Source organism: Pristiophorus japonicus, chromosome 23, assembly GCF_044704955.1.
Source record: "Pristiophorus japonicus isolate sPriJap1 chromosome 23, sPriJap1.hap1, whole genome shotgun sequence".
NCBI lineage: Eukaryota > Metazoa > Chordata > Chondrichthyes > Pristiophoridae > Pristiophorus > Pristiophorus japonicus.
Genome location: NC_091999.1, coordinates 28,221,074 through 28,293,162, shown reverse-complemented (window position 1 = coordinate 28,293,162; position 72,089 = coordinate 28,221,074). Strand labels below are relative to the sequence as shown.

The 72,089-nt window shown below is 46.0% G+C and overlaps 1 pseudogene; it reads left to right on the top strand.

Annotated features, from left to right (window-relative positions):
- The first annotated feature begins 48,289 nt into the window (after positions 1-48,289).
- LOC139235458 (zinc finger protein 229-like) lies at positions 48,290-63,154 on the top strand (annotated as a pseudogene).
- The last annotated feature ends 8,935 nt before the right edge of the window (positions 63,155-72,089 follow it).

Below are 72,089 nucleotides of genomic sequence, written 5' to 3'. Positions count from 1 at the left end.
TTTTCTTTTCTTTTATTAATTTTCCATTCATCTCAGCTCGCATTTTATCCCACTGGCCAGTTTTCCTAGGATCCTGGGGTCCCACCCCACGATTTAGGTTGTATTCCTTCTTGTTTGCACTGCACACGATCAATACCAGCTTCACTGTGTGATTACCACGTCATGCTTCAGGACATACGCCTTATATTTCCTCTAACAATCGCTGGGGTCCACTCCCCATGCGGTTGCATTCCTTCTTTTTCAGGCATACACCTATCGCACCCTTGGTTTTGAACCATCTGTGGTTCGTTATAAGTTGTCCTACAGCTGACCCCTTCAAAGTCTTTATACAAATTAGCTCCTTCCCCGTCAATGCTACAGCTGCATGTGGTAAAAAAACATGCTCACTACCATTTAGCTGTCACGTGATCCAGGTCGGAAGGTCTGCATCCGGTTCATGACGCCAAATGTTGGGGTTAAAAAGGAGGCTTCTCCTCTTCGACGTGGACTAACTGATATAGTTCATCGACACCTCACCTTTCTCCCACTGTATAACGACCACGGAAGTGAACACACGAAATCCCAGGATCAACTCGCTTTTATTACCAGCAATTGCAAGGGAAGGTTCAGTCGTGGAATCTCCGAAATACAAGAGTTTTCAAGCATAACTTATACAGGTTTTGGAGAGGAGCTATCCTCCTGCAAAATCATCGATAGGTCTCTTGATATCAGCGGAGTTACATTTATTTGTCGACTCTTATCCGACGGTCTCTGAGTGGTAAATGCAACAGTCCATCTCTCCTCATTGTTTTGTTCCATTTTACCCTCTAACCCAGTCTATCCGACGGTCAGAGTGGCTGTACTTGCTTATTTATCTCTTCCTCAGGGACGTAAAAAAACTGCTGACCGGCTGTTTAAGTATTGCAGAGGTTACGGATTCAGTTCAATGCGTTATACATTTGCGCTGTACCTACATAAGCAAGTGTTACCTACGTAGCAATTATAAGTTCAAGAACTTCATCATAATTCTGAGCTCCTATTTGCAACCTTATAATTTATCCCTTGAAGGGGTCGATGCAAAGCCTCCATCATTGTTCCCCATGAGTCCTCTAATTGTTTGGTGAGACGTTTATTCTCTCTGCTTAGATCTTCTTTTTAAATCTCAAGATTTCCTAATTGTTTACATTGCAGCCTCTACGTGAATTGCATCGATACGCTGCTGTTGCATTACTGCAGTAGGTGAGGCAAATTGACTCTGCAAATTCACAATTTTCTGTTTAATGTCTGAATCTATTTTCTGCAATTCTTCATTCTTTGCCGAATTTTTTTTTCCAGTTCTGATATTTTATCCTCTAATTCTTTCTTGACCTTTGATTGACGTCCTGCGAAGTACGAAGTGCACAGGTGACTAGACTCATCGCCTTATCCAGCTTCCATTTCTTAGCTTTAATCTGTTCATCAATGAAAGTGAATGTATCCTTAAGGGATACATTCGGATTCTTCCCTAGGCAATCTACCAACAGTGTCTGCACTTGCGTTTCGTCACATCTTTTTTCTAACTTTTTCTGATACTCTTCCAAGAGACACTCCTCCGGCATCTGAAAATTAATAATTTTTAAGTAAGCTTCCTTAATGAAGATAACAGTCACTAGCAGTTGAAGTAAATCAACCTTACACAAGAGTTGATCTGCCTTGCATCTGCTGGTGACACACAAGAACTTGTTTTCAAATAGACAGAAAAAATTATAAGAGTTCCCAATTAACTTGATTATTGAGTATATTGAATTTTGTTCAATATCTCTTTGTTTTGTTCCTTCGTGGTCGCCAGATGTAGTTTTTAACCAATGAGCAGCTTTTTGCCGCTTTGCTAACTATAGCAATTCAGCTATTTCCAGGGTATATACTTAATTCAAACTGGGAGACTCTTGTTCACATCATACCAAATACTTTTAATACAGGTATAGTGAGTAAAAACAGTGTTTTATCAAGTAAATTACATTCTGTTACAAAAAGTAATACTTAACAAATTATAGTCACAGCCGAATTCTCGATAGCGTCCTCTCGAGCTGACCGTGGTGCCGACTCCTTATCTCCTGTTCGCTTGATTCGCACTGCCTTCTGAGTAGAAGAGCTGTTACTTTATACCATTTTTCTCCCATTCAAAAGCTGTGAAAATTTACAGCTGTTGTAGCCTTACAGTAGATCATATTATTTACTGCCTTTGACTTTCTATGTTATCTCTATCTACCTCCCTCTCTGTGGCAGGAAACACTTCTCTGAGAACAATTATACAGACCATGGTCACTCAGAATTCATTACTGAGCTTGGCTTTACAAAAATATGACAAGAATTGGTACGCAATGTATACCTTTATGTTATTGATTAATAATTTTGGCCTTGATCTTTCTATTTCTAAATGAAGCTTTATCAGCAGTTACAAAAATGGATAAAATAATAATGACTCAATTTTAAAATTATGCTTTGTTCATGTTTGTAAATGTATAGGTGTGGTTATGTCGAAATATTTGTTTATGTTGAGGTGTAAGTGTGTGTGAGTTTTCGTGTAACATTGTGTTCACATGTAAGTGTGTGTGTGTGTGTGTTTTGTGTTAGTTTATGTTTGGATTTATAGGCATGTCCATGTTTGTGTAAGTGTGTTGAGGTATGTGTTTTCCTGTAAGTGTATGGTTATGTCTCAATGTTGTTCATGTTTGGTGAGTGTTTGTGTGTGTATGTTTCGTGTAAGTGTGTGTTTTGCTGTGTGTGTATAAGTGCAATAGTGTGTTTGCATGTAAGCGTGTGTGTGCTTTGTGTAAATCTGTATTTAATTTGATGCATTTGTTTACGAGTGTGTGTGTGTTTTGTGCAAGTCTGTGTGTGGATTGATGTGTGTAAGTGTGTTTTTGCAAGTGTGTGTGTGGGTAGATGTGTGTGTTTATGTGTGTGTAAGTGTGTATAAATGTGTTTTGTGTAAGTGTGTTTGTGTGGATTGATGTGTGTGTTTATGTATGTGTAAGTGTGTGTGTGCTTTGTGTAAATGTGTGTGTAGATTGATGTATGTGTTGATATGTGTGTAAATGTGTGTAAGTGTGTTTTGTGTAAGTGTGTGTCTGGATTGATATGTGTGTCTATGCTTGTGTAAGTGTGTATAAGTTTCCGTTGTGTTAGTGTACGTTTCGATTGACGTGTATTATTGTTTTGTTCAAAGTTTCAGAGAGTACCAACAACTGGATTTGACAATGATGGTTTTCATTATATTCTAGTTATGTATAATATTATGTTTCAGGTTGTTAGTATGTCTTTATATGTAAGTCTTTGTGTGTTCATGTGTAATTGTGCACTTACACAAAAACACAAACTTATATAAAATCATCAAAACACTTACATGTGAAGACACACAAACTCACTTTCACATGTATTCTCCTCCGCTCTGTGTAAATGTGTTCTGTGTGAGGAGCAATGTGATATCAGCCGACCGAATGCAACAATTCAACCGATGGCCTTCAGCAACATCAGGGACACAGCTGTGAGAAACTCGGAGAGGATTCAGTCACCAGTTTAGACATGGTTCATTAGAATTCAACATGTTAGTTTACAATTAACAGGGACTGTTGCACCCCCAAGCCTATTTAAAAATATTATGTGGAATAAATAGTTATTTCAGAATATAATACTCATATGGCAAGTTTAAAATTTTTAGATCATTGGTTAGAATGTACGATGGCAACTTAGTGCATTAAAAAGAGAGTGGTTCACTTCCCATCTCCCTGCGGGAGGGGCAGTGGGGGTTACATGAATTACACGTTTTCCTTTCTCCTCTCGCTGGTGCGTGTGAGAGGTACAGTGAGTTAAAATTACCCTTTACTCCCTCTCAGCTGAAGTTACCTTCAGGAATCCTGTAATGAGAGAACTCCACCCAGTTTCTAACTCATGCTGTATGTGAGCTTGGAGCGCTGGCTCTACAAGCCTTGGGACCGAGATCCGCAAACACCCTACTTCTGATAAACAGCCCTCACATTGGCCAAAATAGGAAACATAATTAATTGAGTGGCTGTGTGTTTAACTCACGATGGAAGAAAAGCCATTTATTGTTTTTTATTTAAGAACTGAAATGCAATCGAGACATTCTCATTGACAAGAATGACTAAGAAAGCAATAAAGGAAGGAAAGATAGATTACAAAGGTAAACTTGCGCAAAACATGAAAACGGATAGTAAAAGCTTTTATCGATATGTAAAACGGAATAGAGTGACTAAAGTAAATGTTGGTCCCTTAGAAGATGAGAAGGGGGATTTAATAATGGGAAATGTGGAAATTGCTGAGAGCTTAAACAATTATTTTGCTTCGGTCTTCACAGTGGAAGACACAAAAACCATGCCAGAAATTGCTGGTCAAAGGAATGTGGGAAGGGAGGACCTTGAGACAATCACTATCACTAGGTGGGTAGTGCTGGACAGGCTAATGGGACTCAAGGTAGAAAAGTCCCCCGGTCCTGATGAAATGCATCGCAGGGATAAAGAGATGGCGGAAGTTATAGCAGATGCAATCGTTAAAATCCACCAAAACTCTCTGGACTCTGGGGAGATACCAGCGGATTGGAAAGCAGATAATGTAACACCTCTGTTTAAAAAAGAGGGCAGACAAAATGCAGGTAACGATAGGCCGGTTAGTTTAACCTCTGTAGTGGGGAAAATGCTTGAAACTATCATTAAGGAAGAAAGAGCGGGATATCTAGATTGGAATAGTGCAATCAAGCAGACGCAGCATGGATTCATGAAGGGGAAATCATGTTTAACTAATTTACTGGAATTCTTTGAGGATATAACGAGCATGGTGGATACAGGTGTACCGATGGATGTGCTGTATTTAGATTTTCAAAAGGCATTCGTTTAGGTGCCACACAAAAGGTTACTGCAGAAGATAAAGGCACGTGGAGTCAGAGGAAAAGTATTAGCATGGATAGAGAATTGGCTGGCTAACAGAAAGCAGAGAGTCGCGATAAATGGGTCCTTTTTTGGTTGGAAATCGGTGGTTAGTGGTGTGCCACAGGGATCGGGGCTGGGACTACAACTGTTTACAATATATATAGATGACCTGGAAGAGGGGACAGAGTACAGTGTAACAAAATTTGCAGATGACACAAAGATTAGTGGGAAAACGGGTTGTGCAGAGGACACAGAGAGGCTGCAAATAAATTTAGATAGGTTAGAGAATGGGCTAAGATTTGGCAGATGGAATACAATGTCGGAAAGTGTGAAGTCATCCACCTTGAGGGAAAAAAAACAGCAAAAGTGAATATTATTTGAATGGGGAGATATTATAACATGCTGCGATGCAGAGGGACCTGGGGGTCTTTGTGAATGAAACTCTTTAAGGAGCAAACAAAAAACATTAATCCGTGCCCCCCGATCTGGGGGAAACACCAACAGTTACAAGGTTTATTTTTGGCACAAAAACATATTTTTTCTCCAAGTGCCCCCTATAAAAGGGGAGGGGGACAAATAAAAGCACCGGCAATTAAAACAAATTAACTTAAAAACATGAAATCAAGTTAAAATTTGGTTGCCGGGCGTGATGATGCACTCCAGTCCCTCCGGTGCCCACCTCTTGTGGAAGGCCACGAGCGTACCGGTGGACACCGCGTGCTCCATCTCCAGGGACACCCTTGACCGGATGTATGCGCGGAAGAGAGGCAGGCAGTCTGGCTGAACGACCCCCTCGACCGCCTGCTGCCTGGACCGGCTGACCGCCCCCTTGGCCGTGCCCAGGAGCAGTCCTACGAGGAGGCCCTCGGACCTACCCGCTCCCCTCCGCACAGGTTGCCAGAAGATCAGGAGTGTGGGACTGAAGTGCAGCCAGAATTTCAGGAGCAGCCCCTTTAAATAACAAAACAGGGGCTGCAACCTCGTGCACTCAATAAAAACATGGAACACGGACTCTTCCAGACCGCAGAAATTGCAGGCGGCCTGGGAGCCCGTGAACCGGCTTAAAAATTTATTGCACGGCACTGCTCCGTGCATCACCCTCCAGGCCAAGTCCCCGGCTAATAGTGGGAGGACCCCTGCGTAGAGTGCCCTCCATCGGGGACCCCCGCCTCCTCTGGACGGCAAGATGGTACGCCATGGCGTGTCCAGACGGCAGGCAAGGATGGCAAAGTTGAGAGTGTGCAGGAGCAGCCCGTACAGGAAACCCCTCCGCGCAGAACTGAAAGGCACGGAGGGGATTTCCCCGAGGCGGCTCAAGTTGTGAGGCGCCGGCCCCCGAGAGAGGTTCCGGGGTTTGGCGCCGATGAGGAATTCCGTCCGGACGGGGGTCAGTTCGGATGGGATCTCCCCGCGTGCTTGAGCCTCCTCGATGCACCTCATGGAGTCGGGGCCCAGAGCTGTTTTTAGCGACTCGATGGCATCAGCCGCGTGGCGGACGTTGGCGGAATTTAGGCGCCGCGCCAGCGTGTCTGGCGCCATCCAACCCGCTCCTCCGCCATCGAGCAGGTCCCTGACCCTGGTCACCTCACCAGCCACAGCCCTCTCATCCGACCACCACAAAAAACCTCGGTCGTGGAGGTACGGATTCCCGAGCAGCGGCTCCTGCAGGACGGCCGCCACTCCAGCTGGTGGAGAGCTTCGCTTGCTGCAGACTTTATTCCAGACCCTGATGAGTTCCTTGTAAAAGACAAGCAGCTCCCGGCGGGCTGTCCTGACGCCCCCCACTCTCACAAACAGGAGCTGCTTGTCGTAGTTGAGGCCGTGCTGCTGGCGGAAGAAATACATCGCCAGAGCACGCCACCTAGGAGGGGGCTCAACGTAAAGGTATCTCTGCAGGATCTGAAGATGAAAAGTCGCGAGCTGGGCGCTGACGCACACCAATGACTGACCGCCCTCCCCAAGCGGTAGACTCAAGACCGCGGCAGAGACCCAGTGCTTCCTGTTGTTCCAGAAGAAGTCCACCAGCTTCTTCTGTATCTTGGCGACAAACGCAGGGGGAGGAGTCAAAGTGACCAGCCGGTACCACAACATGGCGACCACCAGCTGGTTTATGACTAGCGCTCGACCCCTGTAGGACAGCACTCGGAGCAGTCCTGTCCAGCGCCCTCGGCGAGCGGTGACCTTAGCCTCCAGCTCCTGCCAGTTCGCCGGCCAGGCTTCCTCGTCGGGGCTAAGGTAGACTCCCAGATAGAGGAGATGGGTCGTGCTCCAGGCAAAAGGTCTGAGCTCCTCCGGCAGGGAGTCCACCCGCCACTGACCCACCAGGAGTCCGGAACATTTCTCCCAGTTGATTCTGGAGGAGGATGCAGCCGAGTAAATCTCCTGGCACTCATACATCCTCCGCAGGTCAGCGGGATCCTCTATTGCGAGGAGCACATCATTGGCGTAAGCCGAGAGGTCGACCTCCACGCCCGGCCCTTGCAGAGCCAATCGCGTCAACCTCATCCGCAGGAGGCGCAGGAAAGGCTCCACGCAGACGGCATATAACTGGCCGGACAATGGGGCATCCCTGGCGCACCCCTCTCCCAAAGCGAAGGGGCGCCGTCAAGGACCCGTTAACATTAATCAGACACTCCGCGGCAGCGTACAAAAGGCGGATCCGGGCGACGAAATGCATTCCGAACCCGAAAGCGCACAGAGTTCCGAGCAGATAGTCGTGATCCACCCTGTCGAACGTCTTCTCTTGGTCGAGGGATAGGAAGGCGACCGACAGACCAGCCTCCTGGGAATGATGAATGAGGTCCCGGACCAGATGGATGTTATCGTGGATTTTCCAGCCCGGGACCGTGTAGGACTGGTTGGGGTGGATCACGTGGTCCAGCATGGCGCCAAGGCGAGCAGACATCATCCTGGCAAAGATTTTGTAGTCTGTGCTGAGGAGGGAGACCGGGCGCCAGTTTTTAAGGAGGCGGAGATCGCCCTTCTTAGGCAGCAGGACGATGACTGCCCTGCGCCAAGAGAGGGGCATCTCCCCAGTCACCAGACTTTCCCCCAGGACCCGCGCGTAGTCGCCCCCCAGGACGTCCCAGAACGCCCTGTGGAACTCCTCGGTCAGCCCGTCCAGCCCCGGGGCTTTTCCCCTCGAGAGCCGGTCGAGGGCGCCGGTCAGCTCCGCCAGGCTTAGTGGAGCTTTCAGATTTTCGGCGCCCTCCGGGCTGACCTTCGGCAGGTCCTCCCACAAAACTATACGCGCTTCCTCGCTGGACTGCTCCGGAGAGACGAGAGTGCCGTCGTCGGCCAGCAGCGTCAAGAGCTGCTTACGGACACTCTGTCTTTTTTCCAGCGAGTAGAAGAAGGGGGAGCCGTGGTCAAGATCCCGCAGGAACCGGATCCGCGACCTCACGAACGCGCCTCGGGACCCGACGAGCTGCAGGTCCTTCAGCGCGGCCTTCTTCGCTTCGTACACCGTCCGCAGGGCCGGGGAACCAACGACTTGACCGAGATGGGACTCTAGGTCGAGCACCTCTTTTTCTAGGCGCCCGGCCCTGGCCACCCGCCTCTTGGTCGACCCCCTCGCGTACTCTTGACAGAAGACGCGAACGTGAGCCTTGCCCACATCCCACCATAGCCTCAAGGAGGGGAAGCCCCCCTGCTTCCTTCTCCAGTCGGCCCAGAAACGACGGAATGAGTCCTGGAACCGCACGTCCTCCAGCAGCCGGTTTTTAAAATGCCAGTACGCGGACCCTGTCCTCGCGCGGAGCGAAGCGAGCTCCGTCCACACCAGGTGGTGGTCCGAACAAGGCACCGGCCGCATGGAGGCCGCCGGGACGCAGGAAACGTACGCCCGAGACACGTAAAGGCGGTCGACTCTAGACCATCCTACTCCAGGCGTCACCCAAGTAAAGGCGCTGGAGTCGGGATGGAGATTTCGCCAGACGTCCACCAAGTCGAAGGACCCGAACAGGTCCCTCAACTTCTCGATCGCCGTCATGCTCTGCAGGGCACCGGAGCGGTCCCTCACCTCGATGGTGCAGTTAAAATCCCCCCCGAGGACAATGCAGTCGCCGACGTCGATGGAGCCAAGAAGAGCGGACACCTCTTCGAAGAAGCGCGTTTGCTGCGGGCCGGGCTGAGGGGCGTACAAATTCACGAAATGGAGCGGCACGTCCCCCAGGCGAACCGTGACGTGTAGCAAGCGGCCTGGCACGGGCTCCTCGACCCCCAAGATCTCCGGCTGAAAATGCTAGGCCAGCAAGATGGCCACCCCACTAGAAGTGGCGGTGAGGTGGTTCATGCGGACCTCTCCTTGCCATTCCAGGAGCCACGTGGCTTCGTCTCCCGGAACGGTGTGGGTTTCTTGCAGGAAGCACACCGCATATTTCTCCTCCCGAAGGAGCGTAAAATTGTTAAATCTGCGTCGAGCCTCTCTGCCGCTGTTGATGTTGCGGCTAGCTATGGCATAGTGCAACATCTACCTAACCTATTGTGGGAGGGGGAGTGGAGTAGTTTGTTGACCTCCACTCCTTCAGCAGCCCAGCGAGGAACTTTTTGAGCCAGCGCAGCTCAAGGCCTTGCGCCCTTGAAAGGGCCCGCCCGCGGCCATGGTTTTAGCTGCGGTGCGGAGGGAAGCGATGAGCAACACTGGCTCAGACCATCTTTCCAGGGCCAGACGGGCTTGGTCGCGGCGACCCCGGCACTGGACCAAAAAGTCCCGGAGTTCCTTTGCAGGAATGAGGAGGGTCTCAGCGGTGGACGCGAGAAGATCCACTACCTCAATGGTGATGGACTCGAGATTTTCTCCCGTGTCCCCCACCGAGTCGCCGTCCTCCACCGGGAGGTCACTGCCAGCAGCCGGCCCATCGACCGCACGAGGTACGCCAAACGGCCCGGCCGCTCCATCCGGCCCTGGCTCTGCCCTGATCCCACCTCCAGGATCGTCGGCAGAGGAGTCCCCACTGGGCTCTTTTAAAAGTGGTGCTGGGTCGGGAAGCGACAGCGGAAGGGGTTCCTCCTCCACCCCAGGAGCCGGGGAACACGGAGAGACCTGGTTTAGGAAATTCTCCAGGTCAACCAAGTGCCTCAGCTCCAAAGTAGGGGGCGAGGGTTGTTGTTCTTCCCCCTCCCCGCCGCCACCCCCCGACCCAGCGTGTGGATGTATATTACAGTTGTCTGCAGTGTCAGCTTCTGCGAGTCGAGCAAATCCCGGGGGAAGTTGGGTATTGGCTGGGCGGGCTCAGGATCGGCCTTTTCAGCCTCGCCCGCCTCAGTCCCCGGCACGCTCGACCCGGCAGTTACAGATTCTTCCGCTGGCCCCACGCCCCCCAAGACAGGCAGATCTTTCACGTCATCACCGAGAGGCAGCGGCTGGGCAGCCTCGACTGCCTCACCCTCCCCAGGGACAGATTCCTCCTGCCTACAGCGCAGCTTGGGGGCACTGGTGGGGGACGCGGGACACGCGGCGGGCACCGCCTCCTCCGCTGAGGGATGTTGTTCTCCCTCCACCTCATTGGAGCGGCGCCTCCTTTTGTTCCTGGGGGTGCGCAGAGGCAGGGAGACCTCCATGTCTGCCGAGGCCTCCCGCTCCACTCCCCCCTTTTTCTTGTCTTGCCCACGCCCGAACCCCTCGGTGATACTAGTCAAGGGCTCGGGCACGGGCTCAGGCTCAGGGCACCCCGCGCTCGTCGGTGACGGAGTTTGGCCGAGCGCGGTAAACATGTTGTTTGGCGCACCGAGGGGACACGCCTCTAGAAGTTTCGCCTTCTTCCGCGCCTTCTTTCCGGTCGGACGCTCCCCCTCCCCCCCGCCGGAGGCCGTGAAAACAAAGGCCTCCGACGATGCCCACGCACCTACGGCTCCCAGCACGTGGACTCAACTAGGGGGAGGGGTGGTGGCAGGCATGGCACCGCACGCCGTCCGACGTCCAGAAGACGCGGTTGGTAGTCCCATCGTGCACCACATTGAAATTGCCCTCCGTCGTCTCCTCCCGCGCCAGCCGGACAAAGAGCTGGCGGCGGAAGGAGAACACATGGCGCAGGCTGTTCTCCCTGAGGCCGAGCGGTATGGGGTTGATCCCCGACCTTACCTCCCCCAGTTGGTGTAGATGAGGGAGGAGGAGCTCAGCGGGAACAAAGGGCGGGACGTTTGAAATGATGACCCTCTGCGCGGTGGCCACGGGAGGGTCCACCGGCAGGAACGCCCCGCCCACCAGGAGCCACTTTTCAATGGCCAGGGACATCGCCCGCTCTGACCCCAGGAAGAACACGGCCTTCCCAGACATCTTGGAGGCTGCGACAATGGCCGAGGGGCCGACTACCCCAGCCATCGCCCGCACGCACTCCTCAATGCTCATTGTGGGGTTAGTGTAGCCCTTGACCCCGTGTTTTTTAGTTATCAGTCTGAATGGTGGCAGGGCAGCAGGAGGCGCAGGATGTGCCGTGGATGTGGACGCCGCCTGCGCATAAGTCCAAGCTGGCCCTGCCACCGGCGTGGATGGGGTCGCCATCACGGGGTCACTTTAAGGGCTACACCCACCCCAAAGTCACATGCCTTAATTGTCTTAAGTGGCCTCGTTTAAGTATTTAACAGCGGGAGCTCTGAAAGAGGCACTCCACTCCTAGTTGGCATTTGGGGAGGGGCCTTGCTCCCTCTGCTCAGTTGTCTAAATTGTTCTTGTCTTTTTTTTTTCCAATTGGGAGGAAGGGCTCTCAGAGAGAGAGGGGAGAGACAGAGAGAGAGATGGAGTGAGGGGATGTGGAAAAGAGGGAGGCTTCAAGGGCAGGTCTCCCCTCACAGTAATGGGTGGGTGCACTCCCCAGATGGCAAACAAAACAGTCTTTGGGGTGATCTTCGGGTGGGGGGAGAAGATGTCTTCACCTGGGGCAGCTGGAGCCACACAGGTACACACGCCCAACGATGTTAATTAGGGTGATTTAATTTCTTCAGCCTGGTAGCTCCAGCTATCCCAGGCTAGGCAATGGGGGAGGGGTGCTTCAGTGGTGTGTGGGCCTAGCTGTAGGCAAGACCCCCACATACACTTGCACACACACACACACACCCCGCGATGTTCTGGCCCTCGATTGGTCTTCTTTCCTCCCCCCACCGATACAACAAAGTCTTTTTGGTGAATGCACCAAAACACACCCACCTTTGGCTGAAGAAGTCTTTCCCTCCTTCCACACTGGTAAGTTGTTGTTCTTTTTTCCCCCTCTCACCAAATCTTTGTTGAAATAATGAAGGTGTTGCAGTCTTCTGCTGTCCTCCTCTCACTCTAGATGAATGGTAATGAAGCCCCTTCCTTTCTCCTGTTCCTGGGCTGGTCTCAGGGCTCACTCCAGGCCTTCCAGACGGGAGCTAAAGCAGGGAGTTCCTTCTCTCACAGCAGCCAGGCTCCAAGTGCATAGGCCACGCCTGCAAAGCTCCACCATTGGTCCTTGTGCATGAAACTCTTTTTGGGAGTAAACAATAAACATTAAACCGTAACAACCCCCCCCCCCCCGATCTGGGGAAAACACCAAACATTTACAGGCCCTTTTATTTTTTTGTGGTATTTTGGGGGGGGGGGGGGGTTTGGGCACAAAAACATATTTTTTTTACAAGTGCCCCCTATAAAAGGGGAGGGGGACACTAAAAGCACCGGCAATTAATGTTAGTTTGCAGGTGCAACTGGTAATCAGGAAGGCGAATGGAATGTTGACCTTCATTGCCAGAGAGATGGCGTATAAAAGCAGGGAGGTCCTTCTGCAACTGTATAGGGTATTGGTGAGGCCGCACCTGGAGTACTGCGTGCAGTTTTGGTCACCTTACTTAAGGAAGAATATACTAGCTTTGGAGGGGGTACAGAGACGATTCACGAGGCTGATTCAGGAGATGAGAGGGGTTACCGTATGATGATAGATTGAGTAGACTGGGTCTTTACTCGTTGAAATTCAGAAGGATGAGGGGTGATCGATAGAAACATTTAAAACAATGAAAGGCATAGACAAGATCGAGGCAGTGGGGTTGTTTCCACTGGTCGGGGAGACTCGAACTAGGGGACCCAGCCTCAAAATACGGGGGAGCCCATTTAAAACTCAGTTGAGAAGGAATTTCTTCTCCCACAGAGTTGTGAATCTGTGGAATTATCTGCAAAGGGGAGGAATTGAGGATAGCTCATTGAATGTATTCAATTCACAGAAAGATAGATTTTTAACCAATAAGGGAATTAAGGGTTATGGGGAGCGGGCGGGAAAGTGGAGCTGAGCCCACGGCCAGATCAGCCATGATCTTGTTGAATGGCGGAGCAGGCTCGAGATGCAAGATGCCCTACTTCTGTTCCTAATTCTTATGTTCCTATGTTCTTATGAAGGTGTCCATCATAACAAGGGAAATGCTTTACCACTGGATTTATTGACGGTTCTGTTGGTGATTTTCAATAGGATCGCTTCATGTCCCACCACACAGGAGTGAGAGGCGCCGCTGGCCCACTCTTCGGCTGCAATGGATAGCAGGCTGTACATGAAGAAGGATCTGCTGCCATTCTCCGCCATCACCTCCGTGTTCTTGTAGTTGCCGGAATCCACCGGCTTGACATTGACGGTCCATTTGATGAAGATCTCTCGGGGGGAGAAACCTCTCACTAAGCAGGTGAGGCTGACCAACCTCTGAGCAGAGACTTCTGCTGAGGGCAGGAGGACAGACACGGCTGGTTCCCACGGATCTTTCGCTGTAGAACAGTTACAACAAAGGCCAATGAACTGGATAGTTCCAGAGACAATGGGGGAATTTCAACCCAATACAGCGGGCGGGTTTTGGGCGTGGAGGTTGTTAAATTGGTAAAAATTGGAATCCCTACCTCAACTCGCTCACTTCCGGTTGTAATATTATATTTGAGTAATATATTTAAATGAGACCTGAATCCTCTATTTTAACCACCATTTGGTGTTTAACAGTCGCTGGTCCGGTTTGACACACTGTGTAAATCTCAGCAGTTACAGCAAGGTGTGGATTGCTGCTCCCAGGTGGTAATTGCCCTGACACCTACCTCCTGGATCCAGGGTCCCTGCCTAACCCACCCCCCGCGATCCGTGACCTGCTCACTCGGCTTCTAATCCTCCCGTTTTCACTGGTGGCCTGTGCGACAAACGCCCACAACTCGCCTTCCTCATTTAAATTCAGCCAATTTCCGGTGGTTAGATGTGAGAGAAATGGACACGGCGTTGAATGTATTACGCTATTCCTTTTCCCCTCTGTGGCCTCTCTGGTTTTCCATTCCTTATCCGAGGAAACGTAATCTTTCTCTCTGAAATCTTGAAGCGTTGGACTGGAAAATGACAAAGAATTTAATGCACAGAACGAGGAGATTTGGCCAACTGGTCTAAGCCGGTGGTTATGATCCACACAAGCCTCCTCCGAGCCCACTTCATCCAACCGTAATAATATACCCTTCTATTTCTTTCTCGCTCATGGACTTATCCAGTTTCCCCTAAAATACATAATGTCAGGTCCCAGAGTGCTAAGTTGGTGGAATTACCAACCTGAATGATCAGAGTAGCCATTAAACACTTTATATAATTAATTGGCCCATGCACACGCATCGAAATTGTTGCAGTGTCTCACTTATTGCAACAATCTCCCCGCTCACCCTTTTCCTTGTGGATGGAATCTCTGATCGGAGTCGGCATATCCTGATGGCTCACCACGCAGTAGACCTTATCCCCACTCAGCCAGTCTTGTGTCGAGATGTTTAAGTTGCTGATCACACTGTTGGGATCCTCTCCGGGTTGGACGGCAATCTCTGATTTCAAAGTCTCGTTTTTTCGGGTCCAGGTCACGGTGAGCCCATAAGGAGCGTCAGACACGACGCAGGTTAAGGTCACCGTCGCCTCCAGTAAACCCTGTTCCAGTGATGGTGGGCGAAGAGTGATTTTTAATCGCTGCATGGGACATCCACTGCGAAGCAGGAATGAAAGTCAGGAAAAGCCGCATCTTCAGAATCAGGACACCAATAATTAGCCTTCACTCTTTCAAGGGGAATAACTCACTTTTGAGATATCAACCTCTCGCTATTACTTGAACACCGTCGTTAACGAAGGGCAATGAATTGGCAAGGATTCCGGGGAATCTGTAATATTTCCTGTGTATTTGAGCCAGACCCACCTGTAATGGGCTGTGAAGCAAATACCTGGCGTAAAATGGTAATAAATTGGGACACAATTGTGATAGGCACTGAATAGTGCTCTTCCTGAAATTCCTTGCTCCTTTACGCCTGTCTATAGATTTTTGTACCCAAATGCATCTCCACTGGTTATAATTGCTGAAGCCCGAATATCCCCAAGTTCAAGAGGTCTACACAAGCAATATACTGGTTCAAAACCAGTGTGAAATTAATTTCAGGATTCATGGGACAACAGGAAACAAAGTTAAGTTTCTAGTCTTTTGCTGCTATTTTTGTTGCGATGAAAATGTGCAGGAACCAGTCACATCCCCCGTCAGAGGAGAAGTGCAAGGTCCGGAGAATGGAGTTGCAAGGAATCTTTTGTGGTGGGGCATCATTTGTAATGATGTGAGGTAGTTTGTTAATATCTGTAATTACTGAACATTTTTCATGTCTGGTGAGAGAGATTCAGAAAGCACTATGACATCAGGGCATTAATAGCAACATAGGAATAGGAGAAGGCCATTCAGCCCATCCATCCTGTCCCGCCATCCAGTTAGATCATGGCTGATCAACACTCAACACCATCTTCACGCCTTGGTTATGTAACCAATGATAAACTTGCCGAACAAAAATCTATCAATTTCAGTTTTCAACTTTTCAATTGAAAGCAAGTGTCAGCAGCTTTTGGGGAGGGAAATCCCGACTTGCACTATTCTTCCTGTGAGAAAATCCTTTCTAACATCACCTCTGCACGTCCTAGCTCTAATGTTAAGGTTCTGCTACTTGTTCTGGACTCTCCCATCAAACTAAATACATGTTTCTATATCTACTCGATACAATTCCATTTATCATCTTAAACACCTCAATTGGATCATCTCTTAACGTTCTATAATCGCCACCTGATCATTTTACATTATTAGCCCCGGTATAATTAGGGTAAACCTGCAGTTTAGCACCTCCACGTGTATACTTCCTGAGGTGCGGAGCCCAGAATTGGGCTCAGTACTCTGAATAGGGTAGATGCCCATTCTTGCAGTGGGTTCCTGGACATTTAGCAGTAAAGGATTCGAGACTCCTATTGCCATTCCGTATATGATTAGCCAACTCAGGGTATACCTGAGACTAAGGACACTTCACTCACTGCCTGACACCAGAGCAAGGGGAAAGCTTTTTTGGCGAGGTAAATAAACCCTGAGCAATGAGGAATCCTAAACCAGAAGATCGTGGGTTGAAGTCCCACTCCAGATATTTGATCACAATATGTAAGCTGAGTCTCTCAGTGCAGTACTGGGGGCGTGGTGCATTGTCGGAGGTGCCGTCTGTCGGATCATGTGTTAAACCAAGAATCCGTCTAGCCTCTCAGGTGTAGGTAAAAGTTCCCCTGGAATTATTTCAATGAAAAGCAGAGGAGTTCTCCCTGGTGGCCTGGGAATATTAATCCCTCAAGAAATAAAACTAAACAAAAAAAATGGTCATTATCACACTGCTGTTTGTGGGAGCTTGCTGAGCACTAAATGACTGCCGCACTTTGTACATTACAACTGTGAGCACATTTCACAACTTAATTCATTGCCTGGCAAGCGCTTTGGTTCAGTCTGTGGTCGCTGAAGGCGCTGTATAAAGGCAAAATTGTATTGCAAGAATACACAAACTGCATGATTGGCAATTAGGAATATTCCTCTGCTTTCTACTAATTTCAATAAAAGTCCTGACTGAGATCAACGCTCAGAATGGTCTGGAACCTCCCGGGATTGTGCCTCTTACCCTGAGATCTGGTGAAGTTACGGCTTTGTGTGCCCCCTTCATGAGTGACCTGGCAGGTGTAGACCGAGCCGGTGAACCATTCCCTGGCAGGGAGTGTCAGCCGACTGGCCGTCAAAACGTTTTGTTCATCTCAAACGCGGGAGAGGTGATGAAGCCGGAATCCAGGAGTTGTCCACTCTTCAGCCAATTCACGGTCAGTGACTTTGGCCTTAATTCGATGATTGAACACATGGCGCTTGCATATCTGCTGCTGATGAGTTGTTCAGTGGAGCTTAGCAAGAGGAGAACAATTGGAGGAACGATGATCCGTTCAGGACCTTCACGAGAAGGCATTTTATTGATATTGCTTGCAAAATAAATGATTAAGAAATGCAAAGTGTCCTTATATTTTAACTAGTGCTTTGCTGTCAGATTCACACTAACCTGGCATTTGCAGAGAGCAAAATTGTGCACAGTATACTCAGTGTAATATGCAGACCAGAACTGTGCATAATATTCTAAGTGCGATATGGGGATCAGGACCATGCACCGTATTCTAAGTGTGATATGGAGAGCAGAGCTGTGCATACTATTCTAAATATGATATGGAGACCAGAACTTTACACCGTATTCTAAGTATGAGATGGAAACCAGAACTTTAAACAATATTCTAAGTGTGATATGGAGAACAGAACTTTGTCCAGTATTATAACTGTGATATGGAGAACGGAACTGTGCATAATATTCTAACTATGATATGGAGACCAGAACTTTACACAGTATTCTAAGTATGAGATGGAAACCAGAATTGTAAACAATATTCTAAATGTGATAAGGAAACTAGAACTGTGCACAGTATTCTAAGTATTATATGGAGACCAGAACTATGCACAGTACTCTAAGTGTTGTCTAACCAAGTTTTTATACAAGTTGAACATAACTTCTCACCTTATCACAGTTTGCCCTGTATCCCACATCATTAACCTGACATTGTGATGTTCCACATCGACCCACCACGTCGAACCTCGCAGCAGATTGTGCTGCTCCCCACCTCGGACTCTGTGATGGTTAACTGGCTGCTCAGGGTGTAGGTTCCCTTCTTTTTGAGCAATGACGGGTAGGTCTTCAATCCAGTGGTGATCGGCTCTTTATCTTCCTTCCAGAAAAGGCTGATGATGTCAGGGGAGTAGTACATCACCACACAGCCCTACGTGATGGAGCCATCGGTGCTGGGTTGTTCACAGGAGGAGAGCAGTGCATAGAGGCTGGGGGGAGTCGGTGTTACTGGGAAGGAATGGCCCATTGAACAAGTTAGACTCTGTAATCCGTGCTTATAAAATAAATAAACAAATCGAAATTTGACTGCAGAGTAAACTAATTCCACCGTTTCTCCATCAAAGACTACACAGGCATTTGAGCTTCTGTCAGTTCTACCTTAAGCACCTGTCAATGCGCTGGTCAGGAACGCACCTCTCTATCACCGAGCTCTATCACATTATAAACAAGGACCTTTACACAACTCGCCAATAAAGAAGCCTTCATTTGATCATACAATAGCAGAACAGAGACGTGTTCCTGTTATTTCGGCCAGCATTTATTTCTCAATCAGCACCATTTCTTGTCCTTTATTTAATTGCAGTTTGGGGAAATTTGCTCTGTGCACATTGCCTGCGGTGTATCCCTACAAAACAACAGTGACTGCACTTCAAAGTAACAGCGGAATTCCTGCTTAGGACTTTAGCAAAAAACCCTCCAAACTTGCCTGCCACATAATTCAACAGGTAGCATTTCCATAGTCTAGTTTCTAAGATGCAAGTTGCTGATGAACCGCGATTGAATCGAATTTCTCCCTTATTTTCTCAGCATTTGAGGGAGAGCGATGTCCTTCAGCGCACTGTGATCTGAGCTCTATTCCATCCTATTGAATGCATGTCTCTTGAGTAGCCTGCTTCCTGCCACTCAATTAATAATCTGAATAAAATACCATTCCAAAATCCGGTTAATTGGAAGTTACTCCTTAAATGTTAAATTCCCATTGTTGTTCTTGTTATATAACAATGACATAGACTTGGTTACAGGGAATACAATTTCGAAGTTCAAAATGATGCAAAACCTGGTAACGTAGCCTATAGTGAGCATGAAAGCAGCAGATTCTATGAGGAGGCAGATGGACCAGTGAAATGGACTCGGACATGGCAATTGCAATTAAATGCGAATCATTGAGAAGCGATGCTCATTGGGTGGAAGTTGGAGAGGCAGTATAATCTAAATAGTATTGTTTTGAGGGGATGCACGAATAGAGAGATCTGGATGTATATAATCACAAATCTTTGAAGGGGGCAGGGCAAACTGGTAAGGCTGTTAGGAAAGCGTATGGGATACTTGACTTTGTAAATGGGGCATTGACTACAAAAACAAGGCGGTTATGCTAAACTTACAGATCACGTGTTAGGCCTCAGATGGACTATTGCATACCTTTTTGTCACCACAATGTAGGAAGGATGTCATGCCCTTGGGGAGTGTAGAGGGGAGGCTTTTACCTGGATGATGCCAGGGATGGGGTCTTCAGTTATGTGGAGAGATTGGAGAAGCTCGAATATTCTCCTTAGAGCAGAGGTTAAGAGGAGACCTAAGAGAGATATTCAACATTATGTCAGGTTTTGATATACCAAGTCGGGAGAATTTGTTCCGCTGGAAAGTAGGTGGGTAACCAAATGTCACAGGTTTAAAATAATTGTGAAAAGATCAGAAGGTGAAATTAAGGTGATTTTTTTCACACAGAGGGTTGGTAATTTCAGGAATGCTCCAGGCAGTATCTCCTGTACGTCAGGAGGACTCATTTGCACGTTTACAATGAAAACTCTGGGGAGTTGGACTAAATAGGACAGCTCTTTCAGAGCCGGTTCAAGCACGATGCCTGAATGGCCTCTTCTAATGCTGTGAGATGCTATCAGTCTACACGAGTGAGTGGGAACAGTTCTTCTAGATTTCATTGAAGGAAACACTTCATATTTTGGACACCTCTACCAGATCTATTTTTATTGTTCGTTATAATGAAAGAGGATATTTAAAATAAAAGGATCTTATAAATCTGATGCAAATTAGTCAATCGCATGCTGTTAGAAAGGCTTAAATTCATAGCGAATGATGACTTATTGCAGGTTGACTCTCTCTCTTTAAATGTTTCACAGAATTGCAGCTCAGTGACTGTGTGCCTTGTGTTGTGACCCAGGCCAATAGCTGCATCTCGTCACAGTTTCTCCCTGCCTTTAACCTTCTCAGGAAGAATTGGACAACATAATTTTTCTAAACATGAGGTCCCCATAACGGTTATTTGAAGTGGGAGTCTCGATATTCTCTATTTTAATTGTGGAAATAACTTGTAACCTCCCATCAGATCAGAACAGGCGCTGCTTTCTGGAGCGTTATTCACTTCCTGAAACTGTTTGTTCTGAAAGTGAGCTGAGGATCAGGCCAATCATGTTCATTAGTAATCTGATGCTCAAAATGTTCAAACATTAATAACTCATTAAAAATTGGGCATTTTTTCAGAAAAAATACAAAAATCAAAGAATGTGCGCTGTTTAATCTGTGCAATGGGACGAATTATTGTATATATCTGGCACGAGCAGTTTACCTGCTATCTGTTAGACGCAGATAACGGTGCCTAGAACACTGCCTGATCAAGCACTCTCAGGTCAGATACAGCACGGATAAGAGAGCAAAGCTCCCGCTATGCTGCCATGTGGGTCAGGACAGGTATAGCAAGTGTTGCACACAGAGTAATATGTTATCTGTACTATCCCGTCAAACATTCCCAGCTCAAGTACTGCAGAGATGTGCTACGAAATGTCTCCCCATAAAATGCGTTATCAAATTGACCGATTAATTAAGCACAATTATGACGAGTACAATGAAAAGCTTCCAATACACTGTCCCATTAAAGCGCACCACCCCTCCAAAGCTCTGATTAAATAGAAGATCATGCTATATTGAAGGACACAATTAAGTTCCACGTCCTTGTAAAGAAAAGGTTAAAGACTGATTAAAGCTATCTCTGCAATGTCCTATCAAGCACTGCCACATAAGATAACGTACGGGTTAGTTCCAGAGTAAAGCTGTCATATCAAACACTGTCAGAGCAGGTACAACCAGGTTAAAAACTGATTAAAGCTCCTTCGACTGTCTCCCCGTGGTGTTTCGGAACTGCTCCTTCTGACTGTCACAATCTGGGTTATGATCTCATTTCTATGGCGACTCCGCTGGTTATTGTTAATGACACTGATCTGTGGAAATCAGCGTTGAGAGATCCTTCACAAATACACTGAGATATGAGACATTATTCACTAATGATTCAGCTATAGACAGTTGTCGTAATTTCCACCGCCTCCTGCTCTGCCTCACAGTCACTAATTCCAGATGGTCAGGACAGGGTTAAAACTGCAATACGTCTTCCAGTAAAATGTTTATTCAGTTGTGTTTGAATTGAATTATTTCCCTTGTTCAGCCACAGTTCAGGAGAGCTCGGGGTGGGCCACACAGTAGCAACTATTCAAAATGTAGCACTATATTGTGAAATATTTTGATATTTCCAGTATCAAACTCTTTGTCAACTGGAAGTCTGTAACGTTCTCATACCAGGTGACAGGCAGCTGGTTGACACGGTTCCAGCTGTAAACAGACACGTTCGAAAATCTTCTGTGACATCATATAACATGGGTCATCATCAGTCTATTGTAAAGTGACAGTCCCTTCTTTAAAGATTATTTTCAATATTGTTGGAAAGTGTACTTTCAATATAATGGATGTAAAGGTTCTGATTTCGACACATAATACAATTCAATTCATCTTCTTCAGCCTACAACACAACCGCAGTAACCTCACCAAAGACTCCATTCCGCTCTCTGGCCACAGATTGCATTCCCCACCTTGGCCACAGACTCCATTCCCCTCCCTGTCACAGACTCCATTCCTTTCCTTGGCGACAGACTCCATTCCATCCCCTGGCCCACAACTCCATTTTCGGTTTGATTAGTTCATATAATATTTTCCTCTTGTTATTTTAAATGCAGTTATTTCATTTCTAATATCATCCAATGTCATGTCCACCTGTGTTGACTCCCTGATAAATACTGATGCAAAGTAATTGTTTAATATTTCTTCCTATCTCTGCCTGTGGACAACCTTCTGAGCCACGTACCTTGGTATGTATTGTGGATGTCCTACTCGCAATCTTTATCCTTATCGTTGGGCAGGAGCAGTATCTCATTCTCAGCCTCTCCTCAGTTCTCGCTATACGACACCCAATCAGACACGGACTTTCCTGAACCTGCGCTTTTCTGTGGGATGTGACTGTTTTCTGGATTAAATCACTTCTCCTGTGTGTTTCAGAGTGTGTCGAACTCGCACTCCAGCCCAATTACGCTGAGCCAGAGTGAATAAATCATAGACATATCCTGCAGATGTGGGAATGTGGGACAGATTTGATGTCCACAAACTCACACACATTACAGTCTCGACTCATTGCCTGCCCTGCCATCTTTAGTTATTTTTTATAAATGTATTTGCTTATTTACACACTGAATTAATTTAATCAGTTAGTTTTTATTCAATGGTTATTTATAATTATATTAATTAATTAGTAATTATAGTTAAATTATTAATTTAATAAAGTATTGTATTGCTCCCAGGTCTTAGTGTGGACCAAGCTTCGAGAAAAAAGGTAATACTCACCAAACGTTCATCTACCTGCTGTATTTTGGAGGCCAAAGCAGCACCTCCTTCATCCACTGTTCCCATTCAAACTCTCACCAAATTCCATTTCATATCACTGTGCAGAACGCACTGTGAATCAGCAGTTAGTGTTTAGTTTTATACCTTTGGAGTCACACACAAGTTACAAGTGCTGTCTCAGCTCCATGCCCATTGCTCACAGTAATTAGCACATATTTAAGACTATCACTTACAGCTGACTGATAGTTAACTATCACTAACAGGCAGTTTCTGCTAACTTCTGTTTTTAAAGTTCTAAGTTCAATTCAAAACGTTAAACTAAATTTCCCTTCTTACAGCTAATACTCAGCCAGACTCACCCCGGACTTACCACTGAATCTCACTTTCTCTACGTTCCCAAGTTTAGCAATCTCTTTGTGCACTCTGTTTAAGATCAGGATGTGGTGATCGAGTAAACTCTGGCATGCTCTGCTGGGCTGAAAGGGTCGGGGTGGGGAAGGTCGCTCTGTAAATTTGCAGTCCACAAGCAGACGGGCTGCTAAGTTCCAGCACCCCCAGGGAAACCTCAGGGGAACCGACTAAGACCAGTTTGCAGCCATGAGCACCAAATGGTCTATTTCTGTGCTGCAGACATCAAGTAACTCTATGTAAAGTGATGTGTGAAGAGAAGGGATGTCTGAAATGCGATTCTGGGTCAACCACAGACCAGGGCGTGGTCAGAAGGGCAGGTCTCTGATGTCACAATACTCAGGCACAGTGTCATGCGAGTTTCCCCGCTTTATTACATCACACACACTGCAATACCTAGTAACAAAGCTCGTTACCACCCTCACTGAACACTGCATATTATAGGCTATGTTGAGCTCGGAGATTTTACACAGAGTGAGGAGGAGCTGAGTTTAATGTGTGTCGAGTGTGTGCGGGGAATACTTCATCCTGCAGATCACCACATTGTTCAGGCAAACTTACAAATGAACGTTACAGTGGTGAATGTTACTGGAATATACTCCGTCTGCAGGAGACGCTTTAATCCCAAAGGTAGATTATCTGAAACAAGGACACGTCGCTATCAGCAGGCGCTGGGGCTGCTCAGGTTAAACCCCACTGGGAGAAAAACACAAGGAGCCTGCAAAAGGATGAAAGCACTGACCTTTGAGCTTTTGAAACCTTCCCTCCCTGGCTGTTGTTTGGTCCCAGGCCATTTCCCCCCAGCATTCCCTGGGAGTGCTGGGGACTGAGCGGCCCGCCCGTGGACTGAAAAGTAACAGAGCCACCTTCCCCGTGCCGCTCCCTTTGGGTAAACGCATCTGACACGAGACTGGCGGTCGGGAGCTTTATAAATCCGTCCCAGCCCGCACTAAATGTCTTAGCGGGAATAAAACCTGCAGGTGTCCAGCGGAACTGATCTCCGTGGACTTCCCCACCTCGGTCATTTTTGTTAGTCGCTGAATCCGTGCGGTGAAAGATGAAAACAGGCCTCACTGTGTGTGTCTCACAGAGATGAGGGGATTGGGCAGAACACCCGCCCAACACATCGTGTGATTCTTATTATTTAATGCATTTAACAATAACAGTAAAGGGATATTTCACCACATTCTTCAACTCCTCTCTGAAATTCGTCTGGGTCATGGCATAAATACATGTGTTGGTGCAGCAACTCAGGAGCTGAAGTATAAATCCCATTTCCTGTACATATTCAGGTAGATATACAGGAATAAAGTTTAACGAATACAATCGTTTAACCACAGAATACAACAGAAACATTGCCCATAACAAAATAAAATTTCCGGATATAACAAAGAGTAAAATGATGGATTTCCTTCGCTTCTCCATCCCTGGGTCACTGGGACTTTCCCCACTGCTGTGGCCCCGGAGTCTCCTGCGGGCTCTGCTCGACACTAAAACGTGTCTGACAGTTAAATTATTGAGCAGAAGGATCAGAACAAATGGAGTAAATGATGTTATAATATAATGAAGGAATTCAATTATTGCCCATGATAGTGACTCAGAGAATTTCCATCTAACAAAACAAAACCAGGGACTATTGGAAATATGATACACACCTTCATACATAAAGTACCAGAAAGTGTTCTTTACACAGAACAGCGCAGTCAATGCTCCCACAGCCACAGTCGCCGTTTTCTCGGTGCAATATTTGTTTTGAGCTTCTGACAACAAATGGCTATACATCGATCAAAGGTAAAAGCAACTGTGAACCAGACGGAACAGTCTGTGACTGCGTAAAGCAGGATGGCATGGATATTACACACTTTAATCTTCCACATGAACTCAAGCGCGGTCCAATAACGAATAGGAATCTGCCTGGATATCAGGTCTATGATTACGACCAGTAGATCCGCTGCTGCCATTGCCAACAGGTAACGGCTTACACACTTGGAGAGACCGCACCTTCCACGAGACAGGATCATTATCGTCACCAAGTTCACTGCAAGAAAGAGAAAAACAGGGAATTTATATTTCAGATTGAGAGCAACAACAGCTGTCTCAAAGAATTTTGTGTGAAATGAGTTAGGATTAAATGAACCAGCCAATGGGACGTGTGGTGTTTGGGTCAGGACTGATTACACCAGCGGATGGGTCGTGTGGTGTTTGGCACAGGTATTGAAAGAACCAATATATTGGACGTGTGGGTGTCGGGACAAGGACTGATTGTACCAATGGATGGGACGTGTGGGTGTTGGCTCTGGACTGAATGTACCAGTGGATGGGGTGTTTGGGTGTTGTGACAGGGAGTGAGTGAAGCGTTGGTTGTGATGTGAGGGTGCTGGGTCATGACTGAAGAATTAATGCTTTGGACTTTTGCCGGTGGGTAAAGGTCGGAATGAGACTATGATATAACGCCATATCCAAGTCAGAGGTAACAATAATTCAGCACAAGAAGCCGCGAGTTTGTGAATAACCTGTGTACATTGAGGGGAATAGAATCATTGTCAAGGGATGGGAATGTAGTCTGGGGACAGCGAGGGGAATGGAATCTGTTTCCAGGGAGCAGAATGGAGTTGTGGGCCAGGGGATGGAATGGAGTCTGTCGCCAAGGAAAGGAATGGAGTCTGTGACAGGGAGGGGAATGGAGTCTGTGGCCAAGGTGGGGAATGCAATCTGTGGCCAGAGAGGGGAATGGAGTCTTTGGTGAGGTTACTGCGGTTGTGTTGTAGGCTGAAGAAGATGAATTGAATTGTATTATGTGTCGAAATCAGAACCTTTACAACCATTATATTGAAAGTACACTTTCCAACAATATTGAAAATAATCTTTAAAGAAGGGACTGTCACTTTACAATAGACTGATGATGACCCATGTTATATGATGTCACAGAAGATTTTCGAACGTGTCTGTTTACAGCTGGAACCGTGTCAACCAGCTGCCTGTCACCTGGTATGAGAACGTTACAGACTTCCAGTTGACAAAGAGTTTGATACTGGAAATATCAAAATATTTCACAATATAGTGCTACATTTTGAATAGTTGCTACTGTGTGGCCCACCCCGAGCTCTCCTGAACTGTGGCTGAACAAGGGAAATAAATCAATTCAAACACAACTGAATAAACATTTTACTGGAAGACGTATTGCAGTTTTAACCCTGTCCTGACCATCTGGAATTAGTGACTGTGAGGCAGAGCAGGAGGCGGTGGAAATTACGACAACTGTCTATAGCTGAATCATTAGTGAATAATGTCTCATATCTCAGTGTATTTGTGAAGGATCTCTCAACGCTGATTTCCACAGATCAGTGTCATTAACAATAACCAGCGGTACTTAAAACACTTGTTACCTCTGAACACATATTTATTATCCAACACTGGGCATCAGTGCAGCAAGCTGACTGCAAGCTGTTCAATAATATAATCGTTCACTAACATATCTTGTGTCAATAAAATCAAATTTCTGTCAAATCCTGTGAAGCACGATCACTGGAAGCAAGTTGTGGAAACAACACACTGTTTATTGAACTGGGAGCAGGGAGTCAGCAAATTATCAAACATTACATGACAGAAACTTCTGTGCATTGCCAGACACAGAACAAGAGATTTAGTTTGTGAAAACAACATTCTGATCATTGAACTGGGATCAGCGAATCAGCAAATTATCAAACATTACATGACAGAAACTTCCGTGCAATGCCAGACACAGAACAAGAGGTTTAAATTGTGGAAACAACATACTGTTCATTGAACTGGGAGCAGCGAGTCAGCAAATGATCGAACATTACATGACAGAAACTTCTTTGCATTGCCAGACACAGAACAAGAGTTTTAATTGAATACAATTAATAACGAGAACTAAAGAACAAGGACAAAAAATACAGTGAAACATGGGTTGCATAATTAATTGCAGATGAAGGACTCACCAGGAACACCAACAGCAGCGAGGAGCGGGTAATAAATACGTTCTACATTGAAAAATGCCCACAAGATCCAAAGCTCACTTGGAATCTCCCAGAACATGATTTGACTTTCTGTGAGCTCCAATTAACACTGTTCATTTTAGACAACAACTTCAGTCAAACGTTGCTGTACAGACTGAAAAACAATCCCTATTTATAGCCTGAAGGAACTCTCCAGTGAGACAATTAAACTGCACACTGAAGAATATTAATCACAGTCACTGAATAAACAAGTTGTCCGAACCTTTTCTTTGCATCACTTTCAATTGCAAAATATCTTAAAAGCAACGTGGCTTTCAGATCAAATAACTTTATCCAAAACCAAGCACTATTGGTAAAAGTAGAAATAGTTAAGTCCACCGAATCACAGCATGCATGTGAAGGGAGCAGCTTCATTTAGGGAGTTTCTATTATTGCTGAGATGTAAAATAACTCTGTAATTTCAGATTTTCAATTCACTTCTCGGGGTAACACAAGTGAAATAAAACAAATGGAAGGATAGATTTCGAAGTGAAGGTCAGTAACATACATGGGGACTGACAGTACAGTGCTAAGTAAGGATACATTGGCACTGATAATACAATGGTCAGTAAAGAAAAATGACGACTGATAATACAATGGTCAGTAATGGTACATGGGGACTGATAATACAGTGGTCAGTAAGGGTACATGAGGACTGATAATACAATGGTCAGTAAGGGTACATGTTGACTATTAATGTAATGGTGAGTAAGGATACATGGGGACTGACAATACAGTGGTCAGTAAGGGTACATGGGGACAGATAATACAGTGGTCAGTAAGGGTACATGGGGATAGATAATACAGTGGTCAGTAAGGGTACATGAGGACTGATAATACAATTGTCAGTAAGGTTAAATGGGTACTGATAATACAATGGTCAGTAAGGGTACATGAGGACTGATAATACAATGGTCAATAAGGATATACTGGGACAGATAATACAATGGACAGTAAGGGTACATGGGGACAGTTAATACAATGGTTAGTAAGGGGACATGGGGCAGATCATATATTGGTCAGTAATGGTTCATGGGGACAGATAATACAGTGGTCAGTAAGGGCACATGGGGATGTGAATGTTTCAAAATGTATAGAGACATTGAAGTTGAGAACGTGGGAATTGTATAGGGACAGTATAAGCTAACAAAGAATTCATGGTGGAATAGCCATGACATCTCAGACTCGAGACTGCGAAATGTTACAACAGTAACACATATTGAAACAAAACCCACAGCTTGCAGATAAACCTCAAGGTCTTATTAAATCATGTTATTAACCTGAAACATTAACAGAAGGTCTTTGTTTAAAATCAGACCATACTTAGGTCGGCTTATGAGTGGACAAAGGGAAAGAGGGATCAAAAGGGATAGGCTGGAGTAGGATGTCACTCTAGCCCTATCTTGTTATCTTTTGCCGAAAATGTATAACCGTCGTCCCTTTACAATGTAACGTCACTTTGTCCATAGGAAGTGGGTGCGTTCTATCAGAGTTGCATTCCTTCTGTCTGTAAAGTCCCCAATCAGGATTTGCTTTTTAAATAAAAGCTTGCTTTGTTTAAAGCAAAAACGGTATTCGTTTCAGTAATGTTGCTGAACCAGATTGAGAGAAAAGAATCTATATTTCATTTGGTGTCAGAAGTGGGATCTCAACGGACAACTGCCGAAAACTTGCGAATTAAGAGCCAGACTAGCCTTGGACGAGACGAGGGGAAAGTGGCCACTGGAGTGAGTATGATTTCAATACTGTCCCAGATTCCCCCGGTTTCAAAAGTCTGAGATAAGTTTAGCCACTCGCTGGTTCTCAGGTAGTGTCTGAACGAGATCCAGGACAATCTGGTGAATACCTTTCAAACTTAGAATAGGTAACTATTGCGCGGTGAGGCAAACCAAGCGGCGACTTGGAAAGATAGGTTCGAATAGGTAAGTCTTGCGCGGTGACGCAAACCAAGCGGCGACTTGGAAAGCTGCCTGGGTTCGAGGCCCAGAGCCTGCCTGGGTTTGAGGCCCAGTGTCTGTGTGGGTTCGAGGCCCAAGTAGATCCGTGCGGCGACACGGAAAGTGGGGATAGTTAGAGCTAGATAGGGATATATGATCAATCATGGATCCAAAAATTAATAAGAAAGAAAAGAGACTCTTGTGAACGTTTGTTTTAAATGAGAAATGCTTGTGTGATTTTTACTGGTAAAAAAAAAGCCGGGGAGTTGTGGTTTGTTTTAGCTCCACCCACTTTTTCAAACAGAATGAAAGTTTTTTTAACCCTTCGTAGTGTTGTCCTGTATGTGGGAAGTTTAAGAGTGTGAACCTTATTGAATTACAAAGTTTGAATCGGGATTTTCAGATATTCAGAGAAGGCACAGAAAATACTGAAATGGATTCAAAAGGATTCAAAAAATAAAATAACACGAACTTGAGGCTGGAACAATTGAGATAACGAAAAGCAGTCCACAGCCTACGTGACAGACTTCCCTCTCGTTATGGAAAAGACAAAAAAAAAAGTAACGTACTAAATAGGTGCTGAAAGAAAAAAAAATGTTCTGAGATTTTAAATTAGGAGAAAAATTCCACTGCAGTCTAAAAAAAATCACTCCTGTGGAGTTGGCAGAAAAACTCCATTAAGTTAGGGCTTTCATTGACAGAAGGAGGACATATTAAAAACCGTAGACGTCTTAAAGAAAGATTGCATGCACGAGAAACGTACTCAGAGTTCCACTGGGACCTCTGAGAAATGTATCGATACACTACTTCGTTAAAATGGTTGGCTTTGCATTGACCGAGGCTGATGATGAAATTGAATTTCAGTAAACAAATGTGTGGTCTCGTTTTAAATCAATTAAAAAAAATATCTTTGGCAAGTACTTGAATTGGAGTTTAATCAAATGCTGCCTTTCCTGATGAAAAGATTTTTTTTTCTCAGATGGTTACGTGAAGTCACATAATGACATCAGGTCTTCTTACAAACCTGTAAAGGAGTTAACCCTTTCCATTGACAGCCGTTTCACACTGAACATTATCAATTTGGATTTCTTAATAGAAAAAATACTCCCCTAACAGAGGAATGGTGCGATAGTCAGAATGAAAATAAAAACAGAACTAGCTTATGTAATAATACTTGCCTGATACAATAAAGAAATAGATACTCAAACAAAACAAATTGAAGAGTTAAAAGGCTAAGATAAATAAGCTGAAAGGGATCCATAAACCCAACTTCACCCTGACCTCCGATTTCACGGAGTGATCTCGACATGCATGGATATAATGCAGAATCAAGGGTCCTGTGGGCCCTGGTAAAGCAAACCCTGAGCCCAACTGAGCATGCCCGATTTCTAACTCACCTAGGACGTGCTACTCATGATGCATTGGTGCTTGCTCACCCTAACGATGTCCAGGATCGCCTAAACGCTACCTTTAATGCTCTCAGCACGACCCTTCAGTAGCCCATCAATATGGCCGCAGTATTAGAAACTAAACCCAAACGAGAAGAAACTGCCGATGAATTCATGGAAAGATTTATTGAAATATACAGAAGTCAATCAGGAGATAATGCCTTCAGGGCAGGAGAAGATTCTTCTCAATTCTGCGCTATCCTACTTCAGTGCCTGCCCTATTCGGTTGCTCACGCTATCCGGACAAATAATTGGGCAGATAACAGTAACGCCCAGATGGAAAGGGCGGTTAAATATTATTGGCAGGAAAAGAAAGGAGAGGGGGGAGGTGCACCCCCAACCCGGGTCAAGACTGAATACGTGACTAGAAAAGAAGAGCCGCCTCGGGTGGAAGGACCAAAACCCGACCCAAGGGGATACCAGATGGAACCGCAGTAATGTGCGCAGGATTGGGTGGATAAACAGGGATACGGTTCTATCAAACACCCAAATGGCCCGCGCCCTGCTAATTACGGACCGCCCTATTGTTCCCGGCCTGGTACGGGAAGAGGTCGGGGCTGGCAAAGACGAGATGGATGCTTTATTTGTGGGCAAGAAGGACATTGGAATAGAAATTGTCCCTCCCGTCAGCACGAAAAAGGAAGAGGAGGATGAGGAGGGTGGCAAGGGGGGAGAGGACAGCGATCTTACACTAACTTCTCCCAGAACAACACCTTTGGTCAACCATCCCGCGATTCGTATTGACTACGCAGCTTGATTGTGCAGGGACCCTCCCTGGATGACGAACCGATGATATTGTTAAAAATTCGGAATGAGTGGCAACCCTTCTTGATAGATACGGGAGCCTTCATGTCTTCTGTACAATCAAAGCTTAACCTCCCCGCCTTCACTAAAACACAGGGACTGTCAGGATTCCTGGGACAAATCTCGACATTCCCAGTGTCAGAACCGGTTAAAATGGGTTACCAGGAAGAATCGGTGGAACATTGATTTGTTTTCACAACCAATCTGGACTGTAACTTGATGGCTAGAGACCTCCTCTGCAAATTCCAGTTGCATTTGGAGTGTGGAGATGATGGGATCATTGTAAAACAGGGAACCCTTAAGCGGCAGTATTATACCACTAGAACCCCTCAGTGGTGGTCTCTGGACCTGCGGCAGGCACCCTATCACGTGACCCTAGCATAAGATCCCAGTGGAAAGAATCAGGACCTGCAGAACTTTTATCAGGATCACGAAGGGGAAGTGAAGCAAATTCTATTAAGGGCTAGAGTGACTGGACCGGAAGGGAAGGCAGATTTTGTGGAAATGGACAGCCCCCAACGGTGGCAACACATATTACTCGTGAAGTATTACCTCCCCACCATGCTAAAGATTTGGGAGTTATGGTGCGCCAGGCTATAGACGAGGCTGACCCTACCAGCCGGGATGTGCAAATTGTAAAACATGGCCAAACAGTCCAATTCCACGGGGACCCCGAGAAATGTCTTAACGACTCTGCAGCATCATACTGTCTCTGACATACCTGACTATGTGGATCCTCATGTGTGGGCAGAGGACCCCTCCCAAGTGGGTTATACTCGCATTGATCCGACTGAGATCCCAGTGCAGGGCAATGTGGACTGGTCTTATCCGACATACCCACTGAAATCACAGGCAATACCGAGTATCCACCGAGATTTGGAGGCTAGCCGAGTCGAACCAATTTGCCAGTTTCCAGTCCCTAGCACGGCTAAACAAATGCGACAGTGGTTGGGGATGATCAATTACTGCAGATCCTGGATCCCTAATGTTGCCCTGATGACTAAACACCTCACCCCGTATACAAATATGTAAGGCAGTTTTGAAATAGAAACCGCAGACGTCCAAGCCTTTAAAGAACTAAAGACAGCCCTGCTGCAAGCTCCGGCTTTAGGCCGGCCCCTCTATGACCGGCTCTTTCAACTGTATTGTACAATTCCGAAAGACTGTGCTACCGTTGTCTTAACACCTCTCACTCCGTAGCTGCCCTGCTGGGCCAACTGCAGACTCAACACCTTACCATGGCCAGGCAAAGCAGATATGAGATCTACTTACTAAACAATCCTAACTGACCTTTCGGCACTGTACTGCCATTAATCCGGCCTGTGTTCTTACTGAGCCACCCCAAGATGAGGAAGAACCCAGTCTTGATTGTTTATCTTTAATTCAAGAGGCCACATCAGTCAGGGAAGATTTAGTTGATGTACCAATGGAAGATCCAGACTGTATTATGTATGTTGACGGAAGTTCTTCTATTAATCCAGAAGGTACACAAATCTCAGGATACGCCATAGTAAACCAGGAGAATCAGGTCTTGGAATCTGCCGCTTTTGAAACCGCCTATTCTGCACAACAAGCTGACCTATTCGCCTGTATCTTCGCCAAAGACATCAAAGTCAATATCTATACCGACTCGAGGTATGCCTTTGGGGTGGCCCATGATTTCGGACAATTATGGAAAAATAGAGGATTCCTAACCTCACAGGGGAATGAGATATCCCATAAGCAACTAGTATCTGATTTGTTGCAAGCCCTCATGCTCCCCAAGCACATTGCCTTTGTTAAATGTACCGCCCACACCACCGGAAAATCCCCGGTTGATATAGGGAACCACTGTGCTGACAAAGAGGCTAAACAGGCCTCTCGTGACCAACAGATGGTGGTTCCCAAAATGATGAGTCAGACTAAAAAAATCCTGCGAAGGATAAGTTAGCCTCGTAAAAACCAATGCCAACCATCCAAGATGTTATAAAAGCACAGGAGGACGCTCCTGAAAAAGATAAACTGTTGTGGAAATATTATGGATGTACTTATGACAATGTTTCTAAACTCTGGACCACTCCCGCGGAACAGACTTGCATGTCTGACGAGTTGGCTCTGTGGGTTATTGAATGTGTGCATTTTGCTACTCATTGTGGAGCAAGGACCACGAGTGATACACTTTTGGCTACTTGGTGGCAACCTAGACTCCAGGCGCTCGCCCAGAACATCAGTAGTTGTTGCCTGGTTTGCCAGCAACATAATCCAGGGAAGGCAGTCCCCTGTGATTGGGGTAAAACGCCCCTACCCGAAGGGCCCTTGGAGACATTTCAGTTGGACTACATTGAGTTGCAAAAAGTTCAGTGTTACAAATATCTGTTAGTAATAGCAGATGTGTTTAGCAGATGGATTGAAGCCTACCCTACCCTGGACAATAAGGCTCAAACTGTTGTTAAGGTGTTAATGAGGGAAATTGTTCCTAGATATGGTATCTCAGCTCGACTGATGACCACCTATGTTCTTTCTCTGACTCAGGCTCTGCGACTAGCTCACAACCAGGTGCAAGATGCTCACCTCGACCTCCCAGTTTTGCCCGAATTGTCCCTCCTGGCACCAGGGAAGTGTGGATTCGGAAGGGATTAGAGCCACAATGTGGGGGGCCCTTTCAGGTGTTACTCACTACCCCCACTGCAACCAAGGTTGAGGGGGAAAGTGCCTGGGTTCACCTGCACTACTGCAAGCTCACCACCCACTAACGAACCTATTTTACTGGTTATTCTAACTCCTGTTTCTGTTCCAGACTTCCTCTTCTCCATAGCTGAACAAGGTCGTTGGCATCCTAGTTGGAACGTGGACCAGTTTGAACTTTTACCCGTAGTGATAGATAGCCAGCTACACTGACGGTGACCTGAGAAGAGAGACGGGAAAACTGAACTCTTTTAATCAGCAAAATAATTGGACTATTTATCTGAATCCTGAGCCATAAGATGAAACTGTCTGTATGCCACAGTCTGTATAATAGTCTTGATATATGACAGTTTCGGCGCATGGGAGGGGAGACAGAGACGAGAGCTCCATGTAAACACCTTTTTGTACATGTCTTATGTTTATGTGCAAAATGGGAACTTTTCTAGATGTTGGGTGTGTTCACATTCCCTATACATTCCCTATACATTCCAAAGGGGGAATTCCTTTGCGCCCCGTTCCACTAACCCTAACTGAGACTGTCAGATGGATTCAGAGCCAAACTATCACGAGAGGAGGGGGGCCAATACAATACTGCTGAAGCTCTGGAGGGCATCACAGCTGAAATGGTAGCAATAAGGACCGTAGCATTACAAAACCGAATGGCCCTCGATTACCTGTTAACTGAGAAAGGGGGAACGTGTGCCCTGATAGTGCAACATTCAGACCCTTACATTCCTGATAGTTCAGAAAACATAACCAATCTCGCTGATCACATAAGAAGGGAGGTGAAGAAGTTATCCACACCAGCAGAAGGATCTAGCTGGTTTGATTGACTATCAGATGGATCTTGGAGATCCTATCTAATTGTTGGTTGTCTTAACCTTTGTTGTAAAGTAATGATGGCAAGGTTAGCAAACCCTCTTGTGGTCAAGGGCTCCCGAGTTATGATCCAACGAAGTAAAGAACTACTCGACAATAACAACAATATGGATCAGGAAAGAGAGTGCGAACGGCTGGATGCGATACTCCTGGAATAGTCACCAGGGTTATCATGGAATGATAAAAGGGGGGAATGTGAATGTTTAAAAATGTATAGAGACATTGAAGTGGGAATTGTATAGGGGCAGTATATGCTAACAAAGAATTCATGGAGGAATAGCCATGACATCTCAGACTCAAGATTGCGAAATGTTACAACACTAACACATATTGAAACAAAACCCACAGCTTGCAGATAAACCTCAAGGTCTTATTAAATCATGTTATTAACCTGAAACATTAACAGAAGGTCTTTGTCTAAAATCAGACCATACTTAGGTCGGCTTTTGAGTGAACAAAGGGAAAGAGATATCAAAAGGGATAGGCTGGAGTAGGATGTCACTCTAGCCCTATCTTGTTATCTTTTGCCAAAGATGTATAACCGTCGTCCCTTTACAATGTAACGTCACTTTGTCCATAGGAAGTGGGTGCGTTCTATCAGAGTTGCATTCCTTCTGTCTGTAAAGTCCCCGATCGGGATTTGCTTTTTAAATAAAAGCTTGCTTTGTTTAAAGCACAAACGGTATTCGTTTCAGTAATGTTGCTGAACCAGATTGAGAGTAAAGAATCTACATTTACATTTGGTGTCAGAAGTGGGATCTCAACGGACGACTGCCGAAAGCTTGCGAATTAAGAGCCAGACTAGCCTTGGACGAGACGAGGGGAAAGTGGCCACTGGAGTGAGTATGATTTCAATACTGTCCCAGATTCCCCCGGTTTCAAAAGTCTGAGGAAAGTTTAGCCACTCGCTGGTTCTCAGGTAGTGTCTGAACGAGATCCAGGACAATCTGGTGAATACCTTTCAAACTTAGAATAGGTAAGTATTGCGCGGTGAGGCAAACCAAGCGGCGACTTGGAAAGATAGGTTCGAATAGGTATGTCTTGCGCGGTGACGCAAACCAAGCGGCGACTTGGAAAGCTGCCTGGGTTCGAGGCCCAGAGCCTGCCTGGGTTCGAGGCCCAAGTAGATCCGTGCGGCGACACGGAAAGTAGGGATAGTTAGAGCTAGATAGGGATAGATGATCAATCATGGATCCAAAAATTAATAAGAAAGAAAAGAGACTCTTGTGAACGTCTGTTTTAAATGAGAAATGCTTGTGTGATTTTTACTGGAAAAAAAAAGCCGGGGAGTTGTGGTTTGTTTTAGCTCCACCCACTTTTTCAAACAGAATGAAAGTTTTTTTTAACCCTTCGTAGTGTTGTCCTGTATGTGGGAAGTTTAAGAGTGTGAAGCTTATTGAATTACAAAGTTTGAATCGGGATTTTCAGATATTCAGAGAAGGCACAGAAAATACAGAGATGGATTCAAAAGGATTGAAAAAATAAAATAACACGACCTTGAGGCTGGAACAATTGAGATAACGAAAAGCAGTCCACAGCCCACGTGCAAGACTTCCCTCTAGTTATGGAAAAGACAAAATAAAAAGTAACGTACTAAATAGGTGCTGAAAGAAAAAAAAATGTTCTGAGATTTTAAATGATGAGAAAAATTCCACTGCAGTCTAAAAAAAATCACTCCTGTGGAGTTGCAGAAAAACTCCATTAAATTAGGGCTTTCATTGACAGAAGGAGGACATATTAAAAACCGTAGACGTCTTAAAGAAAGATTGCACGCACGAGAAACGTACTCAGAGTTCCACTGGGACCTCTGAGAAATGTATCGATACACTACTGAGTTAAAATGGTTGGCTTTGCATTGACCGAGGCTGATGACAAAATTGAATTTCAGTAAACAAATGTGTGGTCTCGTTTTAAATCAATTAAAAAATATATCTTTGGCAAGTACTTGAATTGGAGTTTAATTAAATGCTGCCTTTCCTGATGAAAAGATTTTTGTTTTCTCAGATGGTTACGTGAAGTCACATAATGACATCAGGTCTTCTTACAAACCTGTAAAGGAGTTAACCCTTTCCATTGACAGCCGTTTCACACTGAACATTATCAATTTGGATTTCTTAATAGAAAAAAGACTCACCTAACAGAGGAATGGTGTGATAGTCAGAATAAAAATAAAAACAGAACTAGCTTATGTAATAATACTTGCCTGATACAATAAAGAAATAGATACTCAAACAAAACAAATTGAAGAGTTAAAAGGCTAAGATAAATAAGCTGAAAGGGATCCACAAACCCATCACCTCTGTGCTCGCTGACCTACGTTGGCTTCTGATTAAGTAGTCAATGGGTGGGCCTGAGTCAGTGGGTGAGGGTCTTGCTGCGGGCCTCGGTTAGGTTGTGTGTGGGGGTCTCAGTTAGGTTGTGTGTGGGAGGGGTCATGGTTAGGTTGTGTGTGGGGGTCTCAGTTAGGTTGTGTTTGGGAGGGCTCATGGTTAGGTTGTGTGTATGGGGGTCTTGGTTAGGTTGTGTTGTAGGGTCTCGATTAGGTTGTGCATGTGGAGGGTTCGCGGCTAGATTGTGTGTGAGGGGGGTCTCGGTGAGGTTGTGTGTGGGGAGGTCTCTGTTAGGTTGTGAGGGGGGTCTCAGTTAGGTTGTGTGTGGGGGGTGGTTTCTTTACTTTTTGTGGCTTTTAGGGATCGAGTAGTCAGGTCAATTCATTGTTATTTTTGGGCCTAGTGCCAATTAAAACCTCGGCCTGGATTTAACATGCGGCTGAGGGGGCAGGTTGGAGCGGAGATCTTGTTGTTCCCAGGAAAGGGATTATTAGATTCAGGAAGAATGTTCCCAATGTTGGGGAAGTCCAGAACCAGGGCTTACAGTCTAAGGATAAGGAGTAAGCCATTTAGTACCGAGATGAGGAGAAACTTCTTCACCCAGAGAGTGGTGAATCTGTTGAATACCACAGGAAGTTGTTGAGGCCAATTCACTAAATATATTCAAAAAGGAGTTAGATGCGAGAACGCAGGAATGGGTACTGAAGTTGCATGTTCAGCCATGAACTCATTGAATGGCGGTGCAGGCTCGAAGGGCCGAATGGCCTCCTCCTGCACCTATTTTCGATGTTTCTATGTTTTTATGTCTCCGGATTTTTAAAGTGGTTGATTTTAAGTTGCTGTTACCTTCTTTTGGGAAGATGAATTTATGTACTTTGATGTGCTGATTTTTATTTTTAAGATTTTAAATGTTATTTGTTGTTTTATGTTATTTATTTTAACAATGACTGTTTTTGGATGAGGGTTGTTTTAATGAGTAATTCAGTTGTAGGATGGGGAAGGAGGGATTATGTCCTTTTAATTGTTAATGGTCTTAGCGGGTTGATCAGGGTCCTTGCCGCGTTGGAGGACCGCGTGGGGGGAAGGGACAGGGATAATTTAGGAAGCACTTTTTCCTTTGATAGTTTTTAAATTTATTTTCTTAAATCTTGTGTGTGTCATCGTCACAGACTGTCCCTGGGAATCGAGGAAGACTTGCTCCCACTCTAAAAGTGAGTCTTCAGGTGACTGAACAATCGAGGATCGGAAAGATCCGACAAATCCCCTGGGAAGACAGATGCACCAACGTTAGCGTCCTCGACCAGGCCAACATCCCCAGCATTGACCACACTTGATCAGCTCCACTGGGTAGGCCACATTGGCGTGCGCCAGACACGAGACTCCCAAAGCAAGCACTCCACTTGGATCTCCTTCACGGCAAACGAGCCAAAGGTGGGCAGAGGAAATGTTACAAGGACATCCTCAAAGCTTCCCTGATAAAGTGCAACATCCCCACCGAAACCTGGGAATCCCTGGCCAAAGACTGCTCTAAGTGGGAGAAGTGCATCCGGAGGGCGCTGTGCACCTCGAGTCCCATCGCCGACAGCATGCAGAAATCAAGTGCAGGCAGCAGAAAGAACGTGCGGCAAACCTGTCCCAGCCATCCTTTCCTGCAACGACTGTCTGTCCCACTTGTGTCAGAGACTGTGGTTCTCGTATTGGACTGTTCAGCCACCGAAGAACTCGTTTTACGAGTGGAAGGAAGTCTTCCTCAATTCTGAGGGACTGCCGATGATGAGCAGTCCAATACGAGAATTACAGTCTCTGTCACAGGTGGGACAGACAGTCATTGAAGGTAAGGGAGGGTGGGACTGGTTTGCCACATGCTCCTTCCACTGTCTGCGCTTAATTTCTGCATGCTCTCAGCGATGAGACTCGAGGTGACACTCGAGGTGTGGGTGTACGTAGCGGTTCGATGGCAATAGTTTTCTGTTGGGTAGGGTGGGGGCGGGAAGGGGGGGGGAGCAGAGAAATCACAGTCCCGCAGCAAACACTTATCCTACTAGCTCTAAATGGCAGTACAATTCGAGCTGATACGGAGAACATGTTTTGTTGAGAACGAAGGGAAATGAGAGATCGGCTTTTTTTTTAAAAAGAAAAAGACCGGCACGGTGGGTTGGAAGTGTGGAGAGAGTGAGGAAGAAGTCTGCCAAGGGTGGGGGGAGAAAAGTAAGGTGGGGTTTTTGGGGCAGGGGGATTTATACTCACTTCACGATCGGTCATCTAGGTGGCTGATTATAGTCCATAGGCCTAATGTTTCACCCTTAATGGGGCTTCACCAGAGGCCAGGAAAAGCAAAGGTGTGTGTGTGTGGGGGGGGGGGGGGGGTGGTTCAAGGGTCAGAGGGTATCAGTGAAAAACTTACAGGGAGAGTTTATGGAGGGTTTAGAGCTCCCTACCTTCCACCAGGTCAGTCAAAACAAGAAGGGCTAGGAGATGGGAAAGAAACGATTTAAACCTCCTCCCTCTCAGTGATGAGGTGTTAGTTGTGTGATTTGTCTGGTGTTATGGTTCTTGTTTATACTCTGGTGTGTTGTCTCTGTGTGCTCATTGGTCCTCCCTGTTTGTTAGGTACAAATGTGGAGCTCCCCCCTCTTTTTGTTAGTGTTTGTGGGTAGTGTGTGATGCCTCCCCTGGTTCAATGTCCGTGGTTTGGGGTTGGGATTTTTTTGTGGGGGTCGAATGTTTTGGTTTACTGACAGTTTGTTTGTTTCTTTTAACTCTTTTATCCCACTTTCCCCTTCCTTCTGGTAAATTTTTGTTGTTTTCATTTTAATAAATTAAAAAAAAAATTAAATTTGTGGATTTTTTTTTGGTTTTGTTGTAGCTTGGGGGTTAGTTTTGTTATGTTTTTGTTATTACCATTTTCATTCAATCCAGTGCTTTGTTTTATTCCCGGTTTGGTTCCCTGCACCGTCTGTTGTCCCTGATTGTTGTGCATCCTTCTGGTTCCTGGTCTGCTCGGGGGAGGGCGGCTTAGGCCTCTTTTTACACACATTTCTATTTTGTTCCTGTTTCCTTGAGGAGGAGGGTAGGGCTAGGGGTTGATTTCGGGTCATTTAGAGTTAGGTCTTGGGGTTAGGGTCTGCATTAATATGTTTTAGGTTAGGGTTCAGTTTTGGGGGTCTAGGGTCTGGGGTTAGGATTGGGTTTGGGAGCTGTGGTGCGGGCTGTGCAGTTTTCTGTTAGGGTTCGGGATCCATAGTTAGGGTTGGGGCTTTGGCTGTTATGTTTTATGTTCGGGTTAAATTTTAGGGGAGTTAGGGTCCTGGGTTAGGGGCTGGGGTCTGTGTTTACAAGTTTTGGGTTTAGGTTTATGAGGGTTAGGGTCTGGAGTTCGGATTAGTTATTGTCATTGTTTTAAATTATTTTAATTAAGAGTATGATTCTTTCTATTCTGGTTTCTTCTTTTTCGTAAACTGCATTCTCTGTTAAGGTTTGGGACTAGTTTTAGGGTTTCTTGTTAAAGTCTGGGAACTAGGATTGGGTTTCGGGTTTATGGCTGAGGCCCAGGTGTTAGGCTATTCTGTCACAGGGCCGCCCATCACAGTGCACAATTTGCACACAGCAAGCACCCGCACACAGCAACGTGGTTGAGGGATAAATATTGGCCAGGACACCATGGATAACTCCCCTGCTCTTGATAGAATTAGTGTCAGGAGATCTTTTACAGCCACCAGAGAGAGCAGATGGAGCCTCGGTTTAACCTCTCAGCGACATTGCAGCATTCCCTCAGCACTGCACTGCAGTGTCAGCCTAGAGGTTTTGTGCTCAAGTCCCTGGAGTGGGATTTTAACCCACAACCTTCTGACTCCGAGGTGAGAGTGCTACCCACTGAGCCACAGCTGACCCCACTGCTAATGGAAATAGGTCCTTGCTCTCCACTCTATCTCGGCCCGTCATCATTTTATACATCTCAATGCGGTCTCAACTCAGCGTCCTCTTTTCCTTAGAAAACAACACCAGCCTATTCAAACTTTCCTCAGAGCTAAAATTCTCCAGTCCAGGTAACACTCTCGTAGTGAATGACGGATAATTGCCCCGCCATTGTAAGGCCATAGCAGTGAATAGAACAGGACTTACTTTGATTGCATTGGGCACTGAACCATGTTCATTCTGGTAGTTATTCTTTGTTTCTGATGATCTCAATACCCCCTGTACCTGAGCTGGAGACTAATATCCTGTATACATATTGAATAAATCAGCTTTGTTTCAAACACAGTGTCAAATGTTTGAATTCTCCATGATCAGAGGAGATTAATTGATGTTGTTACCCCACTGCTGGCAAAGAACGGGGAAACACTCATCAAGGACACCGAGGCAGTCAGGGCCCGCTGGAAGGAGCACTTCGAAGATCTACTCAATTGAGACTCTGTCTTTGAGTCAAGTGTTCTCGACTCCATCCTGCAGCAGCTACCCTAGTAAAACGCCAACACTGCACAATGTAGAAAAAGCCATAAGACAGCTTCAGAACAACAAGACGACGGGAGCAGAAGGAATCCTGGCTGAGGCACTGAAGTATGGCGGAGAGGTACTACTGATGCGAATACAGGACCTCATCTCTCTCATCTGGAGGGAGGAGAGCAAGCTGGGAGATCTCAGAGATGCAGTGATCGTGACCATCTTTAGCAAAGGAGACAAGTCCGACTGGTAACTACAGAGATATCTCCCTGCTATTAGCCACTGGTAAAGTCGTCGCTCGAGTCCTTTTCAAACTGTCTTCACCCTGTGGTTAAGGAGCTCCGCCCAGAGTCACAGTGCGGATTTCGTCCTGTATGGGGCATAACAGACATGCTTTTTGCAGCGGGACAGCTGCAGGAAAAATGCAGGGCACAGCACCAGGTATTATACATGGCCTTCCTCGACCTTACAAAGGCCTTTGACACTATTAACCGCGAGGGTCTATGGATCGTCCTCCTTCATTTCGGATGCCCCCAAAAGTTCGTCACCATCTTCCGCCTGCTCCACGACGACATGCAGACCATGATCCTTACCAACGGATCCAGCACAGACCCAATCCAAGTTCGGACCCGGGTCAAACAGGGCTGCGTCATCAACCCAACCCTCTTCTCAATCTTCCTCGCTGCCATGTTCTACCTCACAGTCAACAAGCTCCCCGCTGGAGTAGAACTGAACTACAGAACCAGTGTGAACCTGTTCAACCTTCGCCATTTCCAGGCCAGGTCCAAGATTACCCCAACCTCTGTCGTCGAGCTACAGTACGCGGATGACGCCTGCGTCTGCGCGCATACAGGGGCAGAACTCCAGGACATAATCGACGTATTTACTGAGGCGTAGGAAAGCATCGGCCTTACACTAAACATCCGTCAGACAAAAGGTCTCCCACCAGCCTTTTCCCGCCGCACAGCACTGCCCCCCAGTCATCAAGATCCACGGCGCGGCCCTGGACAATGTGGACCATTTCCCATACCTCGGGAGCCTCTTATCAACAAGAGCAAACATTGACGACGAGATTCAACACCGCCTCCAGTGCGACAGTACAGCCTTCGGCTGCCTGAGGAAACGTGTTCGAAGACCAGGCCCTCAAAACTGCCACCAAGCTCATGGTCGACAGGGTTGTAGTAATATCTGCCCTCCTGTATGGCTCAGAGACGTAGACCATGTACAGTCGACACCTCAAGTCACTGGAGAAATACCATCAATGATGCCTCCGCAAGATCTAACAAATCCCCTGGGAGGACAGACGCACCAACATCAGCGTCCTCGACCAGGCTAACATACCCAGCATTGAAGCACTAACCACACTCGACCAGCTCCGCTGGGCGGGCCACATCATTTGCATGCCAGACATGAGACTCCCAAAGCGCTCTACTTGGAACTCCTTCACGGCAAACGAGCCAAAGGTGGGCAGAGGAAACGGTACAGGGACACGCTCAAAGCCTCCCTGAAAAAGTGCACCATCCCCACTGACAGCTGGGAGTCCCTGGGCAAAGACCACCCTCAGTGAAGGAAGTGCATCCGGGAGGGCGCTGAGCACCTCGCGTCTCATCGCCGAGAGCATGCAGAAATCAAGTGCAGGCAGCAGAAAGAGCAGAGGGCAAACCTGTCCCACCCACCCTTTCCCGCAACGACTATCTGTCCTACCTGTGACAGGGACTGTGGTTCTCGTATTGGACTGTTCAATCACGTAAGGACTCATTATAAGAGTGGAAGCAAGTTTTCCTCGATTCCAAGGGACTGCCTTTGATGATGACTGACTGTTCCATTTTAGAGTTTTTTCTTACTCTAACTGATATCACTTCTCACCAAGTTCGCCTTGTAACATATAAAACCCTAAACTTGCTCCGTTTGAGTACATGACTTGTGGTTGTAGTAGACTTAACTGCAGTGTCTCACTCTAAACTCAGCTGAAATCCTTTGAACCCCCCCTTTATTGAACTGTCTTGCATAAGATTTGAAAATCTGTTATTGCTGTATTAGTTAACCCGTTTTTGGAACTGATTTAATTTAAAAACTCATGCGCACATTTTGCATGTGATAGCCTGTGAAATATTCAGATATTTGTAATTGTCATTGTCACAAACTCCGTTCCCGAGCCACCGACTCCATCCCTCTCTCCAACTTCTGTCTGAGACTGAACCAGACTATTCGCAACCTTGGTGTCATATTTGACTCTGAAATGAGTTTTTGACCAAGATCTGCAGCATAACTAAGACTGCCTATTTCCACCTCTAACATCGCTCGTCTCCGCTCTTGCCTCAGCTCATCCACTGCTGAAGCCCACATCCATGCCTTTGTTACCTCTGGACTTGACTATTCCAATGCACTTCTCCCACATTCTACCCTACATAAACTAGTGTTGATCCAAACCTCGGCGGACTATGTCCTAACTCGCACCAAGTCTCGCTCACCCAGCACCCCTGTGCTCGCTGACCTACATTTGCTTCTGGTTAAGCAACGCCATGAATTCACAATTCTCATCTTTATTTTTAAATCCCTCCATGACCTCGCCCCTCCCTAGCTCTGTAATTTCCTCCAGCCCCATAACAGCCCACCCCCGCCCCCAAGATATCCGTGCTCATCTAATTCTGTCTGCCTGAGCATCACTGATTATAATTGTTCAACCACTGATGGCTGTGCCTTCTGTTGCCTGAACCACAAGTTCTGGAACTCCTAGCCTAAATCTTTCTGTCTAACCCGTGCTGTATCTTCCCTCGGAGTGTTTGATGGGACAGTGTCGAGTGAGCTTTACTCTGTATCTAACCCGTACTGTGCCGGTTGTGGGAATGTTTAAAAACATAAGAACATAAGAAATAGGAGCAGGAGTAGGCCATTTGGCCCCTCGAGCCTGCTCCGCCATTCAATAAGTTCATGGCTGAACTCATCATAGATTCAGCCCCACTTCCCTGCACGTTCCCCATAACCCTTTACTTCCTTATCGCTCAAAAATCTGTCTATCTCCACCTTAAGTATATTCAATGACCCAACCTCCAGAGCTCCCTGGGGCAGAGAATTCCACAGATTTATGAACCCCTGAGAGAAAACATTTCTCCTCATCTCAGTTTTAAATGGCGGTCCCTGAGGTAAGACAGAAAGGAGATGAGGAAAAGTGGAGGGCAGAGAAACCCAAGGCAAAGAACAAAAAGGACCATTGTACAGCAAAATTCTAAAAGGACAGAGGGTGTTAAAAAAACAAGCCGAAAGGCTTTGTGTCTTAATGCAAGGAGTATCCGCAATAAGGTGGACGAATTAACTGTGCAAATAGATGTTAACAAATATGATGTGATTGGGATTATGGAGACGTTGCTCCAGGATGATCAGGGCTGGGAACTCAACATCCAGGGGTATTCAACATTCAGGAAGGATAGAATAAAAGGAAAAGGAGGTGGGGTAGCATTGCTGGTTAAGGAGGAGATTAAGGCAATAGTTAGGAAGGACATTAGCTTGGATGATGTGGAATCTATATGGTTAGAGCTACAGAACACCAAAGGGCAAAAAACGTTAGTGGGAGTTGTGTACAGACCTCCAAACAGTAGTAGTGATGTTCGGGAGGGCATCAAACAGGAAATTAGGGGTGCATGCAATAAAGGTGCAGCAGATATAATGGGTGACTTTAATATGCACATAGATTGGGCTAACCAAACTGGAAGCAATACGGTGGAGGAGGATTTCCTGGAGTGCATAAGGGATGGTTTTTTAGACCAATATGTCGAGGAACCAACTAGGGGGGAGGCCATCTTAGACTGGGTGTTATGTAATGAGAGAGGATTAATTAGCAATCTCGTTGTGCGAGGCCCCTTGGGGAAGAATGACCATAATATGGTGGAATTCTGCATTAGGATGGAGAATGAAACAGTTAATTCTGAGATCATGGTCCAGAACTTAAAGAAGGGTAACTTTGAAGGTATGAAGCGTGAATTGGCTGGGATGGATTGGCGAATGATACTTAAGGGGTTGACTGTGGATGGGCAATGGCAGACATTTAGAGACCGCATGGATGAAGTACAACAATTGTACATTCCTGTCTGGCATAAAAATAAAAAAGAGAAGTTGGCTCAACCGTGGCTATCTAGGGAAATCAGGGATAGTATTAAAGCCAAGGAAGTGGCATACAAATTGGCCAGAAATAGCAGCGAACCTGGGGACTGGGAGAAATTTAGAACTCAGCAGAGCAGGACAAAGGGTTTGATTAGGGCAGGGAAAATGGAGTATGAGAAGAAGCTTGCAGGGAACATTCAGACGGATTGCAAAACTTTCTTTCGATATGTAAATAGAAAAAGGTTAGTAAAGACAAACATAGGTCCCCTGCAGTCAGAATCAGGGGAAGTCATAACGGTGAACAAAGAAATGGCGGACCAATTGAACAAGTACTTTGGTTCGGTATTCACGAAGGAGGACACAAACAACCTTCCGGTTATAAAAGGGGTCGGGTGGTCAAGTAAGGAGGAGGAACTGAGGGAAATCCTTATTAGCCGGGAAATTGTGTTGGGGAAATTGATGGGATTGAAGGCCGATAAATCCCCAGGGCCTGATGGACTGCATCCCAGCGTACTTAAGGAGGTGGCCTTGGAAATAGTGGATGCATTGACAGTCATTTTCCAACATTCCATTGACTCTGGATCAGTTCCTATAGAGTGGAGGGTAGCCAAAGTAAGCTCACTTTTTAAAAAAGGAGGGAGAGTGAAAACAGGGAATTATAGACCGGTCAGCCTGACATCGGTAGTGGGTAAAATGATGGAATCAATTATTAAGGATGTCATAGCAGTGCATTTGGAAATAGGTGACATGATAGGTCCAAGTCAGCTTGGATTTGTGAAAGGGAAATCATGCTTGACAAATCTTCTGGAATTTTTTGAGGATGTTTCCAGTAGAGTGGATAAGGGAGAACCAGTTGATGTGGTATATTTGGACTTTCAGAAGGCGTTCGACAATGTCCCACACAAGAGATTGATGTGCAAAGTTAGAGCACATGGGATTGGGGGTAGTGTACTGACATGGATTGAGAACTGGTTGTCAGACAGGAAGCAAAGAGTAGGAGTAAATGGGTACTTTTCAGAATGGCAGGCAGTGACTAGTGGGGTACCGCAAGGTTCTGTGCTGGAGCCCCAGCTGTTTACACTGTACATTAATGATTTAGATGAGGGGATTAAATGTAGTATCTCCAAATTTGCGGATGACACTAAGTTGGGTGGCAGTGTGAGCTGCGAGGAGGATGCTGTGAGGCTGCAGAGCGACTTGGATAGGTTTGGTGAGTGGGCAAATGCATGGCAGATGAAGTATAATGTGGATAAATGTGAGGTTATCCACTTTGGTGGTAAAAACAGAGAGACAGACTATTATCTGAATGGTGACAGATTAGGAAAAGGGGAGGTGCAAAGAGACCTGGGTGTCATGGTACATCAGTCATTGAAGGTTGGCATGCAGGTGCAGCAGGCGGTTCAGAAAGCAAATGGCATGTTGGCCTTCATAGCAAGGGGATTTGAGTACAGGGGCAGGGAGGTGTTGCTACAGTTGTACAGGGCATTGGTGAGGCCACACCTGGAGTATTGTGTACTGTTTTGATCTCCTAACTTGAGGAAGGACATTCTTGCTATTGAGGGAGTGCAGCGAAGGTTCACCAGACTGAGTTCCCGGGATGGCGGGACTGACCTATCAAGAAAGACTGGATCAACTGGGCTTGTATTCACTGGAGTTCAGAAGAATGAGAGGGGACCTCATAGAAACATTTAAAATTCTGACGGGGTTGGACAGGTTAGATGCAGGAAGAATGTTCCCAATGTTGGGGAAGTCCAGAACCAGAGGTCACAGTCTAAGGATAAGGGGTAAGCCATTTAGGACCGAGATGCGGAGGAACTTCTTCACCCAAAGAGAGGTGGACCTGTGGAATTCTCTACCACAGAAAGTTGTTGAGGCCAATTCACTAACAGGCTAGAAGGGCCGAATGGCCTACTCCTGCACCTATTTTCTGTGTTTCTATGTTTCTATGTTTCTCTGCAGCCACTTTTAAGACCCCAGGATGCAGGCCATCAGGTCCAGGGGACGTGCACCTTTAGTCCCAGTAGTTTGTCTAGTACTTTTTCTCCAGTGATAGTGATTGTTTTAAGTTCCTCGCTCCCTGTGACCCCTTGATTATCTATTATTATTGGGATGTTTTTAGTGTCTTCCACCGTGAAGACCACACAAAATATTTGTTTAAAGTCTCTGCCATTTCCCTGTTTAATCCTCTCAGGGACCAACGTTTATTTTAGCTATCTCTTCCTTTTTATATATCTGTAGAAGCTCTGACTGTATTTATATTTCTTGCCAGTTTACTCTCAGTCTATCTTCTCCCTCTTTATTATTTTTTAAGACAATACTTAAAAACACACAGCAGAAGGAAAGAATGTTCCAGAGAAACTAGAATTGTCTCTTCTGAATTTCAATCCTGTACTTACAGTGATGATTTTTGTAAACTCCTTTTGCAGGGTGTTAGAAGGGGAGGATTTGAAGAAGGGAAACTCAAACTAAACGTCACGTCGTGATCAGATAGAGTCACTCGATGCACCATAACTTGAATATCATCGGCCTTTGAATGTGGAAGGAGAAATGTTTGTTTATTCTGTCTGTGGGGAAAGATTACAAACATCAGTGTGACTGAAAAATCAGAGACACACACACCCGAGTGAGAGTGTTTCAGTGCACTGATTGTGGAAAGAGCTTTAACCAGTCACACAGCCTGAAAAACCCTCGAACCATTCACAGCGGGGGAAAACTGTAAACGTGTTGTGTGTGGAGGAGGCTTCAACTGATCATCCAACCTGGAGAGACGGAAGCACACCCGAACCACGGAGAAACCGTGGAAATGTGGGGACTGTGGGAAGGGATTCAGCTACCCATCTGCGCTGGAAATTCATCAACACATTCACACTGGGGAGAGGCCGTTCACCTGCCCCGTGTGTGGGAAGCGATTCACTCAGTCATCCAGCCTGGTGAAACACCAGCTTGTTCACACTGGGGAGAGGCCGTTCACCTGCTCTGAATGTGGGAAAGGATTCACTCAGTCATCCGACCTGGTGGCACACCAGCGAGTTTACACTGGGGAGAGGCCGTTCACCTGCCCCGTGTGTGGGAAGCGATTCATTCAGTCATCCTACCTATTGAAACACCAGCGTGTTCACACCGGGGAGAAGCCATTCACCTGCTCAGAGTGTGGGAAGCAATTCACTCAGTCATCCAGCCTGGTGAAACACCAGCTTGTTCACACTGGAGAGAGGCCGTTCACCTGCTCTGAATGTGGGAAAGGATTCACGCAGTCATCCGACCTGCTGGCACACCAGCGAGTTCACACTGGGGAGAGGTCGTTCGCCTGCTCTGAGTGTGGGAAGCGATTCACTCAGTCATCCAGTCTGCTGACACACCAGCGGGTTCACACTGGGGAGAGGCTGTACATCTGTTCAGAATGTGGGAAGGGATTCACTTGGCCATCCCACCTGCTGACACACCAGCGAGTTAACACTGGGGAGAGGCCGTTCACCTGCTCAGAGTTTGGGAAAGGATTCATTGTGTCATCCCGCCTGCTGATACACCAGCGAGTTCACACTGGGGCGATGCCGTTCACCTGCTCTGAGTGTGGGAAAGGATTCACTGTGTCATCCAGTCTGCTGAGGCACAAGCGAGTTCACACTGGGGAGAGGCCATTCTCCTGCTCTGAGTGTGGGAAGGGATTCACTCGGTCATCCCACCTGCTGAGACACCAGCAAGTTCACAAGTGACTGCAGTGGTTGGATTCTGCTATCATTGTTGCTGTTAATCACATCCTGACTGAATCGTGTCCATTCCGGCAGTTGAAGTTTGTTTCTGATGATAATAACCCTATAACTGGGCTGGAATATAATATTTTGATGTTTCAATAACAGAGTGTGTCGGTATTTAATGTTCCAAGATAAGAGGAGACTAATTGATGTCCTGTTACAGCCTGCACCATTTTGGGGTCTTTTCTCCTTTCTAACTTTGGATTATTTCAGTTCTCATACCTTTGGTTACTCTCGTGGACTAGTTCAAGTTCCCCATATCTTCCAGAGTGCCTCTCCTAGCCTTGGTATTGTGGGAAGGTGTCGGTAAAACACCCGGGATCACTAAACACTAAACCCAGTCTGTGAATCACTTTCAGATACTGGACTTAGCGTGTGCCCCACAGCATCTCTCTCACCTTCGATGTGTGAATGGAGCATTACGCCTGCAAACCTGGGTTCAATTTAAATTTGAATCCATTCAGGAAATGGATTTAAGAAAATACAGGTCACGTCAAATAATTGGCAACGGTTTAGAGTCAACAAGATGAACAAGTAAATACATCCCGGCCCAATATTCCAGCTCTACATTCACAGGAGAAAGTCTGTTATCAAACTCCTCGAGTAGACAGAATATAGAACAATGCTAACTCTAAGAATATCGAGCATCTGTTGTAAATATCTTTCAAATTCCGACTGATGCAATCTGGTGTTTTCCTTTCAGTTGAAGTTAAAGGAAGATGTGAGGGGTGTTGGTATAGGGAACTCGGTTAATTCAGCTTCTGAAAGGTGTTCATGTTTAGTTCATTCCATATCGGGGAAAATGTGGTTGTTATCATGAGAGAAAGATTTCACTGAGCAACAGTTGGTGTTTGCAACCAACTGGCCATGGATATTTTCATCACCGAATTTTTAGATTAGAAATGTTATGTTAGAATAAGAAAAGTTCAGAGACTAGTGGTTTGTGCTTGCCACAGGAAGACCAGTGTTTTACGTGCTTCCAACATTGTTGATGTATGTTGAAGAAAATGCAGACTTGTGTCTCTGGACCATACCATAGCCAAAGACTATCATATCAGGCAATGCCAGTTCCAGTTGGATAAGAGGTTGATGGCATAGCAAAAGATCCAGCAGTTAAAACAAAATTATCTCCAGTTATCTGCAGACATCGAATGTCGCAGCATGCTGACAAAGTTGGACTTAAGAATTTAAAGTATTGTGTTAAAGTATTGGAATCGATTGTTTTAGAATTGAATTGTTATCGAATGGAAAAGTGGTGAAGTTATGCTAAACTTGTATCGAACCTTGGTTAGACTTTGTGTGTGCAATTCTCGTCACCATATTATAAAAAGGGTATGGAGGCACTGGAGAGGGTGCAGAGATGATTTACAAGGATGATACCAGAAAGGCGAGCGGATACCTATCGGGAAAGGATGGACAGGCCAGGTCTCTTTTCTCTTGAAAAAAGAAGGCTGAGGGGTGACATAATGTCTCTAAAATGATGAAAGGTTGTGATTGAGTAGATACAGTGTTTCCACTTGTGGGGACCAGCAAAATTAGAGGCCATCAACATAAGATACTCACCATGAAATCAAATAGAGAATACAGAAGAAACCTCTACCCAGAGAGTGGTGAGAATGTGGAACTCGCTGCCACAAGGAGTGGTTGAAGCGAATAGTATCGATGCATTTAATGGGAGGCTAGAGAAATATATGAAGGAGAAGGGAATCGAGGTTTATGTGGATATAGTTAGATGAGGAAAGAAGGGAGGAGGCTCGAGTGGAGCATAAACGCTGGCATGGACTGGTTGGGCCGAATGGCCTGTTTCTGTGTCGTATATCCGATGTAATCCTATTGTCCAAGACACACTGCTCGAAGGGGAAGATAAATGACTTGCATCCAAACGCAATTGTTACTTTTGTCTTCTTCGTAAAATGACAAAGTCTGGGCATAATTTGTTTGTGAAATTAAAACTGATTTTATATATATATATATATATATATATATATTGCAAAGCGTCGCTGGTCAAACAGCATGGGAAGGAAAATTTAGCTGAAAATTGAGATAATTATGTTTTATTTTTGAAAAAGTCCCGTCTCTATGGTTCTGTCCAAACTATGTATTCAGAAATAAGTTTTTGGGGGCGACTGTTATGCTAAAGGTAACTAACATCCTTCCTCTTCGAGACTGAATTGCTCTCTGGTATATTTTGGAGAAAAAAAGGTCCAAGAAGTGGTTCGGTTAAATTAAATTAAACAAAGAAACTGGGTTAAAACTTGGAGCAAGTGGGAATGTTTGATCGATGTTTAAAGACAGTATGATAATATTGTATCAGACAGTAAAGTTCCTCCGTGCTCATGAATGAAAAGGTGAACACTGTATAAAATGTAATGAGATGAATTGAGTGAGGATATAAGAGGATAACAGGAAAGTTACACCTCCAAATAGAAATGTTTCTTCACTCATTGTTCCTGGGCGAATTGTCATAAATCACCTGGGTACAATCTGGTGTTAATGTAAATTCTTGTTAAAGTCAGGGAAGTGTAGGAAATTGCTAAGATTTCTCTCTCAGATGTTTGTGTCATTGCCTACACTGAACAATAAGAAAACTGAATTTGATCGCCTGGCCACTACCCGAGACATCGGGACCGTGCAGAGGGAGATGAGCAAAGATCTTCAGACACCCCACGATCTTTTGATAAGATCACCTCAAATGGCTTGGATCAGATGTCACATGTGGCATGATATTGGGATACCACTGCGTGTGTGTGTGAACGAGTCTCAGGCATGCTCAGTTATCGACAACAGCACAACATGAAATGGCTAATGTGGCTCAGGAGAGTGAGAGAACTTTTTAAACCATCGAGGCCGTGACACATTCTCCATAGAGAAAGCGACTTTGAAATAATCAGGATAGAGTTAAACACACTGCTACCTGTCAGAGGCATTAGAATTTACAGTGGCGAGAATGCTGATCAAATTAGGATTTCCTTACAGCTAGAATGGTCATCAGTTTCAAGGCCTCTACTAAGTACTGAAGAAAGAAAGCTTGTAGAGAGGCTAAAAACAAAAAAAGTCAGCCTGTCTCTGTCTGGACAAGGTGGCCATGGCTGTGTACAGATCAGCTACAAGCTGAAGGTGGGCGATAACGAGGCCAGACCTCTCAGGCTCCATAACAAAACATGGATCCAAGTGAGAGGCGATCTCCAGGAGGAAATAGAGGACCTCAAAAGGGTTAGTTTTGGAATCCTTGATAAACTGAGAAAAGACCCTGAAAAGCATAATTTTGGTGGTAATAGAGAAAGAACCCTAAAGCCTGCTCCTTGGGAAGATTGGGAGACCAGGAAGACTCCCCTGAACCAGGTGGGTTGGGACACACCCTGACCCCAAACACTAAATTAATAGTGTTCACTTAAAGAGTTAGTATCACATCAGGACAATAAGTAATTCAAGACCATTATAAAATACTTCAATACAAACTTAAAAGGTAATGACGGCAGGTTATTTTAAAGTAAGACATGTCGTATGTTGATCAGTAATGTTAACTATTGGTTTGCCAAGAACAAACGCTGATAGTGATCATCATATGTGGGACTTAAATAAAATAACATCCCACCTCACAAAAAGAACTCTACCTGTCCGATCCAGTAAAAGAGCCCACATTTTAATGGACTAGAAGTAACTGAATCAGGAAATGTATTATATGACAATGTGTGTTTTTAAATTATTAATTGAAATCAAAAGTTTTAAACATGAGCTTGAATCTATCAACTAGATTATGTGAAGGGAGATATTCACAATTAATAGACAAAATGGGAAGAGAATTTGTAAAAGGATGTGTTAGGAAAGAATAGAAAACAGGAACCGAGGGATGAGGAAGATGGGTAACACAAGGAGAATCAGTTTAAATCGCAAGGAAAGTGAGAGCTGACAGGATAGCTCAGAATAGGAGCCACAGTAAGGTTAACAGGAGTAAACAAAATAGATATAGAAAGCGAATGGGAACACGATGTGGCTCACTGGTGGTATTGTATGTAGCCTCTGTGACATTTATGATGAATGTGGTACAGAAGGGACTGGACAAGAGAGAGTAAGCAAATCCCTTTGTTTATTCATGAAGGACAACTGAGAAAATGGTTTAGGGGAATCAAGTCAGAGGCTTTGATGTGATGCAGCCAATAGGAATGGGGATTTTGGCCCCGAGGGAAGGAGAAAGAAGTGAAGATATTAGACCAGTGGGATTGATCTTGCCTTTGCTAAGGAAAAATGGAAATGAAAGGAAACCTTGGACGGTGTATAGGGTAGAATCGTTTGCAAGGGTGGAAGACTGAGTTAGGTCCGATCCATAAACAGTATGAGGAATATCCAAGATATCTGATTATGAGGGGAGGAACTTGGATAGCACCAGATATACAGTGTTGTACTCTGAAAGGGACAACATGGGTTTGTAGATGTTCCAGCTTGTGGGTTCACCCTCGACAAATAAATCTCCAGAATGCCAGATTGAAATAAATAAATGGGGCGAAGGCCAAAATAATACCGTGTATAAAGGAAAAGGACAGTATTGTGTGACTACTACTGTCACGTATATGACTGTGGGTTCAACCCGATGCCCCATACTAGAACATCACTTTAGCTTGATTCCACCAAGGAACACATGTATCGGTGCTAAACATTGGTTCTGGTACATCATCACAACGCAACTTATCTGCAGACAAGACTGCCTCTGGAGGATGAAGCCAGTCGAGTCATTCCACACATAGGACACTATATGCTCCCTGTTTCTGGCTTTAAAGCTCATAATTCTGCGAATTAGGACATCCCAGAAACACACAGTGCAAATCATATAGAGGAATAGAGAGACAGAACAGGCAATCCCGAGACTTGCCAATCAGGAATGGTGGAAAGTCGGATCTCGTTAGATTGTTCCAGCTGGGATTGGTGATAGCACGGATAATAGCTTCAGGGATTCTGGTCATTGCATTATGCTGTAAGGAAGTCAATAAGGGACATTGAAAATATAAGGAAAGGGAAGGATGCTGAGAGGAAACCAGGATTAGTAAAGACAAAGAAAGATATAAAACACTTTGTCAACAGGTAACGTAACCCATAAAAAAAACCTGTGGGACAGGTTGACATGTGGACCCTGGTTAATTCAGCTTCTGAAAAGGGTTTATGTTTCATTCATTCGATGGAGGAAAAAATGTGTTTCGTATTATTAGGGAGAGAGAGACAGATTTCACTGAGCAACAGCTGGTGTTTTGCGACCAACCAGGCTTCGATATTAATAATAGAATTGATTAGAAATATTGTTTGGATAAGAAAAGTCAAGAACTGGTGGTTTATAATCACCGTAGCCAGGCCGCAATGCTTCTAAATGTGTTGCTGATGTAAACTGTGTCTCTGGATTATGCAGTAGCCAGAGACTACCATATTAGGCAATGCCGGCTCCAGTTTGATAAGAAAACAGTCTATAAATGTAAGCTTTTTCCTTTGTTTGTTAGCGTGGAGATACCCGTGCCTGGTTACACATGCTCCATCTGTGACTATACTCCACTTGTAAATTGATTATAAACAGAAGACTGAATTCGTTACTACTCAAGTGAACAAACAGAAGTTTGTTTTAAATCAACACTTGGTTCTTTTTTTTAAGTTTGGAACTTCAAACCTTCCTTCGGAATTAAAAATTCGTTAAAACAGCAGAAATCATTCGTAAAGCTATCATTATTGACCTTGAATAAAACATAGCTTAGTTAATTTCAATAACTCCAATTTAATTCAGATTAATATTTTATGAACTAAACACAATACAGTGCAGAAAAAATAAAACAAAATAGCACATGCTTACAGAACACAGTAAATTACATCATTGTTACCTTCAGGTGCTTTTAAGGAAAGATAAACTTGCTATAGAGGGAGTGCAATGAAGATTCACCAGACTGATTCCTGGGATGGGGGGATTGTCCTATGAGAGATTGAGTAGACCAGGCCTATATTCTCCAACGTTTAGAAGAATGAGAGGTGAGAGGCGACACCCACATCCCATGAACGAATGTTTAAAAAGAGATGAGGTATTTAAATTTGATCAAGGATACCAGCCAAATTAATAGAGACACTCCCTGTCCTTCAGGACCTGTGTCCAGGGGAGAAGCTGATGGGTGTATCTGATCATCTTTGAGTTAAATGTTGTGCTCATCGAGCTGAGCAGCCCATGTCAGCATCAAACACTCTCCAGTCAGGCACAACACAGGTCAGATACAGAGTGAACCCATCGGTCGCTCCCTGACACAGATACTGAGGGACAGGGAGTGTCCGGGACACTGACATTTCTCAATCAATAAGGTATAAATTGATCCTGTACCTCTCCCCATTGATCCTGGGCTCCACATGGCTCGAATCCTGCTCCTGGTTCCCTTCCTGTAACAGCACTGAGCTCAACCCATCCCATAATGAGCAGGGCTCAGGGAGGGTGGTTGCTCGGCGCTGCAGTGATGTCATAAAGCAGGGCCATTCAGCCCAGCTGGTCCTCTCCTTGTCCCTTTAAACGTGGAGAGCTGGGACATTCTGTCTCAACACACATCCCCCTGTTCATACTGAGAGTCCCCGGGGAAGGCCCAAGGCCCAGAGTGTGGAACACAACCAAGGGGGAAAGAGGAGGAGAGAATGGGAGGTAAATCAAGGAGTGGGGACTGAGGGCCACCAAGCTTCAGTTTTAGAGCCTGTAGACTTCAGGAGGGATCAGTGAATTCTGTAGTTTCAGGATCCAGGGAGAGAACAAGGAGCAGATGGGGAGACTGGTGTGGATTCCAGCACAGTGAGGATGCAGGGCGAGAGAGATTGTGTCGGGCCGTGTATTAGGGGTGTAGGAGGGACAAGAGAGGAAAGGTCAGAGGAGTAATTACTGCAGCAGTGTCCATCAATAGTGAGAGAGAGAAGGTGGAGGTCAGAGTGGGCCCTGGACAGGCCGGTAAACTGTTTGTTTGCTGTGACCAGCTTTCCCTCTGTCACAAATAGCCACCTGTCGCCCAGTGACACAAACAGCCCATTAAACGCCACCAATGTCCTTTGGTCTGGTGAGGTCTCCCTTTGTGAAACATCGGCTGTTGTTGAAGCTTCTCATTCTGAATCGCTCACAGTGAGACAGTATCCGCTGTCCCTTTTATTCCATGGGCTTCATCTTTGCTGGTATTGGTAACACGCCCGGGATAACTAAACACAATACCCAGTCTGTCAATCACTTTCAGCTACTGGACTTAGCGTGTTCTCCACAGCATCTCTCTCACCTTCAATGTGTGAATAGGGAATCATCCCTGCAAAGCTGGTTTAAGTTTATATCCAGGCAGAAAATCTATTTAAGAAAAGCCTGTAGGCCAATGAAACACTGTTCAGGTGCCAATGTGCTGCTGGTTTGTCCGGAATTTTGCCTGTAATGGAAAATAACTGATCATTTCTCCCAGTGTAACCTTTGCTGCAATGAAATATGTATTGTAATAAGCCTCAGGGCCTTGCTCATGTCTGCTGCAATTGTGTAGCAAGGTGATGTGTGAAGAGATGGTGTTTGTATGGAGATGTGAAACAAGGAAACGGTATCTGTGTGTGGCAGTGACACAGCCTTGTGGTCACAGGCAGTACCATGCACCGATATCCTTATGCTTATGGTTTGAGAAGGGTTAGTTCATGAATGCTCAAGCTAAGAGGTGCCAGGGATTGGGAGCAGCGGCAGTAAATAAAATCTAAATGTAAATTCCGATGTAGTTTATCTTCAATTATTCCTATTTTAATAGCTTTTGCTGAATGTGTCCCATGCCAAATGCCAGGATATTGGATCAGGCCCACCCTCGAAAATGAGTTTGACACCTTGAGGTAGACAATGTCAACCAGATTCCCCCATCCACCAACCTAACAACTTCTTTACAGACTCAAGCTAGTTTGTAAGACGTGATCTTGTTTACCGGAATCCATGTTCAGTATCTCTAATGGCCCCTTCACTTTCCCCATGATGGAAAACAGCATCTCTCTGGATCCCTTCAAGCACCTTCCCAGTGATCAAGGTCACGTTGATGGGCCTTCAGTTCCCGAGCTCTGACTTGTGCACAATTGAAAAATGGGAACTACATGTGCTACCTTCCAATCTCAGGGAACAACCCATGAATCTACTGATCTGTTGGCGATATGAGCAAGAAGCTGGCAGAGCTCCCATCCTATCTCTTTTAGCACCCTTGGGTGGATATCATCCGCACCTTACACTGTCAATATTGACCCGCACGGGTTGCTGTCAGTGAAGAGAGATGAGAAAGAACAAAGTGCCATTTTCCCCTCTCAGTATGACCCTGAAGGACTGTGTCCATGCTGAAGTTCTTCACCCATATGATCCTCCCCCCAGATTGTCCTCTCTGAGCTCCAGCCAGGTGATGCTAAACACTCGGGTGGGAAAGAGAAAAGCCTGCAGCAATGTGTTGAAAGCAACATGAATTTATTTGTCTATATCCAGAATATTACAGGAGTTTTCATCAGTGGAAACAAACCCCAATTGTCAGAATGAACATGGTTCAGTCGGGTTGTGATTAACAGCAGCAATAACAGCATAATCCAACCCCTATAATCATTTGTGAACTCGCTGGTGCCTCAACAGGTGGGATGACTGAGTGAATCCCTTCCCACACTCAGAGCAGGTGAATGGCCTCTCCCCAGTGTGAACTCGCTCGTGCCTCAACAGGTGCGATGACTGAATGAATCCCTTCCCGCACTCATAGCAGGTGAACGGCCTCTCCCCGGTGTGAATTCTCTGGTGTGCCAGCAGGTTGGATGACTCATTGAATCCCTTCCCACACTCAGAGCAGCTAAACGGCCTCTCCCCAGTGTGAATTCGCTGATGTATCAGCAGCTTGGATGACTGAGTGAATCCCTCCTGACGCTCAGAGCAGGTGAACGGCCTCTCCCCAGTGTGAACTCGCTGGTGTGTTTCCAGCTGGGACGGGTAGTTGAAACGTTTCCCACAGCCCCACATTTACACAGTTTCTCCCCAGTGTGACTGCGCTTGTGTCTCTCCAGGTTGGATGATCGGCTGAAGCCTTGTCCACACGCAGAGCATGTGTACACTTTCTCCCCGCTATGAACAGTGCTTTTTGCATCCATAGCTGCTGGATGATATTCCATTCCCGATGAATCGAGTGACTTCGTCAGATGTTAATGTGATGTTTGAGCCTCCGGTCGATAAATCCTCCCCTTTTAATACCCTGTAAAGTGAATTTCATTCATGAAAAGGGTGGATGAGAGAGAACCCACAAAAACACAAAGGCACTTTGAGAAATTGAGCTTAATGAACTTGGTAATTCTGGCACCAGCACTAGAAATAGTAACCATGAAAGCTGCAGTTTGTGGTAAAACCTAACTGGTTCATTAATGTCCTTCAGGAAAGGGAACCCACCTCCATTGAGAGCCCCACATGGGGAATTGTTGGTCCCACTGGGCCCAGAATTACTGGGGTTGAAACCCAGCAGCTTCTCCTCCATCTCCACTCCAGCTCAAACAGATGCAACAAACAGACCCACACAGGAGGCCAGGTATCCAAAGCGTCTTTCTAACATTTGCAGCATAGTTGAGAGGCGATTTATTCTAAATTGCCCTAGATTTGTAGACTTGAGATTCTAGATTTTGCTTTGTACCGGAATCCAGGTCAGCGATTGAAGCATGGATAGGATCATCAGAATGGCCCATGTACAGCAGGTGGTGCGGCAAGCAGCAGAGGAGTGGTGAGGTCCAGGTGGAGTAGCGCCGGGAGATCAGGGCTGAGAGATTGTGGCCCACAAGGCCGAGAGTTCGGGGCTGAGAGATTGGGGCCAAGGAGAAGGAAGAGTTCGGGGCTGAGAGATTGGGGCCAAGGAGAGGGAAGAGTTCGGAATGGAGAGATTGGGGCCAAGGAGATGTGAGTGTTCAGGGAGGAGAGATTGTGGCCAAGGAGAGATGAGAGTTCAGGGCGGAGAGTTTGGGGCCCAGGAGAGGTGAGGGATCGGGGCGGTGAGATTGGGGCCCACAAGCAGCGAGAGTTCTGGACGGTGAGATTGGGCCCCACGAGAGGCGAGAGTTCAGTGGGGGAAGAGATTGGGGCCCACGAAAGGCGAGAGTTCGGGGCGGAGAGATTGGGCCCCACAAGAGACAGCAGTTTGGGGTGAAGAGATTGGGGCCACAAGGGGCGCGAGTTCAGGGCCCGGGATAGGCAAGGGCCCAGGGACAGCATGGGCCAGACCACACTGCGATCTATGGGCAGTAGGAGTATGTGCACCAGGTCTGCGCAGCAGAACTTGATCTCCAGTCATCTTGGTTAACCCTTCCCACTGGACCAAGACCTCGCTCTGTTCAGCCCGTGTGGTGGCTGGTATGCAACGGACACACGCGTTAAAAGAATCCACGCACAGGCATCTCCCACCCTTCAATATGTAGTTCGGGACCTGGAATATCAGGTCTCATATTGAAACATCTGTGAACTCATCCCTTTTTGGTGTGGAAGTGGGTCATCCTCGATTCAAGGGACTGCCTAATATTATACTGTACAGGAGACCAGGGAGTGGCTTCCGCATCCAGCACCCACCCTGATACAGAGCGGCTTGGAATTGCTGGGCATGCTGTATTTCATGGTGTGGGGGAGGCACTGCCCCTGGGATTTGCTGGTGTCGGGCCCGGAGGCTTTGACACGCAGGCTGAGAGCCGCAATCGGTGTTGCCCGGGACCTGAGAGCCACACCCGGTGTTGCCCGGGGACTGAGAGCCACACTCGGTGTTGACCGGGGCCTGAGAGCCGCACTCTATGATGCATGCGACCTGGTGCATAAGGCCTGGGAGCCACACTCGGTGCTGCCCGGGACTGAGAGTTACACTTGGTGTTGCCTGGTGCCTGAGAGCCACACTTGGTGATGCTGATGCCATGCTCGCTCTAATCAGTCCACGGGAGCCTCTCCGCACAGGGGCATACTCTCCTGGGACCAGGCCTACCCACGTTGCCCCCCTGCTGATGGAGATAGGGCGTATTCGGAGCACTCTGGGTAAGATCATCCACCATTGTTACGGAGAGTACGGCACAGGAGGCCATGCAGCCCATCCTGTCTGTGCCGGCTCTTTGGTGGAGCTGTTCAATGAGTCTCACTCCTCTGCTCTTTACCCTTTGCTAGATATATTTTTCCCAGCAAGTATTTATCCAATTCCCTTTTAAAACTTACAATTCAATCCACCACCCTTTAAGACCGTGCAATCTGGATTAGAACAATTTGCTGAGTAACAAATGATCCCACATCTCACCTCTCGTTATTTTGCCAATCATCGAAACTCTGACTCCTCTGGTTACCTTCCCTAATGCCACTAGAAACACTTCCTCCACATTTACTCTACCTAAATCGTTCATAATTTTGTACATCTCCATCAAATCTCCTTTTACCCTTTCCTGCTCTCGGGAGAAAACTTCAGCAGGCTCTCCACATCACGGAAGTCCCATCTCCCTGGCTCAATTCCTTCTGCACCTTCTCTAAAAGCTTGCCATCATTAGGAAAGTTTGGAGCCCAAACTTGAACACAATTCTCCAGCTGAGCCCTAACCAGTGTTTTATAAAGGTTTAGCAAATTAAACATCAAATGCTGATATTTCTCTGATGGGGTTTAAAGGGCGAGGTCCATCTAGTCAGTTGGATGTGTCAATGAGACTGTGAACCTAAAGAAGTGCATTTAGAGTGCAGAGCCAGGGACATGCTGTGTAACCGGGCGCAAACACTCCTGCACAGCCCACACATCACTTGTTTCCCATTTGGCATGAAAGTAATGTGTTAATTGCAACAATTCATTTGATTTGATTTCAAATAGTTTAGGATAGAAATTGAATCATGTTTCTATGATTTTTCCCCAACTCAGATTCAAGGCCTCAATTTTTCTCTTCATCTGTGTGCAGTCACAGGATTCCAAACCTGAGACTGTACATTGGGATTCCAATTCTGGGACTGCACATGGGGATTCGAACCCTGGGAGAGTACTTGGGCATTCTAACACTCGGAGAGTATATGGGGATTCATAATCCTGGGACCATACATTTGGGTTCTAACCCAGGCACTGTAAATGGGGATTCTAACCCTGGGACTGGAAATGGGGATTTTATCCCTGGGCGAGTATGTGGGCATTCTAACCCTAGGAGAGTACATGGGGAATCTAACCCTGGGACTGTACATGGGGATTCTAACACTGGGAATGCACATAGCGTCCAGGCATTCGGGCCCCCTTCAGAGATGACTGAGCCTCTACTTCCCCGCAGTGCTCCAGGTGTGGTCTAGCCAGGGCTTTGTGCAGCTGCAGTGGGATGGCAGCACCCATAGAACAGTACACGAAGGCAGGTAGCTTATTACTGACTTTCATTTTAAACTTTTAATCAACTTGGGAAAACTTTTAAAACTTCAAGAGAAACTTTTAAACAACTTGGGGAAACTTTTAAAACCTCTGGAAAAAATGCTAAATAACTTGGGAAACCTTTTTTAAAACTCCGGGAGAAACTTTTAAAACTTCTGAAGAAACGTTTAAACAATGTGGAGGAACCTTTAAGAATAATTTTATTTTAAAAATGTTTTATTAAGCAATTGAATACTGTACCCCAATCTAAATAGGAAATAGTTTGGTGTGTTTTATTAGCATCATTTTCAGCCATTTGAAACCAGGTTACTCACGACGACGCCCAGCAAGCAGGTGTGCCTCCGACCAGGCGACTGTGACATCACCCGGCCCCTCCTGCGGCGGGCCTACATCCCTCCAGCGGCGGGTTTTCATCCCTCCAGCAGCGGGCCTACATATCTCTCCTCATCGACGGCTGGACCTCCCCTTCCCCACTGGTGGCCTGGCTATGATTCTTTCACCCTCCTACTCCTTGCTGACCTCCCACTTGGAACTCCAGCAGACAACTGACTTCCTAATGCCTGCCCCCAACCAAGCCTCGGACCACTTACCAACAAGGGTGCTACTCAGCGCCGAGCTTGCAGCCAACATTTCACCTTAGGCAATTAGGCTCATACAGAAGTGCCTGGTCTCCAGTCGTCTTGGATCCCTTGCCACTGGACCAAGACCTTGCTCAGCTATGCCACCCCACGTTAAAAGAACTCATACACAGGCATCTTCCACTCCGTTAACATGAAGTTCGGGACCTGAAACGACAGGAATCCCATTGGACAACTCCAACAGCAACAGGCCAGAATGCCGCACCACCATAGTTGCCCGGGAACTTAGAAGCTTTGACATCGACATCGCCACCATAAGCGAGATCCGGCAGGCAGGGGAAGGCCAGCTCAAGGAACAAGATGGAGGTTACAGCTTTTTCTGGAAAAGAATACCAGAGGAAGAACGCCACCTTCGCCATCAAAATGAGCTGGTCGACAGCCGCAAAGACACCCCCTGTGGGGTTAACGAACGCCTCTTGACGCTTCAACTTACCCTATCCCGGAACCAATGCACCACAGTCATCAGTGCGTATGGCCCAACACTGGATGCAATGGATAAGACCAAAGAGGATTTTTATTCCAACCTCGAAACATCCCTGTCCTGTGTCTCTGCAGGTGACAAACTGATCCTCCTCGGTGACTTCAATGCCAGGGTCGGCAAAGATACAGCCCTCTGGGGAGGCGTGATTGGCAGTGAGGGGGTAGGGAAAGCCAACTCCAGCAGTATCCTAATCCTGACAAAATATCTAGAACATGAACTTCTCATCACCAACACCTTGTTCCGCCAGAGGGAAAAATACAAGGCATCGTGGCAATACCCTTGCTCCAAAACGCTGGCACCTGCTCGACTATGTCATCATCCGAGCCAGGGATCGCAAGGGTGTGCGCATCACCCACATCATGACAGGAGCTGACGACTGTTAGCCGGACGACAGCCTGACCCATCATCGACATTAACCCCAAAGTGGAGGGGACAGCAGAAGCAGTGCCGCAAGAACGTCAATGCCGGGGCACTTAAAGTCCCAGCTAATAGAGTCCTATACAGCCAACGCTTCACAGCTAACCTGACGTGCCTTGATGACACTGAGATGCTGAATGCCCACAGTGCTTGGTCTGCCCTCCAGGCCTCATAACCAGTGCCTGTGAAGAGACACTTGGTCATTCAACCAGAACACACGAGGACTGGTTTGATGAGAATGATCAGAGAGCCAAGAATTTATATTTCTGAGGCTCAAGCAACAACCAAACTCAGGAGCAGTGAGGCAACACTACAGGCGGCTCAAAGCTGAGGTCCAACAAAAAACCTGGCACCTAAAGGACAGGTGGTGGATGGAGAAAGCACAGGAGATACAATAACTGGCCAACAGCCATGATGTGCGAGGATTCTTCATATCAGTCAAGGCCACCTACGTTCCAAACTCCCAAGGCCCCACTCCACTGCTGGCCAAGAATGGGGAAACACTCATCAAGGACACTGAGGTTGTCAAGGTCCGCTGGAAGGAGCACTTCGAAGATCTCCTCAATCGAGATTCTGAATTTGACTCGAGTGTTCTCGACTCCATCCCACAGTATGCGTCCCGCCCCCACTTCAGTGAAACACCAACGTTGCATGAGTAGGAAAAGCCATAAGACAACTCAAGAACAACAAGGCTACGGGAGCGGATGGAATCTCTACTGAGGCGCTAAAGCATGGCGGAGATGTATTGTTGGCACGAATACATGACCTCATCGCTCTCATCTGGAGGGAGGAGAGCATGACGGGAGATCATAGAGATGCAGTGATCGTGACCATCTTTAAAAAGGGGGGGCAAGTCCAACTGCAGCAACTACAGAGGAATCTCCCTGCTAATCAGCCACTGGGAAAGTTTTTGCTCGAGTCCTCTTCAACCGTCTTCTCCCTGTGGCCGAGGAGCTCCTCCTGAAGTCACAGTGCCCCACGGGGCACATCGGACATGATCTTTACAGCGCGACAGCTGCAGGAAAAATGCAGGGACCAGCGCCAGCCGTGATACAAAGGCTTTTTCAACCTTACAAAGGGATTTGACACTGTGAACCATGAGGTTCCATGGAGCATCCTCCTCCATTTTGGATGCCCTCAAAAATATCTCAACATCCTTCGCCTGCTCCATGATGACATGCAGGTGATAATCCTTACCAACGGATCCATTACAGACCCTATCCACGTCGGGACCAGGGTCAAACAGGGCTGCGTTATTGCTCCCACCCTCTTCTCAATCTTCCTCGTTGCCATGCTCTACCTCACAGTCAACAAATTCCCTGCTGGAGTGGAACTAAACTACAGAACCAGCAGGAAGCTGTTTAATCTTCGCCGCCTCTGGGACAAAGTCCAAGATAACCCCAACCTCTGTCGTTGAGCTACAGTACGTGGACAACACCTGTGTCTGCGCACATTCTGAGGCTGAACTCCAGGATATAGTCGACGTATTTACTGAGGAACACAAAAGCATGGGCCTTACGCTAAATATCCGTAAGACAAAGATCCTCCACCAGCCAGTACTCGACGTACAACACTGCCACCCAGTCATCAAGATCCACGGTGCAGCCCTCGACAACATGGAACATTTCCCATACTGCGGGAGCGTCTTATCAACAAAAGCAGACATTGATGAGGAGATTCAACACCACCTCCAGTGCAGCAGTGCAGCCTTCAGCCGACGGAGGAAAAGAGTGCTCAAAGACCAGGCCCTCAAAGCTACCACCAAGCTCATGGTCTACAGGGCTGTAGTAATACCCACATCCTGAATGGCTCAGAGGCACGGACCATGTACAGTAGACACCTCAAGTCGTTGGAGATATATCACCAATGATGTCTCCACAAGATCCTACAAATCCTCTGGAATGACAGGCGCACCAACATCAGTGTGCTCATCTAGGCTAACATCCCCAGCATTGAAGCACTGACCACACTCGATCAGCTCCACTGGGCAGGCCACACAGTTTGCATGCCAGACATGAGACTCCCGAAGCAAGTGCTCTTTTGTGGAGTCCTTCTTGGCAAACGAGCCAAACGTGAGCAGCGGAAACGTTACAAGGACACCCTCAAAGCCTCCCTGATAAAGTGCGACATCCCCACTGACACCTGGGAGTCCCTGGCCAAAGACCGCCCTAAGTGGAGGAAGTGCATCCGGGAGGGCGCTGAGCACCTCGAGTCTCAATGCAGAGAGCATGCAGAAATCAAGTGCAGGCAGCGGAAAGAGCGTGCGGCAAACCAGTCCCTCCCACCCATTCCATCAACGACTATCTGTCCCACCTGTGACAGAATCTGTGGCTCTCGTATTCGACTGTACAGCCGCCAATAAACTCACTTCAGGAGTGGAAGCAAGTCTTCCTCGATTCCGAGGGACTGCCTATGCTAATGATGAAATGGGGATTCTAACCCTGTGACTGAACATGGGGATTCTAACCCAAGGATTGAATATTTCTGGCCCTTCTCTGTTACAATTATGTAGGACTTAACCCATAAGGTCGGTACTAAGCATCGCCTTTAGGGGAGATGTTGAGAAATTCGAGGTGTGGAGAGTGAGAATTAAAAATCTGATTTACACCTTTACCCACTGGGACCCGGTTGGAAACAGACACGGACATCGCTCACTTTGTTCCTGAACCAAGATGGCCGCGCATGCGCGGTGCGACTCACCGAATCAAGCTGGCCGAGCGCTGAGCCCGCCTTCCTGCACGAAGATGGCCGCCGTTAGCCTGGGCCTGTGACCGGGAGAAAGCCCCAAAACTGCAATCGCCGATATGCCGGTTATTATTCCAGGCTTGCGGCGGGCACCGGTGCTTTATGAAGCCTTCCAAGCGACGCACTAGTCCATTGCTCCCCTCCACCCGTTAATGTGGAACGCTTCTGCGGAGGTCATGTTGCCCGTTTCTCCTTCGCCACTGCATTCGCCGCGCATGCTCCAAAACCAGCCACGACGCGCGCCTGCGCACTGAACTCCTGTAGTTTGGGTTCGGCAACTTCTCGCCCGTCGTGCATACTGGGTAAATAACCTGCCATTTAAAAGCTGTATTGGTGAATAGATCAGGATATAATTTGATTGCATTGGGCATTGAACGATATTCATTCTGGCAGATATTGTTTGTTTCTGCTGATCTTAATAACCCCTATACCTGAGCTGGAGATTAATGTTCTATACAAATATTGAATATATCAGCTAGGTTCAAACACAGTGTGTCGAATGTTTGATTTCTCCATAATAATATCTACTTAATGTTCTGTTACCGACTGTTCCATTTTGGGCCTTTTCTTACTGTAGATTATTTCACTTCTCACCCAGTTCATCTTTTATGACATCAAATCCCAAGGTTGTTCTGTTTGAGTATTCGGCTTGTGGGTGTCATAAACTGAACCGGAGTATCTCACGTTACACTCATATAACGTTCCTTTCAACCAACTATTGATTGAACTATGATGCTTTAGACTTGAAATCTATTATTTTGTACATTGTTTAACGATTTTTGAATGTGGTTACTATATGTAATAGTCTTTGAAATGTGTGATCTTTGTAACTATCTTTGCTGATTTTGAAAGTTTTGTTGATATAATTTCTTGTTACTTACATAGCTTGCAGAATTCCTTGCATCAAGATAATTGTTTAAATATTTCCATTATCGGGTATTTAGCTCCTCTACTGATCCCTGTGAACAACCTTTGGTTCGGGACTGGGTTTGGGTGCGAGTTAAGGGTTTTGTGGTTGTGGTTATTTGTTAGGATTGGGGTTAGCGGTTGGGATCGTCAGTAGGATATTAGGCACCTTGGAATCCCTGGCCAAAGACCACCGTAAGTGGAGGAAGAGCATGCAGGAGGGCGCTGAACACCTCGAGTCTCAGCGCCGAGAGCATGCTGCAAACAAACGAAGGTAGCGGAAGGAGCATCTGAGAAACCAGACTCCTCACCCAGACTTTCCATCAACGACTGTCTGTCCTACCAGTGACAGTGACTATAATTCCCATATTACACTGTACAATCACCTGAGAACTCACTTTTAGAGTGGAAGCAATTCTTCCTTAATTTCGAGGGATTGTCTATGATGATGATGATGAGGCTTAGGAGATAGTAATTCTCTGTACACCTCGAGTCTCAACGCAGAGAGCATGCAGAAGTCAAGTGTAGACAGCAGAAAGAGCGTATACAAACGAGTACCACCCACCCGTTCCCTCAACAACTATCTGTCCCATCTGTGACAAATCAGTGGATCTCGTATCGGACTGTTCAGCCACCAAAGAACTCACTACAGGAGTGGAAGCAAGTCTTCCTTGATTCCGAGGAACTGCCTATGATGATGAGTAATTAACATAGAAACCATTATTGACAATAGAAGTGTCACTGGACGTGTCCTTTTCCATTTCATGCCTTTAACCTCATGCAGACGAGTCACAAAACTGCCTCACAAACTGTTCATTCAAAGAACATTCTTTCCTGCAAGCCTCATTTCATCCCTTCTTCCACATCTCTACAAATCTCACCGAACGTTTAATTAGCGACATTAGATTTTGGTATTTTGGAACAAGAACAGACGGATACATTTGCTGCGCTGGTTACATCAAATTATCAGCCTGTCTGAAAAGTGCTTCTGACAATAACCTATTACAAAATTGAAAAAAATAGAAAAGCAAATTATAATTTAAATGGAGAAAAATTGCAAAGTGCTGCAATACAGAGGGAGTTGGAGGTCCTTGTGCATGAAACACAAAACGTTAGTGTGCAGATACAGCAAGTAAACAGAAAAGCAAATGGAATGATGACCTTTATTGCAAGGGGGATGGATTATAAAAGCTGAGAAGTCCTGCTACAACTGCACAAGATATTGGTGAATCCAAACCAAGAGTACTGCATACAGTTTTCATCTCCGTATTTCGGGAGGAATATGCTTGCATTGGAGGCGATTCAGAGAAAGTTCACTAGGTTGATTCCAGTGATGAGGTGATTGACTTATGAAGATAGGTTGAGTAGGTTGGGCCTATACTCATTGGAGTTCAGAAGAATGAGAGGTGATCTTATTGAAAAATACAGGATAATGAGGAAACTCGACAATGTGCTTGCAGAGAGGATATTTCCACTCACAGGGGAAACTAAAACTAGGGGGCAAAGTCTCAGAATAAGGGGCCGCCAATTTAAAACTGAGATGAGGAGGTATTTCTTCTCTCAGAGGGTTGTAAATCTGTGGAATTCTCTGCCCCAGAGAGCTGTGGAGGCTCGGTCATTGAATAAATTTAAGGCGGAGATACATTGATTTTTCAGCAATAAGGGAATAACGGTTTATGGGGAACGGGCAGGAAAGTGGAGCTGAGTCCATGATCACATCGGCCATGAGACCGACTCCTGTTCCTACTTCTTATGTTCCTGTACCAGGCCCTACCAGTCACCATGTGATTCCACCGTGATATCTTCATCCATTATTCACCTTTTGCCCTCACTAGAGGTGGTTTCACCATCATGACCATTGCCCACACTAAGACTCTCTAATTCCCGAATGGTGCACAGACGCCAGCATGGACTGGTTATTCTGAATGCCCCATTTGTGTGCTGTATATCCTATGTAATTTTGTAGTCTCAGTGTAAGTGGTCCCTGGAATTGGTGCCTCAGGGTAACTGGTCCAAGGATCTCGTGTCGCAGTGTAAGTGTTCCCTGAATTTGGTGTCTCAGTGTAATTGGTCCCTGGATTTGGTGTCACAATGCGAGTAGCTTTTGGATTTGTTGTCGAAAGCACCTCGTCACTGGGACTGAGTGCAAACCCGCTGCCCAGCATTGCATTCACCACAGAATGATCCCACTCAATCTATTCCCAATTAACACGGTCCACATTATTTCAACAGAAACAGCCCAGTGCTCACAAGTAACTGCTGCCCCGCATTTAACTTCAGTGAAACACGCAATTCTAAACATTTTAAAATAAAAATGAACCGCATCAAAGCACAACAGAAGTGATTAATTTCAGTAAATCGCCCTCACTCATACACCTCCTTCACCCCGACTCTTCAACTCCCTCTCTAAATACAACTTCTCACCCCAGCTCCTCTTTCACCCATACAATTTCATTTTTACCATCACTTCCAGCAATGATTCACACTGGAGGTAAATCTCAGGAGCTTCTGTGTGACGGTGCGATGATCACTGGACAATAAAGCGCAGAGACGGCGGGGAGGGGGGGGGGGGCTGCTCATTATCCTCGATGTGATTTAATCCGCTTTCCCACTGATTACTGCAGACAGACATGGTCACCTTGTAATAGAATGGTCAGTGTGACGTCACTTTTTGAACAAGAGCACACAAGACAATGTGTTATCAATAAATGGTAAAGTTACTAAACACCCCACTATTGCATTGTAAACAAAATGGAAATAAATTGTTGGAAAATAATTGGTGAAGATAATTATTTATCTCTGTGCAATTGACTAGCAAATATTAAGAGTGTCGTGTTTTGTTCACAAACACACATAAATATTTATATATATCGCAAAGACTGTGTGTGTGCCCTTTTCAATTGTTCTGCTCAACCCGACATTGATCGATGTGGAATTTAGGACCCTGCGGCAGCCCATCCGGCGGTGCTTGCTGGGTCAGGATACAAAGAGACCGTGCGCTGTTCCTCCTCCCATTGCCTGGGGGAATGGGGCAGATATTTAAAGGGACAGGGACTCCCCTTTCTCTGCTACTTTATAGTTAAAGGGACAGTCCAATTTATCTTGGGGTGTCGGAGGACTTCACTAACCGAGCTTCCATTAACAATCGCTCCCTTCTGTACTGTGCAGTGATTGTAAAGCTGTTCATTTCAGTGACTTGAGTATTTCTACAATGACTCACTGATTTTGATGATCCAATTGTATAATTTGGAAAGAGTACAGATTTGTGCAGTGTGAGGAAGATTTCATTTAAAGGTGGAGTAAAATTTGTTTCAAAATATTCTGTTCTAACCGTTCCCCAACCCCCAAATTTTAGAACACTACAATACTGACTGGGAAGGTCCCAAGTTCAATCCTTGATCTGGGCTGTTGGTTGACCTCAGACAAGGCAGCAGTTCAGGGGTTATAAATGTCCTCAGTAGCATTGGACTAAATAAGAGTAAAAATCAGCCACTGCCCCTGCTCTCCAGACCGATCAAGTAACGTCAACTGGGAAGTGTGTGGATGTCATTTGAGGACAGGATTTGAGGCTGTGATGCCTACCACAGTGGAAATCCTGCTGGCACTCACTGTGTCGACTGACGGTGATGCACGAGAGGTTTACTAATGTCAGTGGAATTGCACCCAGCCAGATTCAGCACTTTCTGGAGATAATACATCTCAGGCGATGAAAGGAATGTTGATTTTAGAGAGTGAGGATGGAGGGGAGAGTCTTGAATAAGGAATTTACAGCTTAGGGGGGGACACGAGAGGACAGGTTGTTCTGTAGAATCTGGAATAGTGTGTTCTGAATTTCAATCCTTTACTTAAAGTAACAACGTTTGTAACCACCATTTGCAGGGTATTAGAAGAGGAGGATCTGCAGCTGGGAAACTCAAACCAGACATCACGTCAAGATTTGACAGATTCCCTGGATTGATCAGGATCACCTTATCAGCCTTTGTAAAAACACCAATCACAGCGGGGAGAAACAGGACACATGTTGTGTGTGTGGATGTACCTTAAACAATCGTTCAGCCTGTGAGACTCGTGCGCCCACCTGACTCAACACTGCAAATGTGGGGACAGTGGGAATGGATTCTGTTGCACGTGGAAAGTGAATCAGTCGCTCATCTCACCAATTGACATTCGAGGCGTGAGATAACAGACTTTCTCCTGTGAATATAGAGCTAGGTTATTAGGCTGTGATGTGTTTACATATTCATCTCGTTGATTCTAAACCTTTGCCAATTATTTGATGTGATTGGTTTAGAGAGAGATGCTGTGAGGTGTTGTGGAAAAATATTTCCGAGACTGTATAATATATAAAGAGAGGTTTATTAAATCGGAGACAAAGCTTTGGGAGAAGTGTTAGATACACCTGTCTCTGCACCAGCTTCTCAATTTGATATCTCCAGTGAGGTTATTTTATCTTACAAATTACATCACTTTACATCACGTGCTTTAGCACTAGTCCTTAAGTCCAATCGTCGCATTACAAGGTTTACAAAGCTTTTCATACAATTACTGTCCAAGGCTGAGCTCTTGATATAAACCAGCGTCGCATTGTGACAGGAATTATATACATCCAAGAGGACTAGTTCCCCTTTTATCAACAAAAAAACAAGTGGCAGGCTTTTTGGCACCGGTATAGACAAACATACCCCCACTTATCTCTCCAGTCGTTCATTATCTCACTTTCTTATCTCCATAACTCAAGGTCAGCATACCTTGACGTCTAACTGTGTTTTTTTGCAAAAAACAAATTGCATCAGTATTGTCCCTTACAAAATTCATTCAAGGGGAAAATAAAAACAAATGTTTGCTCCTGTATACTAGTCAAGTATATGTCCAAAAAATCCGCTCCAACAATATTTCCCCTTTTGGTCCTGGAGGATGTTCACGAAATCCAGATGACCACAATGATAATAGCATGGTGTCATATATTCGTCCTTTGGGATATGTTACTTCCCTGATGTTCCGTATGTCCACCTTGCCTGTAGCTCCAGGCTACCCTTCAAAGATAGTGGTCAGTGTCAACGTCGTCTGTTTCTTCATCCTTGGTGTTTTCAGGTATTCCATCAGGTGTGCTGCTGCTTCTTCGGCGATTACACTGGCTACTGGATCAGTCGGGCCATCATAACTTTACAGCAGATATTAAAACACCCGATAATCAGACAGCAAGTAATTATTATTACAACCAGAATAATTACTCCATGCATAAGATAGGAC